Source organism: Aulonocara stuartgranti (assembly GCF_965226115.1).
Source record: "Aulonocara stuartgranti genome assembly, chromosome: 18".
Classification (NCBI taxonomy): Eukaryota; Metazoa; Chordata; class Actinopteri; order Cichliformes; family Cichlidae; genus Aulonocara; species Aulonocara stuartgranti.
Window position 1 is genome coordinate 4,671,571 of NC_138954.1, and position 71,523 is coordinate 4,743,093.

At 40.8% G+C, this 71,523-nt stretch overlaps 5 protein-coding genes across 7 annotated transcripts; all 5 read left to right on the forward strand.

The window, feature by feature from the left end:
- Positions 1-21,186: 21,186 nt before the first annotated feature.
- LOC309694543 (tripartite motif-containing protein 16-like) lies at positions 21,187-24,123 on the forward strand. The gene has a single exon (XM_082514723.1). The coding sequence runs from the start codon at positions 21,347-21,349 to the stop codon at positions 23,018-23,020; it is 1,674 nt and encodes a 557-aa protein (XP_082370849.1). The 5' UTR covers positions 21,187-21,346; the 3' UTR covers positions 23,021-24,123.
- A 1,122-nt stretch (positions 24,124-25,245) lies between these two features.
- LOC309694582 (uncharacterized protein) lies at positions 25,246-49,567 on the forward strand. 2 transcript variants are annotated; one of them, XM_082514774.1, is made up of 4 exons: positions 25,780-26,065; positions 26,768-26,913; positions 28,179-28,457; positions 28,944-31,018. In XM_082514774.1, exons 3-4 carry the CDS (start codon positions 28,211-28,213, stop codon positions 29,486-29,488), a joined length of 792 nt encoding a protein of 263 aa, XP_082370900.1. In that variant the 5' UTR covers positions 25,780-26,065; positions 26,768-26,913; positions 28,179-28,210; the 3' UTR covers positions 29,489-31,018. The 2 variants fall into 2 exon arrangements, with proteins under 2 accessions (XP_082370901.1, XP_082370900.1); XM_082514775.1 differs by lacking the exons at positions 26,768-26,913; positions 28,179-28,457; positions 28,944-31,018 and adding exons at positions 48,855-49,004; positions 49,112-49,567 and having other exon boundaries at positions 25,246-26,065.
- On the forward strand, positions 42,747-47,272 carry LOC309694564 (putative nuclease HARBI1). Of its 2 annotated transcripts, XM_082514751.1 has the most exons (5): positions 42,747-43,556; positions 44,334-45,818; positions 45,895-46,007; positions 46,093-46,204; positions 46,285-47,272. In XM_082514751.1, the coding sequence occupies exons 2-5, from the start codon at positions 45,482-45,484 to the stop codon at positions 46,665-46,667; spliced, it is 945 nt and encodes a 314-aa protein (XP_082370877.1). In that variant the 5' UTR covers positions 42,747-43,556; positions 44,334-45,481; the 3' UTR covers positions 46,668-47,272. The 2 variants fall into 2 exon arrangements, with proteins under 2 accessions (XP_082370877.1, XP_082370876.1); XM_082514750.1 differs by lacking the exon at positions 42,747-43,556 and having other exon boundaries at positions 43,572-45,818.
- Positions 49,568-53,689: 4,122 nt separating the features above from the next.
- Positions 53,690-57,143, forward strand: LOC309694509 (tripartite motif-containing protein 16-like). The gene has a single exon (XM_082514654.1). The coding sequence runs from the start codon at positions 54,361-54,363 to the stop codon at positions 56,038-56,040; it is 1,680 nt and encodes a 559-aa protein (XP_082370780.1). The 5' UTR covers positions 53,690-54,360; the 3' UTR covers positions 56,041-57,143.
- Positions 57,144-58,804: 1,661 nt separating this feature from the next.
- On the forward strand, positions 58,805-61,291 carry LOC309694549 (uncharacterized protein). Its single transcript, XM_082514731.1, has 2 exons — positions 58,805-59,085; positions 59,787-61,291. Exons 1-2 carry the CDS (start codon positions 58,836-58,838, stop codon positions 60,713-60,715), a joined length of 1,179 nt encoding a protein of 392 aa, XP_082370857.1. The 5' UTR covers positions 58,805-58,835; the 3' UTR covers positions 60,716-61,291.
- The last annotated feature ends 10,232 nt before the right edge of the window (positions 61,292-71,523 follow it).

Sequence of the window (71,523 nt, forward strand, 5' to 3'; positions counted from 1 at the left end):
ATCTGTTCATATGAAAGCTGAGGCAGAGTTGGCAGCTTTAATGATAAAGCAGAAATTATTGGATGAGAAACATGTACTGGAAGAAGAGGAGGAACGTCTTCGTAAAAGAAAGGAAAGGCTAAAATTGGACACTGAAATTGCTGAAAAAATGGCTACAATAAATGTCCTTAAAGCTCAAAGTATAACAAGCAAAAAAGGATCTTTAAAAGTTTCAGATGGAATGAATTCATACATTTCCCATGAAAGATCTAAACAAACCCTTAATGTTGATGCATTAGAATTTATACCTCACATTTCTGCAAAACAAAATTCATTGACTAATGCTGAAACTCAAAACCGGAGAAAAGATAAAACCCAGGAATGTGTCATGCAACAAGCTGTGCTGACTGAATCTTCTCAAAATAAGCATCCTCGACAATATTCAGTTATTCCTTCAAACCCATCTGATGCAAATGGACAAAATCAGAAAGGGTTTATTGCCAAATGTTGAGCAGGTTTACAACATTAGGAAATTGCTGCGGTGCTTCAGTGCAAACATACTGTCATAAAAATATAAAATAAAAATAAGAATTAAAAGTGCTAAGTAGATAGATATATACATGAGTGCAGGTGGTGATCAGTGCCAAACATGGAATGATGCAGTGACACAGCGTAGGGTCATGTGTTAGTGGTGGGAACAGTCATACGGTTATTGTTCATGTGTCCGACAGCAGAGGGGAAGAAACTGTTCTTATGGCGAGAGGTTCTGGTGCGAATGGACCGGAGCCTCCTGCCTGAGGGGAGCAGGTCAAACAGACTGTGTCCAGGGTGAGAAGGGTCAGCTGAGATCCGAGCTGCACGCCCCAGTGTCCTGGAGGTGTACAGGTCCTGCAGAGATGGGAGTCTGCAGCCAATCACCTTCTCAGCAGAGCGCACAACACGCTGCAGTCTCTGTTTGTCCCTGATAGTGGCTCCAGCGTACCACACAGTGATGGAGGAGGTGAGGATGGACTCAATGATTGCAGTGTAGGATTGCATCATCGTCCGTGTTGGCAGGTTGAATTTCTTCAGCTGCCTCAGGAAGTACATCCTCTGCTGGGCTTTCTTGATGACGGAAGTGATGGTGGGCTCCCACTTCCGGTCCTGGGTGATGGTGGTACCCAGGAAGCGGAATGAGTCCACAGAGGTGATGGGGGTGTCAGACAGGATGATGGGGGGGAATGTGGAGCTGTGTGCTTCCTGAAGTCCACAATAAATAAAATAAAATGACTGTTATACAAATGGTATGGTGGAACCGGAACCACAAAATGATGTTATTGGAGTAATGACTAAACAAAATGAAATAACAACACTCTTAATCCAACAACAAAGCCTCTTTTCTTTACCAAAGAGAGAAATACCTCATTTTGATGGAGATCCACTTCAATATTATTCATTTGTTAAAGCATTTGAGAATGCAGTTGAGTGCAATACGAAGAATAACAGCGATCGTTTATATTTTTTGGAACAGTACACAAGAGGCCATGCAAAGGAATTGGTGAGAAGCTGTCAACAAATGAACTCAGATCGTGGTTATCGCAAAGCAAAATCACTGTTAAAGGAGCACTATGGCGATGAACAGAAGGTCGCAGCTGCATATCTGGACAAGGCACTTTCATGGCCATCAATTAAAACAGAGGAAGTAAAAGCTCTTCAGAACTACAGTTTGTTCCTCAGGGGATGCTGTAATGCAATGGAGGAGGTGCAGCATCTGAGCGATTTGGACATGCCTTCTAATATGGTGAACATTATTAAAAAATTAGGGACAAATGGAGAAGCCATGTTTGTGACCTGCAAGAAAGGCATAAAAGAAGAGCCAAATTTATGGATATTGCAGACTTTTTGGAGAAGCAAATAAGAATATTAACTGATCCTGTATTCGGTAATATTCAAGATTCTCCGCTTTCTTTACCAACAAAAGGAATGAGTAAAGCCAAGTATCAAGGCAGACCTGGAAATAAAGGAACAGGCTTTGCCACCACTATGCAAGTTGTGGAGAGTACACCTAAGCCTGCGGAAATGGAAATGAAAAATAATCAGGTTGGAAGGAACGTCTGTATTTGTTGTGGAGGAAGACATATGTTGGACGTCTGTGCACAGTTGGGAAAAATGGCTCATGAGAAGAAGATAACCTTCTTAAAGGAAAATGGCATCTGTTTTGGCTGCTTGTGTATAGGACACATCAGTAAAGATTGCCGTAAGAGGATTTCCTGTTCCAAATGCAGCTGGAAACATCCCACCATCCTGCACAAAGAAAGTTCACCTTCTGAAAAGACCGACAGGAACATGCAGCCGCATGTGAGCACACTAGTGTCGAGTGGTCTTACAGGGGCTGGAGACCAGGACTGTAAACTGCCCATTGTGCCTGTCCAAGTAAAGTCAAAGAAAGGAAGCAACATTATTACAACATATGCTTTTTTTGGACCAAGGGAGCACAGCAGTTTTCTGCACTGAGAGTCTGATGCGCAGACTTCACCTTGAGGGAAGGAAAGGAAACATCCTCCTCAGAAGCATGGGCCAGGAAAGAGTTGTGAGCAGCAACACTTTATCAGGACTGGAGGTTGCCGCTCTTTGTGGTGACGAATTTCTGGAACTGCCAAAAGTGTACACACAGGAGTCCATGTCTGTACATAAGGGAAATATTACAACACCAGGAGATATTGAAGGATGGGCACATTTAAAACACATAACCCTGCCTCAAATAAATGCAGGAATCGAACTTCTGATTGGAACAAACATTCCCAAAGCCTTGGAACCTCTGGAAGTGGTGTGTAGTGTTGATGGAGGACCGTATGCCATAAGGACAAGGCTTGGCTGGACCATCAATGGACCACTTTCAGGAAACTGTGAAGCTACAAGTGATCAGAAGCATCCACAAGTTACAGTCAACAGAATTTCTGTTGTCACGCTGGAGGAGCTTTGGCAGCAACGGTTCAAGAATGACTTTCCTGAGAGCAAAGTTGATGAGCAGGTTGGATTGTCAAGAGAGGATCAGAGATTTCTGGAAATAGTGACTAACTCTGCCAAATATGTGGGTGGTCATATCCAGATAGCATTACCTTTCCGGAATGCCAGTATCAGTATGCCAAACAATAAGAAAGTTGTTCAACAACGTCTGTGCTTTCTAAAAAAGAGATTTGAGAGAGACACAGTGTTTCATACTGAGTACAAAGTCTTCATGAATGAGCTTCTGGCTAAAGGTTATGCTGAAAAGGTCCCGGAAGAGGAGATCAATCGCAATGATGGCAAGCTGTGGTATATACCACACCATGGTGTTTACCATCCGACCAAGAAGAAACTCAGAGTTGTGTTTGACTGTGGAATGAGTTATCAGGGAACATCTTTAAACTCCCAACTCTTACAAGGACCTGATCTTACAAGCTCTTTAATAGGAGTGATCACAAGATTCAGGAAGGAGCCAGTTGTAATTATGGGAGATATTGAATCCATGTTCCATCAAGTCATGATTCCAGCTGAAGATAAAGATCTATTGAGATTTCTCTGGTGGCCTAAAGGTGATCTGGAACAACCAACATCTGAATACAGGATGAATGTACATCTCTTCGGGGCAACTTCGTCACCAAGTTGTGCCAACTTTGCACTCAGAAAGTGTGCGGATGACTTTGGACATCTCTACAGTGAGGAAGCTGTGAAGAAGTTGTTGCACTGTTTTTATTCAATTCAATTCAATTCAATTTTATTTATATAGCGCCAAATCACAACAAAAGTCGCCTCAAGGCGCTTCATAGATACAGAGAAAAACCCAACAATCATATGACCCCCTATGAGCAAGCACTTTGGCGACAGTGGGAAGGAAAAACTCCCTTTTAACAGGAAGAAACCTCCGGCAGAACCAGGCTCAGGGAGGGGCGGCCATCTGCTGCGACCGGTTGGGGTGAGAGAAGGAAGACAGGATAAAGACATGCTGTGGAAGAGAGACAGAGGTTAATAACAGATATGATTCAATGCAGAGAGGTCTATTAATACATAGTGAGTGAGAAAGGTGACTGGAAAGGAAAAACTCAATGCATCATGGGAATCCCCCGGCAGCCTACATCTATTGCAGCATAACAAAGGGAGGATTCAGGGTCACCTGGTCCAGCCCTAACTATATGCTTTAGAAAAAAGGAAAGTTTTAAGCCTAATCTTAAAAGTAGAGATAGTGTCTGTCTCCCGAATCCAAACTGGAAGCTGGTTCCACAGAAGAGGGGCCTGAAAACTGAAGGCTCTCCCTCCCATTCTACTTTTAAATACTCTAGGAACAACAAGTAGGCCTGCAGAGCGAGAGCGGAGCGCTCTAATAGGGTGATATGGTACTACAAGGTCATTAAGATAAGATGGGGCCTGATTATTTAAGACCTTGTATGTGAGGAGCAGGATTTTGAATTCAATTCTGGATTTAACAGGAAGCCAATGAAGGGAAGCCAAAACAGGAGAAATATGCTCTCTCTTTCTAGTCCCTGTCAGGACTCTTGCTGCAGCATTTTGGATTAGCTGAAGGCTTTTCAGTGAGTTTTTTGGACATCCTGATAATAATGAATTACAGTAGTCCAGCCTGGAAGTAATAAATGCATGAACTAGTTTTTCAGCGTCACTCTGAGACAGGATATTTCTAATTTTAGAGATGTTGCGCAAATGGAAGAAAGCAGTCTTACATATTTGTTTAATATGTGCGTTGAAGGACATGTCCTGGTCAAAAATGACTCCAAGGTTCCTCACCGCGTTACTGGAGGCCAAGGTAATGCCATCCAGAGTAAGAATCTGATTAGATACCATATTTCTAAGATTTTCAGGGCCGAGTACAATAACCTCAGTTTTATCTGAATTAAGAAGCAGAAAGTTAGCGGCCATCCAGGTCTTTATGTCTTTAAGACATTCCTGCAGTTTAACTAATTGGTGTGTGTTATCTGGCTTCATGGACAGATAGAGCTGGGTGTCATCTGCATAGCAGTGAAAATGTATGCTATGTCTTCTAATGATACTGCCTAAGGGAAGCATGTATAATGTAAACAGAATTGGTCCTAGCACTGAACCCTGTGGAACTCCATAATTAACCTCAGTGTGTGAAGAGGACTCTCCATTTACATGCACGAATTGGAGTCTATTAGATAGATATGATACAAACCACTGCAGCGCAGTACTTGTAATACCTACAGCATGTTCTAATCGCTCTAATAGGATATTATGATCAACAGTATCGAACGCTGCACTGAGGTCTAGCAGGACAAGCACAGAGATGAGTCCACTGTCAGAGGCCATAAGAAGATCATTTGTAACCTTCACTAAAGCTGTTTCTGTGCTGTGCTGAGCTCTGAAACCTGACTGAAACTCTTCAAATAAACCATTCCTCTGCAGATGATCTGTTAGCTGTTTGACAACTACTCTTTCAAGGATTTTTGATATGAAAGGAAGGTTGGAGATTGGCCTATAATTAGCTAAGACTGCTGGGTCTAGAGATGGCTTTTTGAGTAAAGGTTTAACTACAGCCAGCTTGAAGGCCTGTGGTACATAGCCGATTATTAGAGATAGGTTGATCATATTTAAGATCGAAGAATTAATTAATGGCAGGACTTCTTTGAGCAGTTTTGTAGGAATGGGGTCTAAAAGACACGTTGATGGTTTGGAGGAAGTAATTATTGAAGTTAACTCAGAAAGATCAATTGGAGAAAAAGAGTCTAACTTAATATCAATGGTACTAAGAGTAGCTGTAGATAATATTACATCTGTGGGATGATTATTGGTAATTTTTTCTCTAATGATAAAAATTTTATTTGTGAAGAAGTTCATGAAGTCATTACTAGTTAACGTTAAAGGGATGGTTGGCTCAAAAGAGCTCTGACTTTTTGTCAGCCTGGCTACAGTGCTGAAGAGAAACCTAGGGTTGTTCTTATTTTCTTTATGTGGACGATTGTCTTGTGTCCATTGAAACTGATGAGGAAGCAGTGTTAATGTACCACGAGTTGGTTTCTTTGTGTGCCAAAGGAGGATTTCTGCTCAAAAAGTGGATCACCAACAGACAGGGAACAGTTGGACATTTAACTTGCCGTCACCCCGATGCCCTTGACTCTGTTCTGAACTGGCCCTGCCCAGCACATCATCACCGCACCACTGCGTACCAAGACACCGAGATGACATGCAACATGTCCCCTGACTCCGAGAGAGGAGGAGAGTCATCATTTATTCTTTCACTCGCCTGCTGGAATCAATTCCTGAAAGTCACAGAGCCATAGGAATGAAAGAGTTGAACATGGAATTGGATTCCTCAATGACCGAGCGAGTTTTGGGCGTGGAATGGTGTATAAAATCAGACTCTTTTAAATTCAAGATTGTGCTCAAGGACAGACCGCTCACCAGAAGAGGAATCCTTTCAATTGTCAGTTCTATCTATGATCCTCTTGGAATGCTAAGTCCTGTGGTCTTAACTGCTAAGAAAATCCTAAGAGATCTATGCCAGGAAGGAATCGGCTGGGACAATAATGTAACCGAGCTGTTTTCCAAAAGATGGTTAACATGGCTCCAGCAGCTCCAGCTATTGAGCAAGTTTGAAGTGAGTCGTTGTTTGAAACCTGATGGATTTGGAGAAATCACGAGTGCTCAGTTGCACCATTTCTGTGATGCCAGCAGAGATGGGCAGTAACGCGTTACTTGTAACGCGTTACTGTAATCTGATTACTTTTTTCAAGTAACGAGTAAAGTAAGGGATTACTATTGCAAAATCAGTAATTAGATTACCGTTACTTTCCCGTAGGAACGCTGCGTTACTGCGTTACTAAAACCGTGATTTTTTTTTTGCGAGAATGTCTCATGACAGTGACGTAAGCAAGTGCGACGTTGGTGACAGCAGCTGTGTGCAGATCAACAATGGATAATATATCGAGTGCGGGAGAGAGTATGAGCGTGCAGCGTTTAAAGTGTGGAAGTACTGACCTTACTTTGAGTTTGATTCCATAAAAAGTGACAAAAACATTAGTGTCCGCTGTGCGTGGGAAGAAAACTTCTTTTTACAGCGAAAAAAACCCCTAAACTTCCGAGCAAGCACCGAGTAGCTACGACGTGATGGGAAACTCACAGAGACACTCGCGCGGATTCTTCAACTGACCGCAGCACACCTGCACCAGGGTAACCCTCCGCCTACCCTGCTCCTGCTTTACAGGTGAAAATAGAGCAAAAGGACCGCTGAGTCTTTGACTTTATTTATTTTCTGCTGTGTTTTACTTGCATCTGTTTGAAAGAGTGAGTGAAAACACAAAAAATATTTTATTTTATGTGCTGGAATGTGTAGAAAATAGGTTTAAATGTTAAACTAATTTATTCAAGTCAGAGAATGTTGCATATAATTAAATGTTTTGCTTGATGCATAAAGTTAAAAGATTAAAACTGATAAAACAAGTTAAAAAAAGAGACTTTTCCATTTGATTACATTTTGTATGATGGATTATGTAGAAAAAGTAGAATTGGGCTGAAAGATCTATCACTTTATCACCTCTTCAGGTTGTAAATCGTGTTTTTAAAAAGTAACTAAGTAACTAAGTAACTAAGTAATTAATTACTTTTGAAAATAAGTAATCAGTAAAGTAACGGGATTACTTTTTTGGGGGAGTAATCAGTAATTAGTTACTGATTACTTTTTTCAAGTAACTTGACCAACACTGGATGCCAGTGAGGATGGGTATGGAACAGTGACCTATCTGCTGATTGAAAACATCTGTTCAGAACGACACTGTGCGTTTGTTATGGGAAAAGCGCGTGTCGCTCCTCTTAAATCCTTTACCATCCCGAGAATGGAGCTCATTGCAGCAACCATGGCCAGTCGATTGGATGTACTCTGGAGGAAAGAGCTGCAGATGGAACTTCTGGATTCTGTGTTTTGGACAGACAGTGCTTCTGTTCTTAAATACATCAGGAGTGAAACTTCAAGATTCAAGGTTTTTGTGGCCAACAGAGTTTCACAAATCTTAAGAGTTTCATCTTCCTCGCAATGGAGATATGTGGACACTGCCAGTAATCCAGCAGATATGGCCTCAAGAGGAGTGAAAGTCGATGTTTTTATGAAGAATACAAAGTGGTTGTCTGGGCCTCAGTATCTTCTACAATCTAGGAGTGAATGGCCTGTCTACCCAGATGACATCAGTCTGCTTGCATCTGATGATCCTGAGGTAAAAACAGTTGCCACAGTGAGTGTTGAGCAAGCTGGAGAAAATTCTGTTACTCGCTTGTTTAAACATTTTTCCACCTGGACACGTCTTAAGAAGTCAGTGGCATGGCTGTTAAAATTTAAGGACTTGCTTCTGTCCTTTGCGAAGAAAAGGAGAGAATTGTGTTCAAGCTTACCACAGTCAGAGGTCACCAAAGAGCAACAGAAACCATTTGTGGAAGAAAAGCTGAGGAACTTCAAGAGGACATCTGTGATTAAGAATCTTACAGTGGAAGATCTGGACAAAGCTGAGGTTGTCATTATCAAGTTCTGTCAGAGGAGGAGATTTTCCTTGGAGCTTGTGAGTCTGGAGAAGGGACAACCCATTATAAAATCAAGTCCTCTAAGAAGACTCTGCCCACAGCTGCAAGATGGAATTCTCAGAGTGGGTGTGAGACTCAGTAGATCATCGATGCCGGTTGAGGTGAAACATCCCATAATACTAGCAAAGGATCAACACATTTCCGAGCTCTTGCTTAGACACATACATCAGGAAGTTGGACATGGTGGTCGTAACCACATGCTGTCTAAGCTAAGAGAAAAGTACTGGTTGATTGGAGCTAGTACAGCAATAAGAAAAGTGTTATCTAAATGTGTCATCTGTCGACGTCTTAATGCTGCACCAGTGAATCAACAGATGGTGGATTTGCCCAATGAAAGAATCATTCCAGATGAACCTCCATTCACGCGGGTGGGAGTGGATTACTTCGGACCCTTCAGTGTAAAAAGTAGGAGGAGCGTGGTGAAGAGATATGGTGTTATATTCACCTGCCTTGCTATCCGTGCTGTTCACATTGAGGTTGCTCCATCACTGGATACTGACTCTTTCATTAATGCGTTCAGACGTTTCAATGCAAGAAGAGGTCAGGTTCGAGAACTGCGTTCTGACAACGGAACCAATTTTATAGGCGCTGAACGTGAACTTAGAACTGCCATTGAACATTGGAACCATGTAAAAGTCAATGACGTCTTTCTGCAAAAGGGAGTTAAATGGACATTTAATCCTCCTGGAGGTTCACATCACGGAGGAACCTGGGAGTGACTGATAAGACTGGTTCGCAAAGTACTTAATTCCATAATGAAAGTACAAAACCTGGATGAAGAAGGTCTTCATACAGTACTTTGTGAGGTTGAAGCCATCATTAACAGCCGCCCAATTACCAAAGCCTCAATGGATCCTAACGACCTGGAAGCTTTGACCCCTAATCATCTTCTTCTGTTAAAGACCTCACCGATATTACCACCAGGAGTATTCCATTCCACTGATATGTACACACACAGAAGATGGAAACAAGTCCAATACATGTCTGACTTGTTTTGGAAAAGATGGGTGAAGGAATACCTACTACAGGAACGTCAGCGATGGATTGGAGTAAAAAGGAACCTCATCGTGGGAGATCTGGTTCTCATCATGGACAGTTCGGCACCTCGAAACTCTTGGCCAATGGGACGTGTGATAAAGACTTTTCCTGACCGAAGAGGATTCGTTCGTCAAGTTCGGATTAAAACTCAGACTAGTTGCCTGGATCGACCTATTACCAAACTGTGTCTACTGCTGGAGGCAGATCACAGTTAAAGACTTCTGGGTCCAATTATCAGACTTTGATTGTATTTGGACATAAAATGTCTCTCATTTTTCTTTAAAGATAGACTTTAAGATTACCTATAGGATTCCTGCGGGTAATATTGAAATACAGTAAATGCTTGACTTTTCTCTGCATGTTTTATGTCTCCTACTTGGTTAATTATGGGTAATTATTAGAAGGGATACTAATAATTAGGGGCTGGTGTGTAGGAGCCATAATTGAATGTATTGAATTTTGATGATCACTGGGTTTTTATTTGTTTGGTTGTTATGGGAGTCACGTGGGTGCTAGCGGTGACATAAATGGGCGTTGTCACTCTGTCATTCACGGGTTTTGATTTTGACAGAGAGGAGGGCTGGGTAGCCGTAGTTTTTGTTGACCGCTGCACTACATGTTTCGCTTCGTTATATTAGAGCCTGTGATGTTGTAAGAGTTTGAATCAGGAGCCGATGATACTACTCTGTAAACTCTCAAAGCACTTTAATTAAACGAGCAAACAATTCCATCTCTCGCATTATTGCGTAACTTTGACAGCGCGTCAGGCAAATAGGCAGGCTCCATCCCCGGCCTGTAGCGACTGTGGAAGTCGCTACAATGTTCTTTATTTATTTATCTGGTAAAAAGTCTCATTGACTTTAAAATGTCTTTTTCAAAAGAGATCTGGCCAAGACCAGAAGCTCCAGTTTTCTCTGCTTCTGTTTGCAGCAGAGCAAAAAGGACAGAGAGCAAGGGACGAGAGAAGACACGAGACAAAGACATGAACGGGACCAAATACTAACCAAGACAACCTAAACAACAAATACTGAATAAATTCAAGAGCGTAAGCCCTTGAATTCTGATTTAATAAAGTAAATCAGAATACTTTATTAATCCTGAAGGATTAATAAAGTATTCTGATTCTGATAACTAGGAAACATAAGATACACAGAGAACAGAATAATGATTAAACAAGACTCAAAAAACCAAACACAAAACACTGGGTCAACGACCCAGGTACCCTAACAGCCGAGGGAAAAGATGACCTCCTATTCACATCAGTATGGTATATTTTACTCCCATATCACTACTCAAAGATCATATTTTATTGTTGTAGGTTGTGGAGGTGACACACACACAAGCTGTAGTTCAACAATGACTTCATTCCTCTATTGACCTATAAAGAGGTCTTGTTACATAAGATTAAAGCTGGAAACTGACACACATAAGCCCAAACACATTGTGTTATTGTGGACGTTGAAGTCACTGCATGTGTTTTTCATGAAGATTAAACTTTCCTGTGCTGTTGGTTCTTTGTTTAATTCTGTTGATTCTTACTTTTTTGTTCCTAAAGTTTAGTTTAAACTAAACCTAGTGTTCACATTTCCCCTGTCTCGTGTAGTCAATTAGGTTCAGCTGTGTCTTTGCCATTCCATGTCTCCCCCTGTGTGTATTTATACTATGTGTCCTCGTGTGCTCCTCGCCGGTTCATCTGTGTTTTTTCCTGCATCATTCTGTGTCGTCTCCCTGCATCTCCATTTTAGGTTTCAGTTCTGTGTTGTGTTAGTTTTTTCCAGTTTAGGTTTCACCTCCTGCTGGCCTCCTTCCCCCTTTCCTAGATGCCCCTGGTCTCATATCGCACTGGACTTCATCACTGGTCTCCCACCATCCTCAGGTAACAGTTATTCTGACCATCATCGATCGGTTCTCCAAAGCTGTGCATTTCATTGCTCTGCCTAAGCTCCCATCAGCTCTGAACACCAGCCAGATTCTTACACAGCATGTGTTCACGTTCTGGGTTTGGAGAGAGTTTTGCAAGGAACTAGGGGCTCAAGTCAGCTTACCATCCGGTTTCCATCTCAAACTAATGGGCAAATGGAACAGGCAAGCCACCTTGGCTTTCATACTTTGGCTCAGGCGATTAGAGGATCATCAGGGGGTCCTTTTGTCCCTCTGTGGGGGGATACTCCCACTAGTTTTAAATCTGGGACTCCCCACCATTTGATCTTAGAACTGAAGAAGCTTCTCGGATGAGAGGTGATGAGAGGTGAAAAGTCTTGTTGAGACTAGTAGTTAAACATATGCCATTTTATGACCAGTAGTCAATGTAGTAAATTAGCTTAACAGCTGTAGGCCATATATTATCCTTTAGTTCTAATGGTGTGCTATGTATGTAGTTTAGTCTCTATTATACTCTTGAATAAAAGAAACATAATCATTTGTAGTTCATTAGACAAAGTGTGCATTACTCTGTATCCTTGATCAGCTGTGAATGTCTGACACTGTTTTCTTGAGATGTTTTATTGCTGAATCATGTGAAGAAGGCTGTAAGAGGGAGACTAGGTGTCTGGGCAGAAGAGATAAAACCACATTCCTTACCCCCCTTCCTGCTTCACACAGAAAGACAGGGAGGCAAGGTCAGGAGCCAGGCTCGCTAAGAATTAGAAAAACATGTGAAGATGCAGCTTTTATGACAAAGAGGGGGGCTGTGACTAGCTATAAAAGTCTGTGAAAGTTGCTACCATTTTGAGACATGCTGTCGAACCTCTGCAGGCATCTCTCCCGTCCGGACGTTGTAATGCTCTGACTGTTGAATTGTATGGAAATAAATGATTGTTGATTGAGCATTTATACACCGAGTATTGTCCTTCCTTCAGCCCAAAGATTCAAAGAATTGGGAGATTTCAACAACTTGGTGCCGTGTGACCCGGATCTTTGGTGTGCTGAGGAAGTGGGGCGAGGCGAACGGAAGACCGGTCTAACAACAAAAAGGTAAGCACAGCCTGTTGTATTATACCAAATGTGCATATTGGGCTTTCCAAATTAATCTGTTCGCTGAGTCACATGTATTTTCACAGTAAATTTGTCGGTGTCTGGTTTTTGGCGCAAGATACTAACAACATAAGTTGAGGCTGAATTCCAGTGTGTTAAATAAACTGCTTCTACCGAGAAACTAATAAGACACTACGTTGAGCTAGTTGCAGCCACTTTACCTTCCACATTTAATTTTGTCTAATACTGGCTTCTGTAGCAATAATACGTTAGAATTTCTTCTGAAGACGCGGCCATTAGTCCAGTACATTGAAGTCGAGGTTTGTTTATTTTGTTTATGGTGTCAGTGACGTCCTGGCTTTTGCCGGCTATGAAATAGAAGTTGATTTAAGGAAAAGCAGATGCTGGCTTCACGGTGCAGTTGAACGCTGGCAACGCGAGAGCGAAACACGTCCATAGGTTTGGTTTATGATACGGCGTGTTCCGGTGGTGCGGCCGTGAAGTGCAGTAGTGGTTGGTGCTAGTTTTAGTACATTGGATAGAGGTTTGACGGTGGTTTGTGGCGTCAGTCGAGTTTTAAGGGCTGCGGTCATAATACAAAGTAAAATTTTAAGTACATAGAGCAAAACCTGGTTTATGATGTCAGGTATAACTTCGGGGATGCAAGCATCACTTTTATGATGCGACTTTGCCCCGTTGTGGCGGTCATAAGCGCAGAGAAAGGGGTATTTTGGTCTATGGTGCAGTGTGCTTTAAGAAGATCTAATAGTTGAGCTCAGAGGTTTCTGTGTAAAATTCCCGCTGAAGAAAAGTGTTGTGTGTGTGTGTGAAGGCGCGCTCTGAGTGAGAGTGTGTGCGAAGCTGCGAAGCGCGCTCTGGGTGCTGTCTTGTGTGTAAAGCGCGCTCTAGGTGTTGTTTTGAGTGTGAGTGAGGCGCGCTCTGAGTGTGTTTTTTGTGTGAAGTGTGAAGCGTGAACACTGTGACAGTGACGGTTGATGTGTTTGATTAGGAGGACATTAGAGCAAAGACACATTTTAGGATCAAAGGTTGATGCCTAGTGTACCTGTGGAAATAATTTTGCCCTAGGAGTGGCGACCCTCCTGTTCGTGGACGCGCGGCCAGGACCGGCGGCGTCCGGGTGCCGAGGTGGTGACTTGGGGAGGTGAGGGCCCCCGCATAGCTACGGAATAACACTGGGACCGCAGCGTAATCGCGGGTTCACATTTATTCCGGACTAGAACAAGACACATTTTGCGAACAAAGGTTGAGTCTAGATTAGTTAAGAAATAAAAAGGTTAAATTCCTCGTTTCAGTGGTTAAACTTGTTGTGTGCCTGTCCCCTGACGAGTGTGAAATTAGAATAAAGAGGGAATTTGGAGCCACATAGAGATAGACGGGCATAATTGGGTGTATTACTCTGTGGTGTAAACATTTAAAAAGTATTATAAAAAAAAAAAAAAGGAGAGAGAGGGTGAGAAGTGTGGGGTGGTGTGAATATGTTGGGTCTTAAATCTGACATAGAAAAAGGAGTGATGCAGGGTGAGTGGAAAACTGTTGATGAGCAGGTGAAGGAGTTGTTGCGGGCGCTGAGGGTCATGCGACCTGGCAGCGTGGGTGAGAAAAAATCAAAGGCTGCAGCTGTGGCAGCGAAAGTTAAAAAGTTGTGTGATAAGGAAGGAGTGAGAGGAGAAACAAGAGGTTCGTTGGCAAAATTGCTTCTGGGAATAGCACAGAAGCTCCAGGAAGAAGAGCAGGAGATTAGTACACAGTTAGAGGAGGCCTCTTTCTGGAGCAGGCGGAAACTCGGGAAAAAGTTGCAGGAAATTCAGGAGGAGAAAGCCCGTGTAACGAGGTGGGCTGTGACATGCCAGGGGGTGGAGCACTGGATGAGGGAGAGAAGGGAGGAGCCTGAGAAGCTGATGCTGCCGGCTTCTCCGGTGAAGTCATCGCTCACTGGTTTTCCCCCTCCCTATCAGGCCCCCGCCCTCCTTTACCCTGTGCTGAGGGTGGAGCAGGGCTGTCTCTCTGGTGAGAATGGCCAAGTTTTAGAAGTGACAGGAGGTTATGTGGATTGTGATATATCTAAAGAGCCCAAACGACCTACTCCAGCCCCGAAGAGTGAAAGAATAAAGCAAAGCTCCACTTTTGTTAATGAGGAGGGAGCTTGTGGCGGAGTGCAGTCACCGCCCATGAAACAGTCTCCCCAGCAGGTAGAGACTGAAGAAGAGCGGGCTGTGCGGCTGCTTGAAACAGCTATAATAACTCTAGAGCAGCGTCATCAAATTTCTGATGATGATGAGGCAGGTAGTGGAGTAGTTGTTGCACCACAGGTTGAGAAAGGTGAGGTGTGCGGGCCCGATGGGGACGCATACGAGGGCTGGTTATCCGGCACACTGGATGATAATACGCCAGTAAGTGTCTGGGAAAAGCAGAAATTAGATGCAGGGCCGGAGCTAGAGGGCCGGGGCCGGAGCTAGAGAAAAATCAGGAAGAGGCAGAGTAGTCAAGCCCAAACCTGCAAACAAACCACACCCCATGACGCGTCGGAGCCAGGAAGATAGGGACACTTTGTCTCTGCCGGGGACATTCCCCCTGGTGGTGACCGCTGGGGGTCACATGAAATACAAACCATACGGGGTGGGAGATGTAACTGCATTGACTGAGTTATTACCTCCTATTACGGACGGAGGTGCGGGGTGGTTGAGAGAGTTTGACAGAGCAACAACAGGTGTTCAACTGGCCCTAGGTGATTTCAGAGCTGTGGTGGCCAGATGTGTCAAAGGCACAGCACTGGATGACATAGAAAAAATAGCAGGTACAGCATTGATGGTTGATAGCACCCCGTTCTGCCGTGTTGTGAATGAAATATCTCATGCATTACGTGAAAAATATCCCACTCCAAATGCTGCTAAGATTTTGAAGTTGTTGTGGAAGCCTGATCAAACTCCAAGGAAGTACATAGAACAGGCTAAAGCCACATGGGCCCTTAACACTGGCCAGCATCCTGGTAGAGAGGGGATGCAACAATTGTGGTTTAGAGACGCTGTGTTAAAAGGTGTGCCCGAAAGGGTCAGAGTGGCCATGACTGATAATCCCGACATGGAGGGGGCGGAGTCTCACGTGTGGGAGAAACATCTGGTGCATCGCCTGCAGACAGCTCATGATGAGGTTATGGCTAAAACTGAGGAGACAGATAACATGAAAGAGCAATTGTTGAAATTACAGCTGGGTGAAATGAGGGGAAAGGCAAATGACAAGAAAAAGGATGAAAAAATAGCAAAAGTAATGGTAGCTCAAGGTTTCCAGCAAATGGGGACTGATGTTGATCCTAATGCATTGCCAGTAGACACACCGGGACCCGCGCGAGGCACAAATTGGGGTGGCCGTGCGGTCGGTAGAGGAAATTGGGGTTCACGTGGTGGTCAACGGGGAGGAGGCGGCGGCATGGGTAGACAAAGGGGTGCGCTTAGAGGTCCGTACGTGCCAGGTACTGTGTGTTTCAACTGTGGTCAGACTGGACATTGGGTTCGAGAGTGCCCAGAACCACCTCAGCAGTTCAATACCAACATGCCACGTTCGGCCAGAAGGGGGCGTGGACAATGGTCGGCCCCCAACTCACAGATGGCTCCTCCAGGCCAGTATTCAGTGGAATACTGGCAGCAGGGACAATACTGACACACCCCACAGAGAGGCCTGGGCATAGGGGGAGGGGCAGACCCCCTGGTGCCACTGAGGGTTCAAGGACGTAACCTGCCCTTTTTAGTGGACACAGGAGCGACGTATTCCACCATTCGTACGGCTCCTGACGACATCCCACTCACAGACACAAAAATCAGTGTTATCGGCTTCTCTGGGGTACCTATGACCTTGCCAGTGACCGTCCCTCTAAAGACGGAGTTAGGACGCCAGTCCTTAACACATTCATACATGATTTCATCACAAGTTCCAGTTAATCTGTTGGGCAGGGACCTGCTCATTAAGCTTGGAGCTACTATCATGTGTGGAGCTGATGGATTAACAGTGACTTTGAAAGATGGCACACAGCTGTCCTGTTTGCAATCAGGAATGAGAGGACAGTGGCTGTTATCTGAGGATTGTGAACGCACAGCGCAGATTTACTGGGCGCGACTGACCACATCAGATGGAATTCTGGCACAGTACCAACTCTGGCGTCCCTGGATAATGTCCATGTCGGTTTACTCACCCTTGCGTGACCCCTACCACGTGACCTTGTTTTACGATCGCGAGCGCACTGAGTGGTTTGAGGAATTGTTTAATGAGTGTTTAGATGAGACAACTTGGGAGCTTAACTCTCAGGACATTTATGTTGGTACAGCTGGAGTGGCAGCGTTTGTTCCACTCCCTGAAGATAAAATGAGTTGGTATAGAATGGGGGATGAAGCGGTTCCCCATGTGTCTTTGGCAGTACACGAGGGTCATCAAGCAAAAGATTTAGGCCCCATGGTGAGAACAGCCACAAGGGCCACAGATTGGCAACAAACACAACTCACTGATGTCTCATACTCACCCAGTTGTAAAACATATCGAATTTCTGTGACTGCTACTGATCAGAGTGTGTTAGAACACAAACTTTTAAAGCGAACACATGGCAGGGAGAAATCTGATCATGAGGAAGCTGTTAAAGGCTTAACAGAACTCCCAGACACTCTGTGGTCTAAAGGTCCAACTGATGTGGGTTTAACATTTTGTTCACCCGTCACATTTGAGTTAAAGGATGACACCCCTATTTGGCGTTCACAATACAGACACAGCCCAGAGGCAGATAATGGGATTGCAGAAACTATTTCAGGGCTCCTGCAGGTGGGTGTGCTGGAGTAGTCTTCCTCTGCATGGAATACTCCGATCCTCCCAGTTGAAAAGTCAGGCACGGGCAAGTATCGCATGGCACATGACCTTAGGGCAATAAACGCTGTCCTTAAGACACAAACAGTACCTGTACCAAACCCGTACACAGCTCTGACTAATTTATCTCCAGATCAGCGGTGGTTCACATGCATAGATTTGGCAAATGCTTTCTTTTGTCTCCCTCTGCATCCATCCTTAAGAGATATTTTTTCATTTACTTACAGGGGCCAGCAGCTGCGTTACACACGGCTGCCGCAGGGTTTTGCCCTTTCACCTGGCATTTTCAATCAGGTACTTAAAAATGCTCTTTCTCCATGTGTTTTACCTGAAGGATGCACACTGATCCAATATGTGGACGATTTGCTGATTGCCGCTAAAACAGCTGATGCTTGTTTTCAAGCGACAATGACTGTGCTTCGTCAGCTGGCTAAAACAGGCTTTAAAGTAAGTAGAGAAAAACTCCAACTTGTCAGAACTGAAGTTACATTTCTAGGTCGTGTGGTGGCGATGCAGACGGTGGGCATGTTGGCGTCCCAGAGGGAAACAATTATGTCACACCCCCAGCCACGTACAGTTAAAGAAATGTTGTCATTTCTTGGGCTCACAGGTTACAGTAGACACTACATTCCTGACTATGTGGGCAAAACCAAACCTTTGAGGGATTTGGTGAAAGAACACGGCATGAGAGATCTCACAGCTAATCTCAACTGGACCACTGAAGCTGAAATGCGGTTCATTGAATTAAAGCAGGCCCTGTCTCGTGCAGCAGATTTGGCAATCCCCGATTATAACTCTGATTTCTCAGTTGATGTTTCTGAAACAAATGGAGTAGTAAATGGTGTGTTGTTTCAGAAAAAAGGGGGAAAGAGACAAGTGCTGATGTATATCAGCATTGGCCTGGATAACACAGAAAAAAGACACCCCATGTGCACACAACATGCAGCAGGGGTAGCAAAAATAATTCAGAAAGTGGCTCACATTGTGAGAGGGCACCCACTGAAAGTGCTCACAACACACAGTGTGGTGGCCTATGTGAACTCACAGGTATTTACAATGACCCCACTGAGACAGCAGAGACTGACTAAGATTCTGGAGTCTCCAAACTTGACCTTCACACATGAAGGGATTAACATGGCAGATCAAATGGGGGGGGGGACACCTCATGACTGTACACAAATAGTAGAGGTTGAAGAGAAAGTAAGGTCTGATTTGAGAGCAGAACCGGTGAGTGAGGCAGATGATTATTTTACAGATGGATGTTGTTTTAGAGATCCGAGTGAAGGATTGAAAACAGGCTATGCAGTGGTGAAAGGAGTTGGAGACCAGCTGCTGGTGGAGAAATCAGGAACATTAGAAGGGCCTCAGTCAGCACAGAGAGCAGAGCTTATTGCAGTGATAGAAGCTCTGAGATTAGGGAAAGGAAAAAGAGTTAACATTTATACTGACTCAGCATATGTTTTTGGAGCAGCACATGTGGAGCTGGGGCAATGGAGGAGGGCTGGATTCAGAACAGCCACAAATAAACCGATCAAACATGAGGAGGAAATGAGACAGCTGGAGGACGCTCTGAAAGAACCTCTGGAGGTCGCTATCATAAAGTGTAAAGGGCATGACGAGTCTGACACTTGGGTGGCGAAAGGAAACAGAGCAGCCGACGAGGAAGCAAAACGGGCGGCAGGCTATAAGGAAGGAAAACAAATGGTAAGTATGGGTATGGAATGGGGAGACCTGCCAGCCCAACAGCAAGAGGACATCGAAAAGGCGCAAGGAGGAGCCTCACCCGAGGAAAAGGCGGTGTGGCAGGAAAGAGGGGCCGTACAATCAGAAGGATTGTGGAGAGGGCCCGATGGGCGGCCAGTGCTCGCAGCAGAAGTGGCCCAGGAGAAAATCAAAGAAGCTCATGGGCTAGGTCATGTGGGAGTGGCCCAGATGGAAAGGGATTTGTGTCATTGGTGGCATCCCTACATGAAAAACCTGGTAAGGGAACATGTGAGAACCTGCCTGATTTGTGGACAATACAATCCGAAGCCCACCGTGAAACCAGAAATGGGTAAGTTTCCTTTGCCAGAAAGACCAGACCAGGAAATTGTGATTGATTACACTGACATGATAACCACTGTTCGAGGGTTTAGATATCTGTTGGTGTGTGTGGATGGTCTGACTGGCTGGCCAGAGGCGTGGCCAAAACGCAGAGAGGATAGTAAAACAGTGATCAAATGTCTGGTGAATTATTATGTCCCCTGGCATGGATTCCCAGAGAAGGTAAGATCAGATAATGGCACTCACTTTAAAAATCGAGATCTCGCTGAGGTGGAATGTATGTTGGGGTTGCAACATAGATATGGTACAGTTTACCATCCACAATCTCAGGGAAAAGTGGAAAGAATGAACCAAAATCTTAAAAACAAATTGGCAAAAATCTGTGCACAGACCAACTAGGTGTCTGGGCAGAAGAGATAAAACCACATTCCTTACCCCCCTTCCTGCTTCACACAGAAAGACAGGGAGGCAAGGTCAGGAGCCAGGCTCGCTAAGAATTAGAAAAACATGTGAAGATGCAGCTTTTATGACAAAGAGGGGGGCTGTGACTAGCTATAAAAGTCTGTGAAAGTTGCTACCATTTTGAGACATGCTGTCGAACCTCTGCAGGCATCTCTCCCGTCCGGACGTTGTAATGCTCTGACTGTTGAATTGTATGGAAATAAATGATTGTTGATTGAGCATTTATACACCGAGTATTGTCCTTCCTTCAGCCCAAAGATTCAAAGAATTGGGAGATTTCAACAGTCTTCAAGCAACTTAAACAAGTCCAGACGCTTTTCTTTGCAAGCTGATTTGACTACGATGACCTGGATGACTGAGAACCTTCACAGACATAATAAACACAAAGTTTTTGTTCTATAACATTTTTCTATCATTGCTTTATTATGGATTAGGTGCAAGAGTTGTTAAAATGTATAATTAAATAATAGATGAATTCAATAGCAAACTGTGCCTCGTTCTCAGATGGACAGCAAGTGGAATGTGATAGATGAGATGAGGAGATGGAAGGAAGAAGAGAGGCAAAGAGTGATTCACAGGCAGAGCTTAGTTTATTTCCCAGTTTGGTCACGGCGCTTGGAACCATAAGGCAACAAATCTTTGCGTTTTATTATTATCTCATAACACTTGTTTAATCAGCTACCCTCTCTCCTGTGGACTGTTTAATCTCTACAGTCTCAGATCAACACAGCCCTGCCCTCCAGCACTATCAGCAGCAAGAGCAGAAGCAACCCCCCAAACAGCAACATTGTACCCCATCAGGTAAAAAATGGGCTACGTTTGCTTTGCATTGTGCCCACCTGATGACAGTGATGTAGTGTGATGTGATTCCATATTAGATTCTTGATGAATGTGGGTTGTTGTTCTTCAGCCTGCTTCTATGTGCCCTTTTTAACTGTGAGCACCCGCCCCTTTAAACATCTCTGCACTGCCCTGACTAAATGTATATATAAACTGTCTCTATGGTTTACAGTCTGAGTCTGACAAGCTGTCAGCTGTTCATTTCTGCTATTTGAATTGTTAAAAGAAACAAACTATTCATTTAGCAGATTAACAAAAAGAATAGAGAGGCATCCAGTTATTGACATTTATATTATTTAGTTAAAGGTTTGAACAGAAAAACAATTAAACACAGAGCCTCTTCCTGCTTTCTGGAATGAATCGCAGCATGAAAACCCTTCCTCTTCTTCCTGCTCTCTAGCTCAGCACCTCCTGTCTGTCCATATCGTTCTGTGTTCCCTCCCCTTTAGATCTACATTATGAAGATGGGTGTAACCAACATGTGTTAGAGCTGGCAGGCCCCATTCACAGCAGCAACACTTGTTGTTCAGATCAGACCAGTTTCTATATTAAGGAAGTGAAACTTACACAATCACTGACACTGAGAGGAGAAATGGCGCAGAAAGGAGTTCAGCTAGACCGAGAAACCTTCTCTTGTTCGATCTGTTTGGATCTACTGAAGAATCCGGTGACTCTTCCCTGTGGACACAGCTACTGCATGAAGTGTATTGAAAGCTTCTGGGATGAAGAGGAAAAGAAGAAAATCTACAGCTGCCCTCAGTGCAGACAGACTTTCACAGCGAGGCCTGTCCTGGTGAAAAGCACCATGTTAGCAGTTTTAGTGGAGCAGCTGAAGAAGACTGGACTCCAAGCTGCTCCTGCTGATCACTGCTATGCTGGACCTGAAGATGTGGCCTGTGATGTCTGCACTGGAAGAAAAATGAAAGCCTTCAAGTCCTGTTTAGTCTGTCTGGCATCTTACTGTGAGAAACACCTTCAGACTCATTATGATGTGGTTCAATTAAAGAAACACAAGCTGGTGGAGCCCTCCAAGAAGCTCCAGGAGAACATCTGCTCTCGTCATGATGAGGTGATGAAGATGTTCTGCCGTACTGATCAGCAGAGTATCTGTTATCTCTGCTCTGTGGATGAACATAAAGGCCACGACACAGTCTCAGCTGCAGCAGAAAGGACTGAGAGGCAGAGAGAGCTGGAGGTGAGTCGACAAAACATCCAGCAGAGAATCCAGGACAGAGAGAAAGATGTGAAGCTGCTTCAACAGGAGGTGGAGGCCATCAATCAGTCTGCTGATCAAACAGTGGAGCACAGTGAGAAGATCTTCACTGAGCTGATCCATCTCATCCAGAAAAGAAGCTCTGATGTGAAGCAGCAGATCAGATCCCAGCAGGAAACTGAAGTGAGTCGAGTCAAAGAGCTTCAGGAGAAGCTGGAGCAGGAGATCACTGAGCTGAAGAGGAAAGATGCTGAGCTGAAGCAGCTCTCACACACAGAGGATCACATCCAGTTTCTACACAACTACCCCTCACTGTCAGCACTCAGTGAGTCTACAGACTCATCCAGCATCAATATCCGTCCTCTGAGCTACTTTGAGGATGTGACAGCAGCTGTGTCAGAGGTCAGAGATAAACTACAGGACATTCTGAGAGAGGAATGGACAAACATCTCACTGACAGTCACTGAAGTGGATGTTTTACTGTCAGATCCACCAGAGCCAAAGACCAGAGCTGGATTCTTAAAATATTCATGTGAAATCACACTGGATCCAAACACAGCAAACACATGGCTGTTATTATCAGAGGGGAACAGAAAAGCAACATTAATGGATCAACAACAGTCTTATTCTGATCATCCAGACAGATTCACTGTATGGTTGCAGGTCCTGAGTAGAGAGAGTCTGACTGGACGTTGTTACTGGGAGGTGGAGTGGAGAGGGGGAGGAGGTCGAGTAGCAGTCGCATACAAGAATATCAGCAGAAAAGGATGGGGTAATGAATGTGGATTTGGATATAATGACAAATCTTGGTCATTAGATTGTTACAACAACAGATATATATTTTGGTACAACAACATTGAAACTCCTGTCTCAGGTCCTCGTTCCTCCAGAGTAGGAGTGTACCTGGATCACAGAGCAGGTATTTTGTCCTTCTACAGCGTCTCTGAAACCATGACTCTCCTCCACAGAGTCCAGACCACATTCACTCAGCCGCTCTATGCTGGACTGAGGCTTTATAATGGAGACACTGCTGAGTTGATTAAAGTGAAATAGACTGAAGTCTTTCATATTGTTGTAAGTTTAAATCTGTATTTTAGTTCCCTTTTAGTTTCTCTCCATCATTATTGTGGTATTTATGTGCTGCACATAAATCAGATGTCAGTCAAACATTATGGGCAGTACCTCGACATCTTCAACATGTTGTCTTGATGTTTTTACGTTTTATAGGTGGAGCTCTTTCCTGTGTCTGTTCAGCCATGGAGACTATCAATGCTTATGGATATTTTTATTTGAAAAATTTCTCCACATGACAACATAAACTTCTCTATCTTCTAAATGTTTACTGAATATTTTTCTTAGGTATTTGTATGTTGTTGTTTCTCTTCACTGATCTTAACAGAGAAGTCTACAGACCTTCCTTTATCACACAGATTTTATTCTCATTTGTACATTTATAAAGAAAACAATTAATTACAGAGCAATAAGAAATTTTAAGAAAGTGCACTATATCATAATTTATAGTAAAGTGTATTAAAGCATCGTTAGTTAGTCACTTATTTAGTTTGGAGCTGTATCATCTGACACTGTAGAAACATTTCCTCCAGCTTCAGCACAGAATGTTAAAAACAGAACTATTAATGAGAACAAACAGTAGGAACACAGTATCAGCAAACATCATGGCTTAAAATGGAGAGTAAAAATCTAAAAAGAAATAAACAAATTAGTAAAAAGGATTTCCTGTTGACATGTTATTGGTCCTATCTTGTCTGCAGCACCTCCAGGATGCTTCTTATATGTTTCTGGTTATTTTTGCACCAATTTTAGTTTTTGTCAGTAGGAAGTTCAAGTTCAACTCAGTGTGTTTGTTTGTTTTTTTCAAACTGATGCCTGACCTTGAACACCAAACATCTGTCAATAAAGCAATGATATAAAATGCTTATATTAGTACTGAAAAACTGCATATCCACTTTACAAATATAAATAATGATATAAATCCACAGCTGAACTGGAGGAGCAGCTGATCTAGTTCACTCATGTGTTTCTGGACTAAGAGTTGGAGCAAATACCTTATGATTCAGTGATGTTTGTTTTTGTTAAATATTTTGTAGATCCAAGAGTGAGTTTGACTCATGATGATGATGTTCCGAATTAAACAAAGTTGGTCACAAATTCTTCAAAGCTGTTTATTAAGAATATATTCACTTGGACTCATGAGACAGGCTTGTGATCCAAGGGAGCCATCAACTGGACAATTACTGACATGACAACAAAAAAGCTAAGTACAGAGGGGGGAACAGAGGTGAAAATACTTGCTTTAAAGGATTGTAATGTTTCCTTTTAAAATAAGTCTCTAAGGTCAGACAAAGGGACAGAAACTCATAGCTTTCTACCAGCCCAATGACAAAACTATAAGTTGTTTTTTAACATCTACTTTTTCATCTATTTGGCAGTCACAGTGAAAAGTATAAACATTGGCACGCTTTGTCTTGTGATTCTGCTGTTCGTAAAAAATGACCATGCGCAAAGTACCAGACTTTAAGGCTTTGACTTGATGCCAATGGCCTGAGGAGGACAGTATTACCCTTGGACATGTGTAGTCTGCCGTCTACTCAATAGAAGAACAAGAAGCGCGGAAATGGCACAACTGTCTTCAGTTTCTGGGAGAGTTTAACAATGAGAGACTGATGATGCAGAAGAAATCTCCGTGGTTAAAAACATTAAAAACAGTCGTCCAGGATGATGAGATCCGCCACTGGCTCAGACTGCTGTATATCAGCCGGAGACCCGAGATGAAGTCACGCAGCAGGTATGTAAAACTGTGATGTTCTCAATGAACTAACACAGGAACGATCTGAGCTCAGTCTGTAAGCTAACAGGCTAAAATCAGAGAGCAGCTAATCAAACAAGTGCGTCCGTTTTTTTTAAAGGTCAACTTTTAACAATAGACTTTCATGAGACACATCAAAACCAAACAGGGAGGGAAAGCTTCGGTTTTCTGCACTGTGCCACAGTTCGCTGTCTGCTTCGGTTCACGACGCCTCACTCCGGGGCTACAGACAGTTCTCTGCCGCCTGTGGTGCTCCTCACCTCCGTCTGCACCCACAGACTTCCCGAGGTGGAGGCAGGCCGGCAGGGACTTTGAGAGATGGGCTTTACTTTCAAAAATACCCCTTAATCAGGGTCTAACTCACTAAAAGATGGCCACATGTCTCTCTCCAACTTAATCTCTTTCTTTTAAGTAATTGTTTTTCATTGAAATGAAATTAATTGTTCAATAAAATGATTACATTTATAATTGAATTAAAGTTAAATGAATCAAGGTGATTTTGACTTTGCTAGTTAACAGGAAGAGAAACAAACTTACACAGGATAAAATGAAATTTGGACCCAGCAGAAAAAGTCAGATCACAGACAAACAGAAACATTCCTCTTTGGCTAAAATAAAATGCAGATTATTGCTCATCTGCAGTTTTAATCATGGTGAATAATTTATGATTCAGCCAAGTAAGATTCTTCTGTGTGGAGGTTTTTCCCCTGTCAAAAGGCATTGACCATTACCTTCATCTAAACATGGAATTTAAGTCATGTAGTTGCCGTTGTTTGTTTTTAAAGAGGTCATAATATTTTTGTGATGGTAGAAATTTATCTTCAAAGTAATAGTTATAAAGTGAATTAATAAGACTTTCCAACAAAGAGAGGGAGTCACATGGTGCTTCTGAAACATTTGTACAAACCTCTCTCACATATGTGAGCAACATGCTCACAGTGTACAGCCCTGCTGACTGAGGCTGCACCTTTACCTGTCTAATCTTTTTCTTTTTACTTTGTTCCTCAAGTCCCACATCAACATGAAGTGTAAGGAGGAGGAAGATCTGGCTGGCCAGCAGGTCTGGAAGCAGGAGAGGAACTTCAATCTGGACCAGGAGGACACAGATCCCCCACAGATCAAAGAGGAACAGGAGGAACTCTGCATCAGTCAAGAGGGAGAACAGCTTGTAGTGAAACACGAGGATGAAGGCATCGTCGTCTGGAGCGGGGAAGAGCGGCTCAGACAGCTGCATAACATCTGGAAACCTGAGAAAGATTTACAGACCAGCGGTAAAACTGTAATGGCTTTTCTGAAGTGTTAACATTAATATTAAACCTACAGTTTGTATCAGTCAGATCTATTTAATGTGTATTCGTGAAAACATGACAGGGAGTTTTAAATGGACTGGTTCTTATATAGCGCTTTTCTACTCAATCTTGAGCACTCAAAGCGCTTTACAAAACTTGTGCATTCACCCACTCACTCCCATTCGCACAAGCACATTTTTCTTAGTGCTTTCTACCAACATTCAGACACACATTCCACAGATCAAAGAGCAACTTGAGGCAACTTGGAGTTAGTATCTTGCCCAAGGATATTTGAAATGCAGACTAGGTGAAGCCGGGAATCGAACCGATCAGTAGATGATCTGCTCTACCGCCTGAGCTACAGCCACCCCCAATAGTGAAGATTATTTTGAAAAATATCAAGATGTAGATCAGTTTCGAGATCAACTCCAAAATAGATCATCAGTCAGTCAGTAATAAGTGAGTTCTTTTTTGTTTGAAAGGTTTTTTTTACTCTTAATGTTGCTGAAAAATGTCAGAACTCAAGTTCTCATTTGCACCAGAGTGCACAAATAACTTCATTTTTACACACTTTTAATTTCACCTGCAAATGTGAGCAACATGCCCTCATTACAGACTTTAACTAAAACTTTATCTTCTCAGAAGTGTTTTTCTATAATTACATTTTTTTTATTGTTCGTTTAGAAGCAATAGTGGAGAGACCGGCTGACTGCTGCAGAAGAAATCTGCTCTGAGGTTAACAGAACGTCTGATCGTCCAGTATGAGATCAACCTTCAGCAGAGACTGCTGGATATCAGCCGGAAACCCGAGATAAAGTTACGCATAACAGGTAAAACTGCGATGGTCTCAGTGGACTAACACAAGAATACAACTCATGTAGGACCTGATCAGAGCTCAGCTTGTAGGCTAACATACTGAAATCAGGGAGCGGCTAATCACACAAGTGCGTCTCTTTTTTACGGTAAACTTTTAGCATTAAACAAACCTTGAGACCGAGAGAAAGTGCCTTTATAGAAGATTTATTTAGAAGATTAAGATAAAGGAGGCAGGGAGGGAAAGCTTCTGTTTTCTGCACTGTGCCACAGTTCGCTGTCTGCTTCGGCTCTCTGACCCTCACTCCGGGGCTACAGACAGTCCTCTGCCGCCTGTGGTGCTCCTCACCTCCGTCTGCACCCACAGACTTCCCGAGGTGGAGGCAGGCCGGCAGGGACTTTGAGAGATGGGCTTTACTTTCAAAAATACCCCTTAATCAGGGTCTAACCCTACAAGACCATCGTGCCTCCCCCACCATCCTCACCTCATGTTAAAATGTATATTTTTCAACTGAATTATATTTGGGTTCAAGAAAATGATGAAGTTTTTAAAATAACTTTGTAATGTTCTAATAAACAGTCTTAACTCGAACTAAATCAGCTCAAATCTCACAGATGTCAGTGTTATTCACAAAGCATGGAAACATAGTTGTTAGTTTTGAATGCAGCCACAGCAGGCAAACTATGGCTGCATGCTCCAAAGAACAGGAGCACAGTAACTGAACACACTCTTAGCACACTTACATCTGATTTTGGGAACAGTTAACAGATCTGAACCTGATGACCTGAGAGGTTTAACTGGGTCAAAGGTCGAGAGCCAATTGAGAACTGTCCAGTTAAACCAACTAAATGATGAAACCTTTGATTTAAAATGTCATGATCAACAGTATCAAAGGCAGCAATGAGATCAAATAGAACTAAGACTGAAACTCTGAGTCCCTAATAATCTTCAGATCACTGATGACTTTAGTTGGGTTGATTCTGTGCAATGACTGGCTGTGAAACCTGACTGGTACTTATCTGCTATGGCACTGTGAGATTTTCAGTTTAATCTACAACAATGACAAACATTTACTTGCAGCGTGAAGCTGGCAGCAGCTACCTGAATGATTTGTACTCTGAACTTTCCTAATAAGAGTATCAGAGCTCGAGAGTAACTTACACTTTCATTTTTCACATTTGTACAGTTTAAATTTCACTCCCATATGAGGACATGCTCAGAGTGGACTATATTTGCTCAGATGTGTTTTCCTGTCATCACATTATTAACCTTTTTCCTCAGTGACCCTTTGTTCCTCAAGATCTCCCCCTAACATGAAGTGTGAGGAAGAGGAGGGCCTGTATGACCAGCAGGTCTCCAACCAGGAGAGGAACTCCAGTCTGGACCAGGAGGGCCCAGATCCTCCACAGATCAAAGAGGAAGAGGAGGAACTCTGCATCAGCGATGACGTAGAAAAGATTGTACTCAAACAGGAGGACGAAGGCCTCATCTGGACTGAAGAAGAGCAGCTCAGACAGCTGGATAACATCTGGAAACCTGAAATGAACTTACACAGCAGGGGTATGTAAAACCGTAATGGTCTTACCTAAAAATTAATATGACTTTAATTCATTCAATGAAGATATTTTGGAAACACATCAGAGTTCTTCAAGGCCAGTGTTTAAATAAACTCAGCTGATTGTTAGTCGAGGTTTTCTGAGAGCTTCGCTGCTTTTTATCCCCATATTTTAATCCTACTTTTAAATTTCCCCTTCTGTCTGATGTTTGTCTTATCATTTACATAAACATCTTTCCAACAGTAATTGGTGGACAAACTGTGATTGGTGCATAGAAATTTACTAACGTGTTAGAAGTGAGTGCATGAAATCTTATTTTAACAGTTTCCAGGTCTGGGTAAATGATATGATGATATTTCGGATGATATTTTGATTAAACTCTGTTGTAGAGTTGGAAATGGACAGCTGTAGACACCACTGCCGAGTAGTCATTCTTGTTATACTTCTATATTTATCTAAGACAAGTAATTTTGTCCATTTGTCACCTCAGCTTTCCCACAACAGCATGAATGTGAGGAGGAACTGGTTTTTGGGGACCAGGAGAGAAACTTCAGTCTCGACCAGGAGGATCCGGAGCTTCCACAGATAAAAGAGGAAGAGGAGGAACCTTGCACCAGTCAGGACGTAGATCAGCTTGTAGTGAAGCAGGAGACTGAAGGCATTATTATCTTCATGGTGGCTCCTACTTATGAGGAAAGTGAGCCAGAGCTGGACAGTGAACATCTCCTTTCTTCCAGCTCTCCTGAACCAGAGAGCAGAGATCAGCAAGACAACTTTCCTGTGTCAGAGAGTCAGCGTAAAACTGACACAAGTAAAAAGTTTGTGAAATGTGAGATTTGTGGAAAAACCTTTGAGTACAGATCCAAACTAACGAGACATATGAGGGTTCACACAGGTGAGAAGCCACATTCTTGCAGCACCTGCGGAAAAAGATTCAGCCTGATGATAAACTTGAAAACTCACATGAGAATCCACACAGGTGAAAAGCTTCATTCAGAGGATACAGTTACAAAGACACATGAGGATTCACACTAGTTAAAAGTGGGAGAACTGTCAGATGAAGCAGTCCACTGAGAAGCCAGATCAGAGCAGATCAGATGACCTCCTTCCTTAAAAAACTCTGTATTGTTTATTGTATGTAGGGGTGGGAGATATAGCCTCAAAATAATATTTCAAGAAACTTACATTTAAAAAAAATAATGTACATTTTATCAGCTCGGCAGGCAGCAGCATTTATATGTGTAAGTAAATGATGGATTTTCCATCTTTCTCTTCCAGTGAGCTGCTGTCACTGATGACAGCTTAGCTAATTCAAAGTGTGAAAATGTGGCCACCTCAAGGTGCTTGATATTGTAAGGTAAAGACCCAACAATAATACAATGAAAACAGAGAAAACCCAAACAGTCATATGACCCCCTATTAGCAAGCGTTTTGGCGACAGTGGGAAGGAAAAACTCCTTTTTAACAGGAAGAAACCTCCAGCAGAACCAGGCTCAGGGAGGGACCCCCATCTGCAACAAGGAAAGTTTTAAGTCTAATCTTAAAAGCTGAAGGCTCTGCCTCCCATTCTACCTTTAAATACTCTATGAACAACATTATAGTGCAATGTTAGTGACACGGCATACATGAAATATGAGCACATAAGTATCCTCAGGGGTGTTTTTCCTGGAAGTTTTAAGAAAAGTGTATTACAAGTGCTTACACTCTAGCTTAATATCCAAAATAACCTTGTAATGCGGAGCCTGCACAATTCTGTCATATAAGGAAAAGAAATTCTACCTGGTTTGTTTCATCTTGGGTCGAGCTTTTTAACCTCCTGCTTTTCCACCGTGTAGCACATCAGTAATTTCCATCCACTGACTGCTCTTGCTGTTATATGAAATGTAACTCGCGAGTGCTCCAGTGATGCATGGTTGAATCATTTGTTTACCTTTGGGTCGCACATCACTGCTGCTAGTATCTCCTGCTCACGTGCCTTCACAGCCCGGTTGTACTCAAGTGTGTTTTTGCTTAAAGTGTTGTAACAGGTTTGCTTTTTTCACTTTCAGTGGGAAAAGTTTTCTTGCATATTTTGCGAACATTCAGCTACCAAACTGTGACTGGAGCCCGACATATGGCTCTGGCTGTGAGACATGACTGGGGTTGACTCATTGGGGTGAATGCAAACACATGATGTTCCTCTAAACACACTTTTTTGTAAACATTTATACCAGTATTATTGCAGATCATATGATATGTCACAGCCCTAATTCTGTTTGTTGCATATTCCATTAAAACCTGTAATGAAGATGAAACACGTATTTACATTCATTTGATGTGATATTTGTATCGTGTTGAGCTGTGGAGGTGACAAAAAAGTTGCTGAGATGTTTTATTTTTTTGTTTAGTGGAGAGGTTTTACTCCACAGAGTCAAAGCTGGAAAGAAACACACATGAGACCAAACATTTTGTGATTTAATCTTGATTTTCATGAAGACTGAATTTCAGCATGTGCTCATCCTGTTGATTCGTATGTTGGTGTTGGTTATGTGTCTTAAAAGTGAAATAAAGATTTCTTTAAAACTTCTTGTGGCTATTTTTTTAAGGCACAATCTTTACAACATGAAACAACGTCTGTGAAGCACATTTTGTACAGTGGGCAGGGAGACTTGCCCATCACTGTGGTGGTGGGGTGGATGAGATTTGCCTGCGGTCACTTAAGGCTCTGTATGTTGTGGGTCTGTCCTGGTTGTCCTGCTCAAACATTGTATGGAAGTTGAGGTCAGTGCCTTCAGACCGGCCAACTATGGTGGTAATCATGGTCCCCTGTTTTATGAAGGGAGTGTAGAGGGTATGTTTGCACTTCAGGCCTCCCTAGGAAGGTCTATATCTGTAGTCACTTTCACTGTTTTCTTATTGCTGTTTCAAATTGTTGTTTCTGTTTGTAGCCTTTTTATTGAAGGATTTTGGTTTATATTATTAATATGTGCATTTGTTGTTATTAATAATATTTGCTTCACTCTCCATTTGATGTGTTTTTGGTATGTTTTACTTTTAATTGTTCTATGATTATGTTTATGTGTGGTTTATAATTATATTTAAGTTCTGGGTTTTTTTATGAATAAAAGTGACTTAACTTGTCAGAGATATGAGACTTTGGGCATTTCCCCTTCTGTCTTATTCTCAGTGTCTTGTCTCCATGTTTATTTACCTCTGTGTTGCTATCTTTGTGTCTCTGTCTCTTTCTCTTCCCCTGTTCAGTGGGATTTAAGACTTCCAACAAATAATTTCAAAGGGTCAATTAAATTTTAATAAAACCATTTTACTCAACACTGCACTCGAATTTTAGCATTTTTTTTTACTCAGTCATAAAAAGATTCATCTTAAAATATGTTTTAGATACATTTTTATTACTTTTTTCTTTCTTTCTTTCTTTTCTTGTTGTTGTCCCGTTTCGTTTTTTAGCCATCAGAATTATTGTCTGAAGGCCAAAAAAGATGCCCAACTAACTTAATTTACCAAATGGACCATCACGGCCTTGCCATATTGGTCCATTTGATCAACCTTTGTTATTATTTATTTATTTTAATTTATTTTCAGTTGTTACAGATAGGACAGACATGACTGGGGGATAGGAAGGAAGGAAGGAAGAAAAGGGGAAGAGGGACAGTGAGAAAGGGCACTTAAAAAATATCTCCCAGGTCACCTGTTGAGAGAAGAAAATAAGAGAAAACAAGCAAAAAAGAGAGCAACATAATAACACAACACCATTGCAATAATCTAGCTAAGTGTAAATAACAGTAAATATTAAATACTGAATGTGATTGTGCAGCACGCAAGATTGACATCGCATAATGTGGTTTGAGGTAGCAGCCAAGAAAGGTGTAGCTTGTGTGTGTGAACACCTGTGTGGATGAGTGCTCGTCTATTCAAAAGGCTTCTCCATGTAACGATCTGCTGGTGTGGGGAGCCACAGCCCCGTCCCCCAGGGCATGAAGCAGGCATGGAGGAGATCCAGGCCCCAGACATCCAGAGGCCCCCAGAGTGCGAGCGCCCAAAGAGGACCACCGGAGGGGCAACCGTGCCACCTTCCTGGGAAGAGCTGAGGAGAACCCCAGATGAGGGGTCACCCAACAGCCACAGAGCAGAAGCCAGAGGGGGCTGCAGTGACGTACACGCGGGCTCTGCCGGCAGTCAGCTGTGCCAGAGTGAATCGAGCCCCCGCAAGGGGCCCGACCGAGCCACAGGCACCAGGCCCCACCAAGCAGCCGTACCGGGGAGTGAGCTGGTACAGACCTGAGCGTCCAGCCCTGGACACCAAGAACGCACCGATGTCTGAGGGCATCAGCCACCAGCAGGGAGTGTGGTGAGGGGAAATAAGCCTCCATACCTTGGAGGGCCTGAGATGTTCCAAGGGGGTGGAGTGTAAGACCCGAGCTGACATATAGACACAGACGAATAGGCGCACACAGACCTAAACATGCATTCCCACCCTCATGCACACATATACAAATACTCGGCGCTCATCCAACCTGGATACAGACACAAAGAGTATTTTAAACTATTCTGTAAATTCTTGGAAAGTGGTCTTTTTTGGGGGGGACCTCTGCTACTACCAGAGGTTGTCTGCACCACACCAGGGCCTGTGCTGCTAGCATAAACCAACTGAGCCTCAACCAGGGCCTGTGCTGTTTTCTGAGGCCATCTCACTGCACCGGGGCCTGTGCTGCCAGCTGGATCCATCGGCACCATCCCAGGACCTGTGCTGCTGGCTGAGGCCATCTGCACCGCACCAGGGCCTAGCTGGACCCATAGGCACCACACCAGGGCCTGTTCTGCTAGCATAAACCAACTGAGCCTCACCAGGGCCTGCACTGCCGGCTGGACCCATAGGCACCACACCAGGGCCTGTTCTGCTAGCTTAAACCAACTGAGCCTCACCAGGGCCTGTTCTGCTAGCATAAACCAACTGAGCCTCACCAGGGCCTGTACTGCCGGCTGGACCCATCTGCACCACCCCAGGGCCTGTACTGCTGGCTGGGGCCATCTGCAGCACACCAGGGCCTGTTCTGCCGTCTGGACCCATAGGCAACACCCCAGGGCCTGTGCTGCTGGCTGGGGCCGTCTGCAGCACACCAGGGCCTTTGCTGCCGGCTGAACAAACTGCATCTGTGTTGCTAGTGCAAGACATCAGCACCACACCAAGGCCTGTGCTGCTCGAAAAGCTTATCTGCAATACATCGGGCGCTGTGCTGTTGATTGAAGCCTTCTACACCACATTGGTGAATGTGCTAGCAGAAGCCCTCTGCTAGCAAGCCACCAGGACCCGAACTTTTGGCTGGAGCCTTACTTGCCATCCTAGGTTTGTGCAGCCTATTTAATTCAGCATCAACAATCATTGTGTTTTGGATAATGGCTTTTTTAATAACTTTACTTTGCTTATTGGCCGTGGGGGACTTTTGGACTCTCAATTTTTCTAAGATGAGAACATTTAACAGTGACCCCATTCTGCGAGACATGGTTCCCAGATCTACATGCGTCACTGCTGCTATACATCCTGTACAATTTCCAATGTATTTGGAACAGGACATTAATCATTTTGAACTACAGAAAGATTTACCTCATCTTCAAAACCTTCTTGCTTTGTACAATTACAAAATTAGTTACGAAAAATCCTGCTTTGTGTCAACATTTCACACGTCAAAATCAATAAGTACAAAGCAGAGACTTCTGATCGTCTTACTACTGCTCTTATCTGGTAATGTGCAACCTAACCCAGGCCCTGAGCTGCAATGTAGCCAGACACCATCTGAATTTAAATCCTCACCTGGGCTGAAGATAGTTCATCTTAATGTGCGCAGTTTGTTACCCAAGATGGATATGATCAAGATCTGGGTTCAATCAACAGATGCAGATATTGTCCTCATTTCTGAAACTTGGTTGTCTAAATATATATCTGATGAACATGTTAGCATGGCTGGCTACAATATCTATCGCACCGATAGGTTTAAGAAAGGTGGTGGTGTTGCTGCTTATGTTAAGTCAAAATTTGATGCTACAATAGTTCTATCAGAATCAATTTGCAAACAATTGGAATTTTTGGCTCTGAATGTGAATGTTGCAAAGGGTCTTTGCATAACAGTTGCTTGTTGCTATCGACCCCCTTCTGCCTCCACAGAAGCTCTGCGTTCTTTAAACCTTTTGCTGTCCAGACTAAATTATGGGGAGCTTGTTCTAGCTGGTGACTTTAACTGGGATTGGCTCAAAACTGTTTCAGATGATTTTAAATCTTTCTGTGATTCTATCAGTCTTACCCAGCTGGTCAATTTACCCACTCGGCCGAATCTCAAAAGCCCCGAAAAGTCTACCTTGATTGACTTGATTTTGACAAATGTTCCTCATAAATTTTCATCTTTGGGTGTCTTTTGTAACGACTTAAGTGACCACTGTGTTGTTGCTGCTATTAGAAATACTAAAGTGGCCAAGTCACAACATGGTATTATTTTTAAAAGAACTCTTAAACATTTTAATGAGCAAGCATTTTATCATGATTTGTCAAATTATGACTGGAAGAAAATAGGATTGATCCCTGATGTAGAATTAGCGTGGGCATTCTTTAAGGATGGGTTTATGCAAATTGTGAATAAACATGCTCCATTAAGAAGATATAGGATAAAAGGTCGTGAAAACCCCTGGTTCTCCCAAGAGCTGGCAGATATCATTCATGAGCGTAATCTGGCTTGGGCCAAAGCGAGGAAAACAGGCTACCCCAGTGATTGGCTTCTTTTCAGACAACTAAGAAACAGATGTACTTCCTCTATTAAGAAAGCTAAAACAGAATATTATCTGTCTGTCACCACTGAGAACCTAAATAATCCACAGAAGTTCTGGAAAATCATTAAGTCTCTTTCAGTGAGTAAAAGCTCCCACGCTCTACCCACCTATGTTTTTAAGGATTCTGTTCCTGTTTATGATAGGAAGGAGATTATGAATTGTTTTAACAAGCACTTTATATCTTCTGGCTCTTTGTTTGACTCTCTGAACCCAGTCTCTGTAAAATCTGGCACAAACCTTCCGGTGTACACTGGTCAGCCATTTAACTTTGTTCCTTTCTCTGTGCAGGAGGTCTGTAAAGCTCTTAAACTGTTAGATCCTAGAAAATCTCCAGGGCCAGACTTACTAGATCCTTACTTCTTGAAACTGGCAGCTGATTTTGTAGCAGAGCCTCTCACAACACTTTTCAACCTCACACTGGATACGAATAAAATTCCCTCAGTATGGAAATCAGCTTTTGTTGCTCCTCTATTAAAAGGGGGCGACCCAGCAGTGTTAACTAATTACAGACCAATATCTAATCTATCTGTGCTGGCTAAAGTTCTTGAAGCTCTTGTGTGTGAGCAGTTAAAGGAGTTTTTGCACATCAATGCCATTTTATCTGAATATCAATCAGGCTTTAGGAAGAATCACAGTACTATCACAGCTGCAATTAGAGTGGTAAATGATATTACTATTGCACTTGATAAAAAACAACACTGTGCATCCCTTTTTATTGATTTGTCAAAAGCATTTGACACTGTTGATCATTGTATTTTAAAACTTAGACTCTTCCAGTCAGGACTCTCTGAGAGAGCAGTGGCATGGTTCTCAAACTACCTCAGTAACAGGACTCAGTGCATTAAATCTGACGGTCTATGTTCTGACTTTGTTACAGTGCACAACGGAGTGCCACAGGGTTCTGTATTAGGTCCCCTTCTATTTATCATTTACGTAAACAATCTTAGTCTACATGTGCCAGATGCAAACTTGCACTTCTATGCTGATGATACAGTTATTTACAGCTGTGGTTCAACTCTTGTCCAAGCCATCGACTCCTTGCAGAAAGCCTTTTCTGCTGTCCAGCACTCATTACATCAGCTTAAACTTGTTCTCAACGCAGACAAAACAAAGCTCATGTTGTTTTCTAAATCAAGGAGACGAGCCCAAACAATCCCATCAGTAACCACTCTTGAAGGTAATAGAGTTGGTTCACACCTATAAATATCTGGGAATCTTAATTGATGACTCGCTTACCTTCAAACCACATGTAGAGAATCTTGTGAAAAACCTGAAGTTAAAACTGAGATTTTATTTTCAAAATAAGTTGTGTTTCTCTTTTAATACAAAGAAGCGGCTTGTTGCTGCAACATTCTTGCCTGTGCTGGATTATGGTGATATTCTATATATGAATGCTTCTGCTCAATGTCTTCGAATGGTTGATTCTGTGTATCGTGCTTCTCTGAGGTTCATCACTAACCGTAAATTTCAGACTCACCACTGTGAGTTATACTCTCAGGTAGGATGGCCTGCTTTGGTAAGTCGGAGGAACTCTCATTTATACAGTTTTATATATAAGGCGATACTTGGGTTGCTGCCTTCTTATATATGTTCCCTGCTTGTAATGAAACATGCTGGTCGGTATTCTCTTGGTCCGCATGGTTACTTGTTGCTTTCTGTTCCATTTGCCCGAACTGAACTTGGTAAAAGAGCTTTTGTCCATTTAGCACCCTTGGCCTGGAACAAACTGCAGAAGGAATGGAAAATGACTGAATTCATTTCATTAAGTGATTTTAAATCTAAACTACGAATCCTTGAGGCCAAGTCCATAACATGCAACTGTTTCAATTAGATTGATTGTCATTTTAACTGACTTTTTATTTTATTTGAATTTTATTGAATTTTATTTTTTATTTTATTTGTATTCTTTCACTTATTGTTGCATGTGTGTTGTTGCTGCCTGTGTTTGAGTAATTTCTGTAACTGTGAGACATCTGCTGCTGCCTATCTTGGCCAGGTCTCCCTTGAAAAAGAGGTTTTTAATCTCAATGGGATCTTCCTGGTTAAATAAAGGTTAATAAATAAATAAATAAATAAAAAATGGACACTGTACATGTACTGTACAGCACGGCCCCTCCTGAGAACCCTCAATGTCTACATGCATTTAAAACTGGGTGGTGGGCACTATGGAACGCCAGGACTGCCATAATGAATTAATTAAATACATCATTAAATAATTAATTAAATGTGGCAATAATTAATTAAAATTGGAATTAATTAATTAAATAAATAGTTATGACACATGTAATTAATTAGTTATTGACACATTTAATTAATTATTTATGTATTTCACATTTTAATTAATTATTGACACATTTAATTAATTATTGACACATTTAATTAATTATTTAATGCTATATTTATTTATTTCATTTTGGCAGTCCTGGCGTCTGGCTCTCATCTTGAAATAATTGTGTGGATGCTTTAAGCATCCACACTATTGAGTTCCTGTTTCTCTTTATTCTTTATTATTATTATTATTATTATTATTCTAGTTGCTTCCGTACACTTTTCGCCGTTAAACTACTTCCACAATTTTCAGCCGATTTTCACCGTTCAAATTTTAAACTATTCTGCTATTTTTGCTCTTTCCTGCTACGATTTTTGCTATTTTTAACTATTATACTTTTTAAAATATTAAGCTTTTTTCCTTTAATTTGTCCCATTGAAATGAATGGGAAACTTCTGCAATTCTGCTAAATTTTGCTTGTTTTTGAAACTTAACTACTTCCTCATACTTTCACCTAGAACAACCATTCAAATTTTAAAATGTTCACAAATTATTGGGCTATTCTGGTATGATTCAGCTTTTTCAAATGTTTTACTGTTTTACTTTTATGCCTCTTAAAGTTTTGAGCTGCAAAATTGTGATTTTTCACAAAATACATGTGTTGTTATGGTTGCTATGCTCTTGGCTTCCAGTGTGCCACTGAAGGTTTTGCAATTTTCACTTCATGTCCGAACAACTTCCTGCTACTTGCTCAATTTTCACTCAACTTCCACAAATTATACATCAAAACGTAGGTATTTTTGCTGGCTTTCAGAAAATGTCACCATCATTGTTGTGGGATTTATAGAATTTTTGCAAATCTCCTCAGACTAACACAAGGTCAGAAAACTCTCCATATAAAGTGAATGGAGAGCTTGTTCAAAATCACCGCTGAATTTCTGTAATGAGAGGCATATTCGAATCGTCATATCTCCTTAACGAAGCAAAGTTAAGACATGAGGCTTGTCCCCGAATATCTTCAGACACCCCTGACGCTCACAATTCAAGAATTTCTTTCTCACCTATTACCGTTCTGAAATGAGTTAGACTTGTTTGAGGGTAGGAAATTCGTCCTTCGCTCAGATTTCTTCAGATTTAAAACTGTGGAAATGAACCACTTTTTTCTCTCGTCATAACTTTTTGTTGGATTTCCACAGAGACCTGAAAATTTCCATGATTGTTCACCAAAGCCTGCTGTCTCTTACGGTGAAAGAATGATATCGATACTCCAAATAGATTTCGAGTTAGAAAGCGTTGTTTGAGGGCAAGTCAAGGCAGTTTTTGCTTCGCTCTACTCAGTTATGGTGCATTACAAGTCAAATATCTTTAATAATTCAGATTTTAATGATAAATTGTAAACACTGGAAGATTCCCCCATCTCTTCTGAACAAAACGGTGTAAGAATGACCGCTCTAGCCCCTACGGTTTGGAAATTATGGTCATTTGTTTGAGGGGAGTCCTCACTATGAGAAATAGGCTGCAATAATCCTGTGCCTCTCTGTGCTGCGTGTGTAAAAAGAGGCACATGTTTTGGCGGGAAAAAGTACACAGGCTCTCTGATTGGTGGATTCAAATTCAGCAGCTCCCAGGCTGACCTAGAAACTTACTTCTCTCTCCCTGTGCATTTTTTTGCTGATTTTTTCATTTAACAAGTATATTTGAGGGACCCTCAGCATGTTCAGCATTTTTTCAGCTGTCCATTTTGCTTTTCCAATTTTTCTGTTTAACTTATTACTATTGTGCTAAATAATACTATTTCTGCTATTTTATAAGATTTGTGCCTAATATAGTATTTCTGCTAAATTACAATATTTCTGCTTTTTATACTATTTGTGCTAAAACATAGTATTTCTACTAAATGTAGTATTTATGCTTAATCATACTATTTCTGCTTTTTATGGGATTTGTGCCTAATATAGTATTTCTGCTTTTTATAGGATTTTTGCTCAAACGTAGTATTTCTACTAAATGTAGTGTTTATGCTTAATCATCCTATTTCTGCTTTTTATAGGATTTGTGCTTAATATAGTATTTCTGCTAAATTATAGTAATTCTGCTTTTTATAGTATTTGTGCTAAAACATAGTATTTCTACTAAATGTAGTATTTATGCTTAATCATAGTATTTCTATATATTTCTGCCAGGTCCCCAGGCAGCCAATCCTCTGTGAGGACTGAGAAATTCAAATTTTCAAATCAGGGCCTGCACGGCTTCCCAGCCAATCATATATGTGTCCTGAGGCATTCAAATTTACATATTAGGGCCTTCATGGCTTCTAAGCCAGCCAATCATATCTGAGGGCTGAGGAATTCAAATCCACAAATCAGGGCCTGCACAGCTTCCCAGCCAGCCAATCATGTATGTGGGCTCCAGGTATTCAAATTTGCATATTGGGGAATTCGTGGCTTCTAAGTCAACAAGTCATCCATGTCATATATCTCTAAAAATTCATATTTTAATGATAAATTGTCAACACTTGAAGATTCCCCCATCTCTTCTGAACAAAACGGTGTAAGAATGACCGCTCTAGCCCCTATGGTTAGGAAATTATGGTCATTTGTTTGAGGGGAATCCTCACTATGTGAAATAAACTGAAAGAAGCAGGTCTATGTCTCTGTGCTGCGTGTGTAAAAAGATGCACCTGTTTTGGCGGGAAAACGTAAACAGCCTCTCTGATTGGTGGATTCAAATTCAGCAGCTCCCAGGCTGACCTAGAAACTTAGTCCTCTCTCCCTGTGTGTGTGTGTGTGTGTGTGTGTGTGTGTGTGTGTGTGTGTGTGTTTAGTGGGAGAGAGAGGACCCTGCCCTTATTTGACAGCATGTCATTGTAGGATTTAAATTGAACATAGTTAGACTGGTTGACTGGATTAGAGCCTGTGTTTGTGTGTCCCTCTGTGCATTTGTGTTTCAATAAGTTATTACTATTCTGCTAAATCATAGTATTTCTGGTACTTTTCGGTACTTGTGCTAAATACAGTATTTCTGCTAAATCATACTATTTCTGCTTTTCATAGGATTTATGCCTAATATAGTATTTCTGCTAAATTATAGTATTTCTGCTTTTTATAGGATTTGTGCCTAACATAGTATTTCTGCTAAATTATAGTATTTCTGCTTTTTATAGGATTTGTGCTTAACATAGTATTTCTGCTAAATTATAGTATTTCTGCTTTTTATACTATTTGTTCTAAATTATAGTATTTCTGCTTTTTATAGGATTTGTGCTTAATATAGTATTTCTGCTAAATTATAGTTTTTCTTCTTTTTATAATATTTGTGCTAAAACATAGTATTTCTACTAAATGTAGTATTTATGCTTAATAATAGTATTTCTATATATTTCTGCCAGGTCCCCAGGCAGCCAATCCTCTGTGAGGACTTAGACATTCAAATTTTCAAATCAGGGCCTGCACAGTTTCCCAGCCAATCAAATAAGTGTCCTGAGGCATTCAAATTTGCATATTGGGGCCTTCGTGGCTTCTAAGCCAGCCAATCATATCTGAGGGCTGAGGAATTCAAATCCACAAATCAGGGCCTGCACGGCTTCCCAGCCAGCCAATCACATATGTGGTCTCAGGCATTCAAATTTGCATATTGGGGAATTCGTGGCTTCTAAGTCAACAAGTCATCCATGTCATATATCTCTAAAAATTCATATTTTAATATTAAATTGTCAACACTTGAAGATTCCCCCATCTCTTCTGAACAAAACGGTGTAAGAATGACCGTTCTAGCCCCTACGGTTAGGAAATTACGGTCATTTGTTTGAGGGGAGTCGTCACTATGAGAAATAGACTGCAAAAATCCTGTGTCTCTCTGTGCTGCTGCGTGTGTAAACAGATGCACCTGTTTTGGTGGGGAAAAGTGCACAGCCTCTCTGATTGGTGGATTCAAATTCAGCAGCTCCCAGGCTGACCTAGAAACTTACTTCTCTCTCCCTGTGTGTGTGTGTGTGTGTGTGTGTGTGTGTGTGTGTGTGTGTGTGTGTGTGTGACAGAGAGAGAGAGAGAGAGAGAGAGAGAGAGAGAGAGAGAGAGAGAGAAAGGCTTTTAATGGGATGATCTCATTCTAAGATTTAAATTCAATATATTTAGACTGGTTGACTGAATTGGATCTTGTGTGTGGGTCTCTCTGTGCATGTGTGTTTCCTCATGTGTACATATTTGTGATTGTGTGGCTGTAATAAATTTTTTTGCAGATTTTTGTCATTTAACAAGTATATTTGAGGGACCCTCAGCATGTTCAGCATTTTTTCAGCTGTCCATTTTGCTTTTCCAATTTTTCTGTTTAACTTATTACTATTGTGCTAAATCATACTATTTCTGCTATTTTATAAGATTTGTGCTTAATATACTATTTCTGCTTTTATAGGATTTGTGCTTAATATAGTATTTCTGCTAAATGTAGTATTTATGCTTAATCATACTATTTCTGCTTTTTATAGTATTTGTGCTTAATATAGTATTTCTGCTAAATTTAGTATTTCTGATTAATTATAGTTTTTCTACTAAATCATAGTACAGTATTTCTGCTTTTTATGGGATTTGTGCTAAAACAAAGTATTTCTACTAAATGTAGTATTTGTGCTTAATCATACCATTTCTGCTTTTTATAGGATTTGTGCTTAATATAGTATTTCTGCTAAATTATAGTATTTCTGCCAAATTATAATATTTGTGCTAAAACATAGTCTCAATTTAAAATTACAATATTCATAGTTCATCACAGTGTCTCTGGTAAATCACAATATTTCTGCTCTGTTGTACTATTTTTCTAAATCATAGTGTTTCTGTAATGTTTAAGTATTTTTGGCTAAATATAATCTTTCTGTTATCTTATACTATTTCTCCTAAATTCTTGTATTTTTGAGAAGTTATCATGTTTCTGGTAAGTTACAATATTTCTGCTAAATTCTGCTATGCTATTGTATTTCTGCCAAGTATTATGTTTCCTCTAAGATATTGCAGTTCTGCTAAGTTATTCCATTTTAGCAAACTTCTTTTGCTTCTGCAAAGTTTTTACAATTTCTGCAACTTTTCAGCTTTTTCAGCTACTTTTTGCATACAGCTTCAGCTTTAAGCATCCACACTGCATTTTCGCAGGAAATGCAAATTTTTCTAGTTTTATCTGTCAGCCTCACCCATCAAACTCAGGGGGCGGGGTTAACGCTGCCCATGCAGCTTCTCTAACATTTGATTGGTTGCCGTGCAAAGTAAGTCAAAACAGGTCGATCCTAGATAATCGATTGCTTGTGTAGACTTGGGGCAGCCAGGTATCCCAGAATGCATTTCAAATCACAGGCAGCAATGGTGGTGGTGTAGTTTTAAAATATCCCGTTTTTCTGTCACCAACTACACTTTTAACAGTGTTTTAGCTGCGAATGTCGCGCCGTAATCTTCACATGTCTGGTCAGGTTGTCAACATAGAACATGTTTGCAAAAGTGCTCAGATGTTTTCAGAGATTTCACTAGCTCTGCTAACAGTTAGCATGCAGAGTGCACCGAGGGGGTTACGTTAACCGGTTTGTTTACATATTCCACTCTCCCTGTTCCACATGTTGCATTCGCAGATTCTCATTTTCACCGAACGATCGTCTCTTTCCGCCTGGTCTTGTGTCTCTGTGCTTCTGTAACATAAAGAACGAGCTGACATTTTTCTCACGAAACCAGCGATCAGCTCAACAGACCCTCAGTTTACCTGCATGCAGACGGAGGTCAGACAACAATTTTACATGTATGATCTTAAAACAGGACACAGCCACTATACGTGCTGCACAGTAAAAAATGGAGTGTCAATATTTCAGTGTAAACCTATTTTAACCTAGAGAGAGTATATACAACTCTGTGAGGAGTAAACCAGCTCTAACGTCAGAGTTAAAAGTCAGTGTAAAGTTCTGTAGACACGGAGTGAAGACATAACTCCACACAGTGTTGATTAGTACCAGTCCGCAGGCGTGTGCGGTCTGAGAGCTACCACAGTCAGGTAAGTTAAGTTAACATTCCCATACTGGTAACATTGTTTAGTAAGTATTTTTAAACTAAATAGCTCTTTATAGTTACACTGATGTCGAGTTAGCAGCATTTACCCATAGGTTTAATGATATTGTCGAGTAGCTACATGCTAACCATTGCTAAAAGTTCAAATGTTCGTTATATTCTCACTGAGTTAAGATTAACCTAAAACATGTTAACTATGTATTTCTTCTAAGTGCAGCTTAGATAATATTATTGTCACATGTCTAATGGGATAGTTTTAGCAACTAAATTACCGTTTATTAGTAAGCTAATAATCGCTAATTAGCTTCGAAGGAACTATCAGAAAAAGTGGGTAACATTACAATAAAGTTTACTCTACTGATTTATATTCTTTTAAGCAAATGCCAAAGGCTTACACTAATTTAGAATTAATTCAGATTATTTTATATAAATTAATTGACAGCAATGTTAATGATATGTTAATATACAGTAATTGTTCACAGAAATAAAGCGAATTGCAGTAAGAGCGACCAATACTTGATAAGTAGACTAAAGTTATTAAACAATATTAGATGTTAGTCACACTTGGTCCATTTGCAGTAACACTGGTTGATAAAGGATCTTTATTAGCAGTTAATCTGTTACTTATTTCTTCATGCTGTAGCTGTTAAGTAATATTGACTTTTAACTGCTTCTATTTTGTATAAAAACTAAAGCTCTAAAGTACATCCACAGTTTTAAACTCTTTCCTTTATTATTTTTTTCTCTTTTGTTTTGTGAACAGAATATGTTGCTGCGTGTTTTGTTTGGTGGGGAGCAGAAGTATGTTAGGCTGTCTGACCTGGGCCCTATTTCAGAAAGCCGGTTTAGTGCAAACTCTGAGTAAGTATACCCTGAGTTAACGAAAACTCTGGGTTTTCGGTTTCACAAAGCGAGTTCAGATGAATCCTGAGTGAGTCACTATGACGACACACTCCGTGAAGCTAACCTGCCCCCTAGCAGGTTTACCACAACTAACCCTGACTGTCTCCGCCTCTTTGTCGGAAACCTGACAGTAGGAAGTGTCGGACATGGCGTGCCCCTACCTCGAAGAGCCAGTAGATGTTGAAGCCCAAATTCTCCGCAGAGCTCTCCGCCGGGAGAGAGTGATTAGAGCGCGTTTGGACATTTGATCATTTCCTGATGATTTTCTGTGTGAACGTTACCGTTTTTCAGCACAATCTATAATTCATTTGAATAACATCCTCAGGCCTAATATTGCTCATGTGACACATCGCGGACATCCTCTCAGTTCTGTACATATTATTTGTATTGCACTTCGTTTTTTTGCAAACGGGAGCTTTCTGTATAATATTGGTGATGCTGAGCACGTTTCCAAGGCTACCGTCTGTCGGGCAGTCAGGAATGTTACAGTTGCACTGAAACGTCTCCTCAAAGTCAAAGTCAAAGTCAACTTTATTTGTCGATTCTGCCACATGTACAGGACATACAGAGAATAGAAATTGCGTTACTCTCAATCCCTAGATAAATAGCAAATGAACATTTAAATATATTTAAATATAAAAGTGATTAAAAATGCAAGTAAAATAATTAAAAAGTAAAAATTTAAATAAATACAATTTTACATATAACAAGAAAGCTATACAATATACAATATAATGGGTAAGTGACATTGAGTGTAAACCAGGCAGAGTAGTGCAAATAGGCAAATAGTGCAAATGGAGATTTAGTAATGTACGGTAAGAGAAAGTGTAACAACAAAGTCTTATGAGGTAATGGCAGTCCAATGCTCCACAAAGTGACTGGTAACTGGTGCAGGCCAGTGAGTGAGTCAGAGAGTGTGTGTGTTTGTGTGTGTGTGACAGAGTTCAGTGAGACCGTGGAGGAGAGAGGGGGCAGAATCGGGAGGGAGTTAAGCTTCCTGACAGCCTGATGGATGAAGCTGTCCTTCAGCCTGCTGGTCCTGGCCTGGAGACTCCGCAGTCTCCTCCCCGACGGCAGCAGCTTGAAGAAGCTTTGCATTGGGTGCGTGGGATCAGCCGCTATGCAAAGGGCTTTTTTAGTGAGACGGGTGCTGTAAATGTCCTGGAGGGAGGGGAGAGAGACACCAATGATCCTCTCTGCAGCTCTCACTATGCGTTGGAGGGTTCTATGACAGGACGCATTGCAGGCTCCAAACCAGGCTCCTGTACTCGTCTGTACTCGTCTGTGGTGTTCCCCGGTCATAGACCCACAAGATTTATCAAAGAGGGATTCCACAAAATTGCAGGTATCAGGATGAACAAAACTCAATTCATGATGTGGTGATACTTGAACTACTACTTAAATTTTACATTTATTTTCAGGGTTCCCAGGCGTGATTGGCTGTATAGATGGCACTCACATTCCAATCATTGCTCCTTCAGTAAATGAAGGAGACTATGTGAACAGGAAGTCTTTCCACAGCATTAATGTACAGGTACATAGTTCCCTGTAGCATTTCAAACTAACAAATTATTTCATTATAGTAATGGATGCTAATTTGTGTTCTCTGCACTGTGAAGATCATATGTGATGCTGCCAACATTATGACAAATGTGGAAGCCAAGTGGCCAGGCTCTGTTCATGACTCACGAATTTTTTGTGAATGTACACTGAGCACAAAATTTGGACATGGTGAGTTGAAAATACTTTAAAATATATAAAGACCAATTGCTACAGGGACATTTGAACTGAAGTGTATCCTTCTGTCTTAGGAGAGTTCACTGGCTACTTGCTTGGTGATAGGGGGTATCCATGTTTACCCTATTTGCTTACCCCTTACCCTGACCCTGAACCGGGCCCACAGCAGCGATATAATCTGGCTCATTGCAGGACAAGAGCCAGAGTTGAAATGACTATCGGAATGCTTAAGGCCCGGTTCCAGTGCCTTCAAAGACTCAGGGTCACCCCAGAAAGGGCATGTGACATTATTGTGGCATGTGTGATTCTTCACAACATTGCCACAATTAGAGGAGAACACTGTCCTTCTGAACCAAACATCAGCAGTGATCCAAACCATGAACATCCTGACCCTCCCACGGACATACAAGATGGAAGAGCAGTCAGAGACACCATATGTCACAATCATTTCCTTTGACCCATCATCTCAACATGTTGAAAGAAGAATAAACAGATTTTTTGTTCAACTGGCTTTATTGGTCGCCTGTATTTCCTGTACACAAAGTATTAATAAGTATATTATTATGTATAAGTATATAACACTGAAATAATTCGTCCATCTCTGACCACTTCACCCACCCTTAACTGATGTTCTAGCAGTAAAATCTCAATCTTGGTCTTTTGGATCTGCTGCTTGAAGTGTTCCATTTCCAAGTCACATTTTTTTATTTTCTTGATCAAATGGGTCTTGTACAGCTGCTTTACAGGGAGCTATTGAAACACAGAAAATAGCATTGACATTCATAGTACATGCCTACTTAGGTTGGTTGTAAATCAGTGCTGAACATCTTACTGAGGAAAGGTTTGTTGGAGACGTGGCTGGACCCTCTTCCTCTTCATTTCCATCATCACTCTGTTAGAGACATAGAAAGTCCATGGTTTTATTATAGTACCACATTTTATTCAATTGTTATATTTTCCATTGTAAGATGTAAACCTCATAAAGTGTCTCTGTTGCTTCCTCCTCTGTAACAGCTGTCAATGTTTCTTCATTATTTTCCTGTAGTAAAGAAATTAACAACATTGCTGTTCTACTGTAAACTCATATAATCTGTGGAGTATTAAGAGTACTCATAACTGCATGTTGGTCTGGCTCAACAGGAGGCTGCACCAGATGCAGTACACCATCACCATCAACTGATAGAATATGAGGTTTATACAGGTCACTTATAACTTACAAGGGACCAAATGGCAATTAACAAACATATACCAATCACCTTACACTTCATTGTCATTATGCTCTCAAAGACAACCAAGACTGAGGGAAGGCAAAATCAGTAGGAAAATAACTTCACTACAAAATAATTCATTATGGTAAAGAGTTTATCAAATGAATGAGTAGCACTGCAAAGGTGACTGTGAAGAAAGGATGTATGCACATCATGTATTATTTTGAATTTACCTCTTATGTAGGCACTTGTGTCTTGCGGGGTTACTGACTCAGAGGATGTCCCCGCAGAGATGCCTTCAGCCACAGGGCGCCCACTGTTTTGGCTGAGGGCCAACTGCTCAGCCTCTGTGAGTGGTGGTGGTGGAGGACCCCCACCTGTTTTTCGGGCCTCCGCTTTTTTTCTGTTGGCTATAACGGGTCACATTTGAGCATACAGAGTAAGCAAATATGTACTTGTTATGTGCTCAGATAATTTCAATAAGTGCTTACAGAAGGAAAATTAATGTAGCCTCTAACTGCAATTGATTTACATGGGACAAACAGACCAAGCACTATGGCTCATAATACAATTACACCTTACCTGTTTGGACTATATTTTTATATTTCATTTTTACTTGCTGCCAGGAACGTTTGGGGCCTGTTGGGTTGCACCTGCGCTCACATCACGTCACAAAATAAAATGTATAAAATAAAAAATAAAATAAAATAACGTGTTAAATGGGTGGAAATCCCTAGATCAATGTTTAAAGTAACACTCACGCATTGACTCTGTCGGCTATGTTTTGCCATGCATGCTCCCTTTGTTTTGCAGCTGAGGCTGTGTTACTTTTTTTCCGCAAAATTTGCATGTTATCGGCATATGCTGCCATCAGAATTTCGGCCTCAAGCGCTGTAAAATACATTGACCGCGCCTTCTTTCCCTCCGTCTCCATGGTGACTCGCTTAATCTGTGCTCCACTAATCAGGGCTTTATGTATCCTCGTGCGCGCGCTTGACTTGGGGTTAAAGCAACTCCGTGTTGATTGAACTAATTGTTATCAGCCTTTCTGAAACCGAATATTCCGAGTTGGACAGTTCGGGGTTACTCAACCCTGAGTATCGTTTTTCACTCTGAGTTTTCTAAACCGGCTTCCTGAAATAGGGCCCTGACATTTGATGCTTTCATGAAAGAAGGTTAGAATATCAGGATAAAACAAGATAACAACGTTTACCTGGTCAATAAACAAGCTTAATTATATTCTAAGTCAACTACCTAAGTTGATAATTGTTTCTACTTCAACAATGAATGAGAATTACCTATATTCTTAAGCTTCATCTCATCAATATTTTGTGAAGACATAGCCTTACTCTACCATTTGATAAGAAAATGCATGGCCTTTTTTTTTTTTTTTTTAACAATTTCTGTAACATTTCTTTTCTCTTACCTTACTTCAGTGTGCCTAAAATTTAACATACCAGAAGGCAGACAGCTAGATATGAAGGTGTTTGACCAGTCTGACACAGAAGTAGACGCAGAGGTGTTTGAAGAAATAGTGAAGGGGTCACCTGTAACCTTCCGAGTCATGCTGAGCAATGAAGAACTTGGTAATCACTCACATACGTATATGTTTATATGAAATTTAAAGGTTGAGATTGAAGCATTAACAGTTAAATTTAATGCTTCTGCTTTGGTCATGTTCCTTAATGCACAGGTGTATCTCTGTCATCATCATCTTCTCCATCGGATGATACAATCATTCTAAACTTCACAATGTGTGAACCTCCTGAAGAAGCAGCAACCACTGAAGGAAGACAACCTAAAAGGCCATGCCATATAAACTATGAGGCAAAAGCTGTGGGTAGTGAACATTGTTAGTCTAATTTGCAGTTCAAAGTGTTACGGACACAAGTACTACTGCTAATGTTGATGTGGTGCCTGAACATTTAGAGCATAGGTGTCAAACTCTGGCCCGTGGGCCAGATTTGGCCCGCAGCCTGATTACATTTGGCCCGTGAAGCCATACCAAATTACTATTAGAGCTGGCCTACTGGTATTATACAGTTAATATATATATTGTTTAGTATTAAGCTTTGCTTGTTCCATATTCAGGTTTTCAGCAAAACTTGTTTGAGTCCATAAAAAAAGATTCATTCTTATATCTAGAGGAAGATTTTTTTTGAAAATAAATATTAATGTTAGCCCGCGACTTTGTTCCAGTTTTGAATTTTGGCCCACTGTGTATTTGAGTTTGACACCCCTGATTTAGAGGCTGAGTCGGAATTATCTTCAGCAGACCTTGTAAATAGTTGTGCAGCTGTTATTTCTGATCTAAAGGCAGCAGGTGTAGGCCAAAGTGTAGTGAATTCTGTAGTGAATTCCATGGAAGAGATTGTTCAAGATATCCAACAACATGCTAAAGAAACAGTCATTAAGCATGTATTTAGTAATGAAAGAGAAACAGAAATGTGCAAGAAAGTTGAAACATGTTTTGATGAGTTAGAGAATCCTTTCTCAGTTCTTAATTCTGAGTACAAGAGGTCAAAATATTTATCAGACAAGTGGGAAACTGTAGAACCAGTTGAATGTGTAATTGGCTCAAGATTTGACACAAGGCGAAATAAAAAGACTGGAACATATGATCAGGCAGTTGTTCAAGATAAATTCATGTATGTTCCAGTTTTATCAACATTGGAATCAATATTTAAGAGTCAGCATGTTGGAGAAATGTTGAAAAAATCAGACACTTGTGATTCAAGACGCAGAGATATTTGTGATGGATCTCTATTGAAGACACGCCCTCTTTTTTTCAACAGAAAAGCACACAGTTCAGATCCAAATGTTCTATGATGACTTTGAGGTTGCAAATCCTCTTGGTTCCAAGCGAGGTATTCACAAGTTGGGTGCAGTATATTTTACCTTAAGAAACTTCTCTCCCAAATGGAATTCTTTTTTGGCCAACATACACCTTTGTGCCTTATTTCATGCACAAGATCTGAAACGTTATGGTTTTAGTGAAATTCTTGTTCCTATTGTTCGAGACATTAAAGTGTTAGAGAGCGATGGTATTGAGATTCCACTATTCGGTGGTTATGTTCGTGGTAGTGTGGTACAGGTCACTGGTGATAATTTAGGCTTACATAGCTTGTTTGGTCTGGTGGAGTCTTTCAGTGCAAGGTACTGTTGCAGGTTTTGTTTAGCTGATAAAGATGACTTTCAAACAGAATTCTCTGAAGATTCCCCCAAAATAGTGTTGCGCACCAAAGACAACCACACTGCTCACTGTCAGGAAATGTCTAATAATCCATTGCTTCCTTATGTTTTTGGTGTAAAGAGTTCATGCTTATTGAATTCACTGACATATTTTCACACAACTGAGAACTTCTCAGTTGATGTGATGCATGATGTTTTGGAAGGAGTGGCCCAGTACAAACTGAAGTTATTGTTTTTGTATTTAAAAGAACAACATCTTACATTGGGAGAAGTGAATTTGAGAATACAAAGTTTTGATTATGGATTCATGGAGAAAAACAATAGGCCAGTAGCTGTGAATTTAGGTGGAGAGTCTAATGATCTGGGACTGAATGCTATTCAGACATGGTGCTTACTGAGGAATGTTCCCCTCATGTTTGGAGATTTGGTAACCTCTACTGACCAACATCGGGGCCTACTACTTTTATTACTACAGATAGTTAACATTGTATTTTCTCCTATGTTATCTCAAGGTATGTGTGTATATTTAAAACATTTGATTGTGGAACACCACAAACTGTTCAAGATGTTGTATCCCCAGAAAAAACTTTTACCAAAGCACCATTTTCTTATCCATTATCCTCGCTGCATCCAAAAAATAGGGCCTGTACTTCATAGTTGGTGCATGCGCTATGAAGGTAAGCACAATTTTTTCAAGAAACTGCTCAAATCATTCAAAAATATCACCAAAACGCTGGCCAAAAAAACACCAGAATTATATGGCATACATTTGGCAATCTTCAACAACCTTTAGTCGGTTAGACATTGGTCCAGGAAAAATGGTGTCTTTAGATATGGTAAAAGGAGGTTCTGGAATTGCAATAGCAATGCAACTGCCCAATAGAGTTCAAGTTATGAAAGTGAACTGGGCTAAACAGAATGGTATTGTTTACCGCCCGCATTTGGTTATTTGTGGCAAAGTAGTGTCTGAAATGCCTGTGTTTTACCAGATTGAGTCAGTTCTGATAATACATGAGAAACTGGTACTTCTCATTTTGCCATTATGTACAGTAGCCTTTCAAGAACATTTCCATGCTTATGAGTTGACCAGGACAAAGCAAGATTTAGTTGTCTTTCATGTTGACAGCCTGCATTATCCCAGGCCTTTTGACATACAATTGTCGTATGGAGTGAATGACAACTGTCATTACTTACTGTCATTTGTAAGAGTTTGTTATGCTAATAAATGCTGTTACTGTAACCTGTATGTTTGTAGTTATTTTCATAATATAGGATAGATCACAGCCATTTAGAAATATAGCATCATATGATAAATATGAAAAAATAATGAAAATGAAATATTATTACACATTAGAGTGAACTTGGACTAAAAATAACTCTATAAAGTGAAATCATATTACTCTAAACAGTGTGAATAACCCTCAGTGTTAAATATTTTTACACATTTTGTTGTTAATTTTGACACTAAACTGAGTAGAATTAACACTAAAAAGTTAACACTGGCCATAGAGTAAATTTTACCCTAATTTTGAGTGGGACCAAATGTTATCTGAAACCGAGTTAAAATCAACTCTCTAAGTGTAAAATTGACAGTTTTTTACTGTGTGGCCTCATATCAAATGTGAAGGCAGAATGAGTCTACGTTTGACGTTTGTTTATATCTAATCTTCCTTTTCAAACATTTAAACAGCAGCGAGTCTGCAGCTGAGGGAACACAAACTCAAATTGTCGGAACAGGTTTGCTCGTTTCTTGGATTCATTTGGTGATTTATTAAATGTATAACTGTTATTCTAATCTGCTGCTGAGTCTCTTACACTTTTCTTTATGCTGTATATTTTCACGTCTCTGGAATAGTTGGCAGTTAGTCAGCTGGGAAACTCTGCATATCGTGGATATGCTGACCTCGCTCCGTGGTGTACAGGGCCGTTTACCCTCATGATTAATATTCACAATAAAAATATTAGCCGAACATCATGAAGTCTGTATGTGTTTCATAGTGTCGAACAACCTTTGTACAGTTAAAGCCAGCAGTTACTACATGACAGAAACACCAACGTTATCTCTTTTATGCGTTTATACACAGGTCACGCTGATTACTGAACAAAAACCCAAAGATCAGATGTTAAACAGATTTATTTGCTCTCTCTCCTCCTTAAACATGTTTTTAATGTTAGTTATAATTCAGAATTGGCGACTGAAACACGTAGGACACATAAGAACATCAGGAAATAAAACACCGATAAATATAACCTCAGTAAAAGAAGTCAGCGGGGGTTACTACAGCTGTGTACCGGGGCCTGCGCTTTGTCGGTGGGATTGCTTGCGAGGCGAGCGGGTCTATCCCACGCTTTGCCGTGAGACTGGGCAGACGTCTCCGAAATCATCGAAGCACTTTTGCAAAGAGGCTGTATCTTGACAAACCGACCAGACACATGAAGATTAAACCACTACATTCTCGGCTAAAAAAATATTAAAACGGTATTTGGTGACACACAAACAGGGTTTTTCAAAGTTCAGTTCTGTTAGCTTCCACATGCCGGTTGTTGTGTGCTAGAAACAATGGCCACCAGGCCTAAGCAATGGTTTTGACTTGTTCAGCGTTAACCCCGCCCCCTGAGTTTGATGGGTGAGGCTGACAGATAAAATTATTTCAAGATGAGAGCCAGGCGCCAGGACTGCCAAAATGAAATAACTAAATATATCATTAAATAATTAATTAAATGTGTCAATAATTAATTAATTAAATGTGTGTTGGCCCTGCGACAGACTGGCGACCTGTCCAGGGTGTACCCCGCCTCTCGCCCTATGACAGCTGGGATAGGCTCCAGCGCCCCCCGCGACCCTGAAAAGGATAAGCGGAAGCGAATGGATGGATGGATGGATGGAATAATTAATTAAAATGTGAAATACATAAATAATTAATTAAACGTGTCAATAATTAATTAATTACATGTGTCATAACTATTTATTTAATTAATTAATTCCAATTTTAATTAATTATTGCCACATTTAATTCATTATTTAATGGTGTATTTAATTAATTCATTATGGCAGTCCTGGCGCTCCATAGGCACCGGCGCCAGAGGTGAGGTTGAATACAAAGACTGTCCTCTGGACACCGTATAACATGCCCGATCCCAAGGCCCTATATGTATGTGTTATGAGAGTGTGAGTAATGTGGATGTCTAGGTTGTGGAATAAAATCAGTCTGCTGATAAAACAGTGAGCACAGTGAGAAGATCTTCACTGAGCTGATCCATCTCATCTCATAAAATTGAGGCACAGGTGACCAGGAGGGGACAGAGGGGGAACGACCTTTTATTGCTTTTTTCTACAACAATTTCTTAGTTCAGCTGCAGTATTTGATATCCTGTAATGACTAAAATGATAATTTAAACTAATTTACATAAAAAGATTGTCTTTTAAATGTTAAGGTTATTTAACAACTTTAAAGGCTGAGCAGTGCTATTTTTAAATGAAAAACTCACAGGCTCACATGTTCCAGGATTGAATTAGTGTCTGATAACCCTCCCTCTTCCTGCTCTCTAACTCAGCACCTCCTCTCTGTCCACATGTTCCCTTGTTCCCTCCCCTTCTGATCTGCAGTTTGAAGATGGGTGCAACCAACATGTGGTGACGTATAAGAGCTGACAGATCCCATTCGCTACAGAAACCTATGTTGTTTAGATCAGAGCAGTTTCAGTTCTGAGGAAGTGAAACTCACACAGTCACTGACACTGTTGGGTGAAATGGCGCAGAAAAGTGTTCAGCTGGACCGAGAAACCTTCTCTTGTTCGATCTGTTTGGATCTACTGAAGAATCCGGTGACTATTCCCTGTGGACACAGCTACTGCATGAAGTGTATTGAAAGCTTCTGGGATGAAGAGGAAAAGAAGAAAATCTACAGCTGCCCTCAGTGCAGACAGACTTTCACAGCGAGGCCTGTCCTGGTGAAAAACACCATGTTAGCAGTTTTAGTGGAGGAGCTGAAGAAGACTGGACTCCAAGCTGCTCCTGCTGATCACTGCTATGCTGGACCTGAAGATGTGGCCTGTGATGTCTGCACTGGAAGAAAAATGAAAGCCTTCAAGTCCTGTCTGGTGTGTTTGGTCTCTTACTGTGAGAAACATGTTAAGCTTCATTATGAATGTCCTGCATTTGACAAACACAAGCTGGTGGAGCCCTCCAAGAAGCTCCAGGAGAACATCTGCTCTCGTCATGATGAGGTGATGAAGATGTTCTGCCGTACTGATCAGCAGAGTATCTGTTATCTCTGCTCTGTGGATGAACATAAAGGCCACGACACAGTCTCAGCTGCAGCAGAAAGGACTGAGAGGCAGAGAGAGCTGGAGGTGAGTCGACAAAACATCCAGCAGAGAATCCAGGACAGAGAGAAAGATGTGAAGCTGCTTCAACAGGAGGTGGAGGCCATCAATCAGTCTGCTGATCAAACAGTGGAGCACAGTGAGAAGATCTTCACTGAGCTGATCCATCTCATCCAGAAAAGAAGCTCTGATGTGAAGCAGCAGATCAGATCCCAGCAGGAAACTGAAGTGAGTCGAGTCAAAGAGCTTCAGGAGAAGCTGGAGCAGGAGATCACTGAGCTGAAGAGGAAAGATGCTGAGCTGAAGCAGCTCTCACACACAGAGGATCACATCCAGTTTCTACACAACTACCCCTCACTGTCAGCACTCAGTGAGTCTACAGACTCATCCAGCATCAATATCCGTCCTCTGAGCTACTTTGAGGATGTGACAGCAGCTGTGTCAGAGGTCAGAGATAAACTACAGGACATTCTGAGAGAGGAATGGACAAACATCTCACTGACAGTCACTGAAGTGGATGTTTTACTGTCAGATCCACCAGCAGAGCCAAAGACCAGAGCTGGATTCTTAAAATATTCATGTGAAATCACACTGGATCCAAACACAGCAAACACACAGCTGTTATTATCAGAGGGGAACAGAAAAGCAACAGCAGTGGAACAACAACAGTCTTATTCTGATCATCCAGACAGATTCACTGTATGGTGGCAGGTCCTGAGTAGAGAGAGTCTGACTGGACGTTGTTACTGGGAGGTGGAGAGGAGAGGGGAAGGAGTTTGTGTAGCAGTCGCATACAAGAATATCAGCAGAGAAGGATGTTATGAATGTGTTTTTGGACATAATGACAAATCTTGGTCATTATATTGTAACAACAACAGATATATATTTTGGTACAACAACATTGAAACTCGTGTCTCAGGTCCTCGTTCCTCCAGAGTAGGAGTGTACCTGGATCACAGAGCAGGTATTTTGTCCTTCTACAGCGTCTCTGAAACCATGACTCTCCTCCACAGAGTCCAGACCACATTCACTCAGCCGCTCTATGCTGGACTGAGGCTTTATTATGGTTATGGAGACACTGCTGAGTTGATTAAAGTGAAATAGACTGAAGTCTTTCATATTGTTGTAAGTTTAAATCTGTATTTTAGTTCCCTTTTAGTTTCTCTCCATCATTATTGTGGTATTTATGTGCTGCACATAAATCAGATGTCAGTCAAACATTATGGGCAGTACCTCGACATCTTCAACATGTTGTCTTGATGTTTTTACGTTTTATAGGTGGAGCTCTTTCCTGTGTCTGTTCAGCCATGGAGACTATCAATGCTTATGGATATTTTTATTTGAAAAATTTCTCCACATGACAACATAAACTTCTCTATCTTCTAAATGTTTACTGAATATTTTTCTTAGGTATTTGTATGTTGTTGTTTCTCTTCACTGATCTTAACAGAGAAGTCTACAGACCTTCCTTTATCACACAGATTTTATTCTCATTTGTACATTTATAAAGAAAACAATTAATTACAGAGCAATAAGAAATTTTAAGAAAGTGCACTATATCATAATTTATAGTAAAGTGTATTAAAGCATCGTTAGTTAGTCACTTATTTAGTTTGGAGCTGTATCATCTGACACTGTAGAAACATTTCCTCCAGCTTCAGCACAGAATGTTAAAAACAGAACTATTAATGAGAACAAACAGTAGGAACACAGTATCAGCAAACATCATGGCTTAAAATGGAGAGTAAAAATCTAAAAAGAAATAAACAAATTAGTAAAAAGGATTTCCTGTTGACATGTTATTGGTCCTATCTTGTCTGCAGCACCTCCAGGATGCTTCTTATATGTTTCTGGTTATTTTTGCACCAATTTTAGTTTTTGTCAGTAGGAAGTTCAAGTTCAACTCAGTGTGTTTGTTTGTTTTTTTCAAACTGATGCCTGACCTTGAACACCAAACATCTGTCAATAAAGCAATGATATAAAATGCTTATATTAGTACTGAAAAACTGCATATCCACTTTACAAATATAAATAATGATATAAATCCACAGCTGAACTGGAGGAGCAGCTGATCTAGTTCACTCATGTGTTTCTGGACTAAGAGTTGGAGCAAATACCTTATGATTCAGTGATGTTTGTTTTTGTTAAATATTTTGTAGATCCAAGAGTGAGTTTGACTCATGATGATGATGTTCCGAATTAAACAAAGTTGGTCACAAATTCTTCAAAGCTGTTTATTAAGAATATATTCACTTGGACTCATGAGACAGGCTTGTGATCCAAGGGAGCCATCAACTGGACAATTACTGACATGACAACAAAAAAGCTAAGTACAGAGGGGGGAACAGAGGTGAAAATACTTGCTTTAAAGGATTGTAATGTTTCCTTTTAAAATAAGTCTCTAAGGTCAGACAAAGGGACAGAAACTCATAGCTTTCTACCAGCCCAATGACAAAACTATAAGTTGTTTTTTAACATCTACTTTTTCATCTATTTGGCAGTCACAGTGAAAAGTATAAACATTGGCACGCTTTGTCTTGTGATTCTGCTGTTCGTAAAAAATGACCATGCGCAAAGTACCAGACTTTAAGGCTTTGACTTGATGCCAATGGCCTGAGGAGGACAGTATTACCCTTGGACATGTGTAGTCTGCCGTCTACTCAATAGAAGAAGAAGAAGCGCGGAAATGGCACAACTGTCTTCAGTTTCTGGGAGAGTTTAACAATGAGAGACTGATGATGCAGAAGAAATCTCCGTGGTTAAAAACATTAAAAACAGTCGTCCAGGATGATGAGATCCGCCACTGGCTCAGACTGCTGTATATCAGCCGGAGACCCGAGATGAAGTCACGCAGCAGGTATGTAAAACTGTGATGTTCTCAATGAACTAACACAGGAACGATCTGAGCTCAGTCTGTAAGCTAACAGGCTAAAATCAGAGAGCAGCTAATCAAACAAGTGCGTCCGTTTTTTTTAAAGGTCAACTTTTAACAATAGACTTTCATGAGACACATCAAAACCAAACAGGGAGGGAAAGCTTCGGTTTTCTGCACTGTGCCACAGTTCGCTGTCTGCTTCGGTTCACGACGCCTCACTCCGGGGCTACAGACAGTTCTCTGCCGCCTGTGGTGCTCCTCACCTCCGTCTGCACCCACAGACTTCCCGAGGTGGAGGCAGGCCGGCAGGGACTTTGAGAGATGGGCTTTACTTTTAAAAATAGCCCTTAATCAGGGTCTAACTCACTAAAAGATGGCCACATGTCTCTCTCCAACTTAATCTCTTTCTTTTAAGTAATTGTTTTTCATTGAAATGAAATTAATTGTTCAATAAAATGATTACATTTATAATTGAATTCAAGTTAAATGAATCAAGGTGATTTTGACTTTGCTAGTTAACAGGAAGAGAAACAAACTTACACAGGATAAAATGAAATTTGGAGCCAGCAGAAAAAGTCAGATCACAGACAAACAGAAACATTCCTCTTTGGCTAAAATAAAATGCAGATTATTGCTCATCTGCAGTTTTAATCATGGTGAATAATTTATGATTCAGCCAAGTAAGATTCTTCTGTGTGGAGGTTTTTCCCCTGTCAAAAGGCATTGACCATTACCTTCATCTAAACATGGAATTTAAGTCATGTAGTTGCCGTTGTTTGTTTTTAAAGAGGTCATAATATTTTTGTGATGGTAGAAATTTATCTTCAAAGTAATAGTTATAAAGTGAATTAATAAGACTTTCCAACAAAGAGAGGGAGTCACATGGTGCTTCTGAAACATTTGTACAAACCTCTCTCACATATGTGAGCAACATGCTCACAGTGTACAGCCCTGCTGACTGAGGCTGCACCTTTACCTGTCTAATCTTTTTCTTTTTACTTTGTTCCTCAAGTCCCACATCAACATGAAGTGTAAGGAGGAGGAAGATCTGGCTGGCCAGCAGGTCTGGAAGCAGGAGAGGAACTTCAATCTGGACCAGGAGGACACAGATCCCCCACAGATCAAAGAGGAACAGGAGGAACTCTGCATCAGTCAAGAGGGAGAACAGCTTGTAGTGAAACACGAGGATGAAGGCATCGTCGTCTGGAGCGGGGAAGAGCGGCTCAGACAGCTGCATAACATCTGGAAACCTGAGAAAGATTTACAGACCAGCGGTAAAACTGTAATCGCTTTTCTGAAGTGTTAACATTAATATTAAACCTACAGTTTGTATCAGTCAGATCTATTTAATGTGTATTCGTGAAAACATGACAGGGAGTTTTAAATGGACTGGTTCTTATATAGCGCTTTTCTACTCAATCTTGAGCACTCAAAGCGCTTTACAAAACTTGTGCATTCACCCACTCACTCCCATTCGCACAAGCACATTTTTCTTAGTGCTTTCTACCAACATTCAGACACACATTCCACAGATCAAAGAGCAACTTGAGGCAACTTGGAGTTAGTATCTTGCCCAAGGATATTTGAAATGCAGACTAGGTGAAGCCGGGAATCGAACCGATCAGTAGATGATCTGCTCTACCGCCTGAGCTACAGCCACCCCCAATAGTGAAGATTATTTTGAAAAATATCAAGATGTAGATCAGTTTCGAGATCAACTCCAAAATAGATCATCAGTCAGTCAGTAATAAGTGAGTTCTTTTTTGTTTGAAAGGTTTTTTTACTCTTAATGTTGCTGAAAAATGTCAGAACTCAAGTTCTCATTTGCATCAGAGTGCACAAATAACTTCATTTTTACACACTTTTAATTTCACCTGCAAATGTGAGCAACATGCCCTCATTACAGACTTTAACTAAAACTTTATCTTCTCAGAAGTGTTTTTCTATAATTACATTTTTTTTATTGTTCGTTTAGACCTCCACCAGCAAACTGCCTGTAAGGAGGAGGAGTTTGTCGCCAATCAGCAGGAGAGGAACTCAAGTCTGGACCAGGAGGACCCAGATCCTCCACAGATTAAAGAGGAACAGGAGGAACTCTGCACCAGTCAGGAGCTGGAGGAGATTGTACTGAAGCAGGAGATCAATAGTTTTATGGTGACTTCTAGTTTTGAGGAAAGTGACCTCAGTGAATCAGAACCAAACGATGACCAGCTCCTTGCTCTTAACTTTCCTGAACCAGAGCTTGAGGAACAGGAAGAAAACCAGCATGTGGACTCGGGATCAACTAGAAATGCGGAGCTGAAGAAAAGGAGACGTCACAAAAACCGAACAGATAAGTCTCGGAGTGAAACTGATACAAGTAAAAAATCTGTAAGCTGTGACACTTGTGGAAAAACTTTTCAGTGTAAATCCAACCTGACGAGACACATGAGAGTTCACACAAGTGAGAAGCCACATTCTTGTAGCACCTGTGGGAAAAGATTCATTTGGAAATCAGGATTGGAAACTCACGTAAGGATCCACACAGGCGAGAAGCCATATTTTTGCATCACCTGTGGGAAAAGATTTAATAAGAAATCCGGATTTGAAAGTCACGTGAGAATCCACACAGGCGAGAAGCCGTATTTCTGTAGCACATGTGGGAAAAGATTTGGTAAGAAATCAGGACTAGAAACTCATTTGAGAATCCACACCGGTGAGAAAGCGTATTCTTGCAACGTCTGTAGGAAAGAGTTTAGAGACTTGTCGACTATGAAAAGTCACAGAAGGATCCACACAGGTGAGAAACCATATATTTGTAGCTCCTGTGGGGAAAGATTCAGTTGGAAATCAGGACTGAATTTTCATCTAAGGATCCACCTGAGTGACAAACCAAATCACTGCAGCACCCGAGGTAGAAAATGACCTCATGCTCCAAGTCACGGTACATTTCCTGTCCACAGCAGTGAAGGGCACTCTATGTTGTTTGTTCCAGCCCTGACTTTATGTTTCTCTAAGTTTGATTTTTTTTTATTGGTCTTTAAAGGTGACACAAATATTTATTGAACATGGATGCTCTTTTAATATTTACCACAGAAACTTGTATTTCTTCTTCAGTATAGAAGAAAACAAACATGAAAATGAGTTTTTCATCACTTGTTCCTTGTAACAACCATGATGTGATTCCTTTTTATCAGCCAATAAATAAGTTTTGATACACAGGACTAAAGATTTAAAAAAGTTCAAGACAAGTATACAATTTTTATTTAAATATGTTTTCTTTGTGATTTATGTTAATGAAGGTTATACTTCAGTATGGCTTTGACCTGGTTGTCCTGGTTCTTCTTAGCAACATGTTGCAAGATTTGATTAAATTTTTTGTGACTTATTTTGTGTATTGTGTAATCCCTGCTAAATAAAAGCAGTTAAATGTGCTATATTGGCTCATGATAAGTGTTTATATCATTTTGCCTAAATGCAAGTAAACTCAATGTTTGCCAACTCTGTGTGTGCAGTTTGCTTCATAAGTACAGTAACAGAACTTAAACTACATGGAGCCTATTTTGATTACATCATTACAGATGTAGATATTATTCATAGTTCATATTTCACAGTGTGCTGCAATCTTCTCCACAGACCTGCATTGCTCTCTGTTCAGACCCGTCATCTTCAAGATGTCCACTAGATGTCGTCAGAGTTCCCCCACTTTCCTCATCTATTGTGTTGCCATTACGTGAGCCTGCTTAAAACCTACAGTCCTTTACATATGGGTTCATTCAGGGTCATGTTTAGTGGGCAGGTTTAGTGCGATGAAGGAAACTCGTTTTCTTTAACTTTACCTCTGAGTAAGTAACTGGAGTAACAGACTCACTGATTCCTCCCCACCTGCTGGACATGAACCAGCTGACTGACACTTGTTTTCATTTTCTCATTCATAAAGTTGCTACCAGTTCAATTCATTTATATTTATATATAGTGCCAAAAAACAACAGTTGCCTCAAGGTGCTTTATATTGTAAGGTAAAGAATGTAAAAACCTCCACAATTGAACAAGCTGAAAAGAGCAAATGCTTGGCAGCAGTGGCAGAAACAGGCTGTCTGTCGTAATCACTGTAAAACACTAATCACTGGTCAGTCATTTGTTGTGTTGCAATCGGTTACACTGAGGGAAAAAATTTCACAACTGGATCTCGGAGATAATGTGAATATTTGTGAAAATATGTGAAGATGAGGCTGAAATAACTCTGAGACTCTAAAACATGATGAAATGCTTACATATTGAAATGTGTGTAGTAACATGACCTACAGCTTGTTTAAGAACTCGTGATTTTTTTCCCCTGTTGGCATAAGGTGAAATCCTGCATAAAGGAGGTGACCTTTGCTCCCTGACTCAGACGTGATAAACATGACCCAAATCATTCACGTTGGTGCCAAATAATGTTTTGTTAAAGTTTAACAAGCTTTCCCAGCCTGAAACTGCCAGACAAACAAATCACCTGTTGGAGATGCTGGTTTAGCTCCCTGGGTAAAGTGGGTGACCCAGATGCTAAAGCCCAGCTATGACTCCTGCCTGAGGACTTTTAGTCTTGGTTTGCATCCAACTTTTCTGCCACAATAGTTCAATTTTCTTAATAAAACACCAAATTACAACAAGTTACCTCGAGGCAGTTTATATTGAAGGCACTTTATTCGAAGGTAAAGATCCGACAATAATACAGAGAAACAACAGGTAGAAGCAATGGAAGATTGAAAATAACGGTTGTCATTACTTTTCATTCAGTCATAAGATACAGAAACACCATCTGTTGTGTGTAAAGATGAACAGTAGGGGTAGGGTGATTTTCACCAGATCAAAGCCATGGATTCACAATTATGGTTTGGTGCTGTTGAGTACCTGGATAGAAAATGCACATGTGGAATGGTAGAAAGTGTTCAGCATGCTTTGATGATCTGCTTCAACTATGCTGGGGTGAGCATTACAGACTGCTTCTTAAATTTAATAACCAAATTGCATCAATGGGGAACTATAAATTCTACATTTGGATTTCTGTTTATTATTTCTGGCTGATTTTCATTAGATCGACCTGAGTAGGGCAGCGACAGATGTGTGCGGTCCAGAAGTAGAAGAAGAAGAAAGAGGAGAGCAGAAATGATGACATTCTAGGCTCGCTTTTCACCTTTGATGTACTCTTAGCAGGAAGACTTTGGTTTGGTGATGTGTTAGAGATAATTTAGTGGTTGAAGCTACTGTGGACTGACCAGATCTGCCATCAGCTCAGAGTGCTGGATATCACCGCAAACCTGAGACAAAGTCATACAGAACAGGTGTGTAAAACTGTGATGGTGTCAGTGAAATAACACTGACTCATGCAGGACTCTGATAAAAACTCAGCTTGTGGGCTAACAGACTAAAATCAAAGAATGCTTTGATTTTAGTTTGTTAATTTGATTTTAGTCTGAAAAAAGGACAAGTGACGGACAAGGTAAGCGACTCATGTTGTAACTGACGTCAGACGCCGGAGATTGTTGGCGGAAAATTAAAGCAAATGGTAGTTTAGATTTGAACAAATTCATTTAAGCTTCAGTAGGGGAGACCGGGGATAGTTGTAACATTTTTGACATTTCTGTCTGTAAATTGGAGCTCTTTTAAGGTAGTGGATTCAAAATGTAATGCAAAGTATTTACATGTCTCTGCTATTAAATAGTGCAGCTATTTTCTCTGCAGCACAATTACTCATTGCATGGTATGGTCTCAAACACGAAGAGTGAAATGTTACAATTAACCCCCTAGTCTGGGTTAGTTGTAACATATCCTGGGGTGAAATGTAACACAATGAAATAAGGGTACTAACAAAACATTAACATGTAATCTTTGTTTATTCAACACATGAATGCACTTAGAGCCATTTATGTAGCTGTGTGTGTGTGTGACAGAATGCAGAAATCCAGCTTTTGAACATATTCCAACCCCCCAAAAAAGACAAATTATGGAATTTTCTGCAACTGAATATTTCATTAATTTTGGTTGGTCTTCCTTGAGTTTGGCCTCATTGGCTCAGTGGGCATTATAACCGACAACTCTTGCACCAATTTTGAACATAACAATGAAGCTGAAAAAATGTAGTTGTTCACCAGCATTGCAATTCCATTACTTTTTATCCTGGCTTACCTTGGTGTGGTTTGCAAAGTGCTTCAGAAAGATGAGGAAATCTGTTTCTTGCACCCATCCTGATTTATTTCCACTACCAGTACTTCCTACTGGTCCATCTCTGACACAGTGGTCTGCATAATGTATGTGTGGGAACACAAACAGTGGAGGAATTGTGTTGCCAATGGCATTAACCGCATATACAAAAGCGACCAGTGAACCTCTCTCTGCTGATGTTGTTGCCCCAACTTGTTTAATATAAGTAAAAGTAAAAGTGTGGTAAGTTGTAACATCTGCATTATTGTTACAACTAACCCAGACTGTTGCTGTTACAACTGACCCAGACTCCTATAGCCATGAACTAGCTAACATTACAGCCAACGGCTAAAACATTAGCACTAAAGACCTACACAGAATATATCCCCATAGACATACAAATAACATAATTTAAGTTTGATGAGTTTAACTGCAAAGCAGATAATGCTATTAGAAATTGAAATAAAGTAGAAAAACTTACTTTTTTTGATGTTAAATTGTCTGTGTTTGACAAAATGTGCTGATTTTTCACATGTGATAGCAGAACTGAATTGGGCATGCACAGGATGAGTCACATCATTTGAAACTTAGCCTTGATTGGAGAAATTGGAAGTGTTACAACTGACCCACGTTACAACTATCCCCGGTCTCCCCCTATTACCAAATACACTTATCAATTGTCTTATAACTAACAATATTTGTCTAAATAATCTCCAACACCCTGGAGAACAACGGGGAGAGTTTAGAGACTCTCCAAGATTATATTGATCAGTGCTTTCAGGATCTCGTGATGAAGAAGGCCCAGTGTGCAGCTTCCCCGGCCAAAGCTGAGACGCCGTCGTCGAAAAGACAACGCCCGGCAGATTCCCCCGGCTCAACATCGCCAGCCGGCAAAGATATTGCCGACATACTGGAGTCAATCGACAAGCGATTGTCCAGTTTCGACGCAAGGCTGTCCTTGGTGGAGATTCTTCACCGAGAATTTAAATGCTTGCGAGAATCCCTGGAGTACAGCCAGCAGCAGGTGGAAACGCTTGCTGCTGAAAATGCCACGCTAAGAGACTCGGTGAAATGTCTCACAGAAAATGTTACCCAGCTCAATAGAGAAAATAAAAAAATAAAAGAAACAGTTATTGATCTACAAGCTCGTAGTGAAGGAAACTGTTTCCAGGGCCTACTCCGTGGATCGGCTTCCTCCGAGGCGTGGACGTCTATCAGCAGAGAATGTACCTTCACCTATCAGCAGAGAATGTCCCTTAGTCTGTAACACAGTCAAATATATTCTCAAGTAATATTCAAGCATGCCATTCAGCGTGTTAGTACGAGCAGCTCGGGAGCAGCTTGGGAGAACAAGAAAACAGAGACTGCTTTAGATTGTCTTCCCAAAGTGACTCAACTTTATTCACAAGTACAACAGTTTATATAGAGGGTAAAATTCATGAGACAGCAGATTTATCAGTTTAAACCAGTACAGACCAAGATAAGGCAGCGTCTTCCTGCCCTTGGGTGAAGAAGCATCCTTTGTGTAGTTTATTAGTTCAGCTACAATTGTGATTATCTCAGCGACATATTTTCAAGGCACAAAACGAAGAGTTCTTTCATTAGTGAAATCTGAAACAAACCATTTGGCCTTCAACAGGCCTCTAAAAGATTAAGAAACTAATGTAGCTGAGGGAGTGATCTCTGTGGTATTTCAACCTTGTTGAATGACAGAGTTTTCCTGTATAATGTCACTATAAAACAATATCCAGTAAATGCTCCCATGGTACTAAAATACCTAACACGTAGCATGCGTGATAATCTGGTATTTTCTGGTATTCCAGAAGCCGCTGGAGAGGACGCGGAGACCACGGTAAAAAGCTTCATCAAAATCCACCTGAAGCTGCCGGAGGACACTGTGAAGAACATCGTCTTCGATCGGGTACATCGCCTCGGCCCCATTCGGGCTACGGCCGGGAGACCACGTCCTATCGTGGCCAAATTCGGCCACTTCAAACAAAAACAACAGGTGAAAAGCCGCGGCAGGGAATTAAAAGGAACGGACTTCAGCGTGAACGACCAGTTCCCCAAAGAGATCTTGGAACGACGCAGGGTCCTCTTCCCAATCCGACGCGGCTTCATCCAGAAGGGCTCCCGCGCTGTCATCGCTGTGGACCGGCTGTACGTGGACGGACAGCTCCACCGCGACCCCAACATCACTCCGTGGCTGTATTAACCTCACACCAGATAAGAATCAGCTACACCATTTCCCTATCCACTCACACTAACTTGCATTAACATCTGTTTAACTTACTAGTATCAAATCGCATCTTAAAGTGTGATTTCATAGCAGAATTAACACCGTCACTCTCCGTCAGTGATTTAATTGGAATGTTTACGTTTTGTTTTTTGTTTTTTTCTTCTCGTTTTTTTTCTCTCTCTCTTTTCCCCCTCTTGCTTTTATGCTGCTCACCCCTGTCCTTGGTTTCTTTCTTTATTCCTTTCACTGCCTCGATCACCTGCTTCGACACTCATCCACAAACAACACCCTTTATTTCGACACATACACACCATGCGCTCAACGGCAGCACATTTACTTCAGTCAGACAGCGCACACAGTCGTTTAGGATACACACACTTAAGCCAAGCCTACTCATATTAGTAACTATGCAAACACATAGTCAGACTCAGGGAGCATCTCGCCACACATTTTTTCTCTCTCTCCTTCTTTTTATTTATGAACAAGTGACGTATTCTCTCCACCTGTCTAAGCGACGCACACAGCATACATCCCTATACACAAACATCTATGGGTACACTGAGGTTCATTACATGGAATATAAATGGAGCTGGCTCCAGAGAAAAGAGGTTAAAAATATTTAACCAACTCAAAAAACTACAGGCAGATGTTGTCCTTTTACAAGAGATCCACAGACCTCTTAGAGGTTCGAACGAACTTAAAACACCTGAGTTTCCTAATATGTTCTCAGCTTGTTATAATTCTAGACAAAGGGGAGTAGCAATTTTAATACATAAAAATATTAATTTCACAGTACTCGATACAGTTATAGATCCAGAGGGCAGATTCTTAATCATTAAACTATCTATACTTGATAAAAAGCTATGTATTGCAAGTGTATATGGTCCAAATGTTGATGATCCCTCATTCTTTCACGGTTTTTTCAGTGCACTCTCTGAACACTTAGATGGCACACTTGTTCTTGGAGGTGACCTCAACCTTGGACTAAATGAAGACATGGATAGGCTCAATACAGCGGGAACTCAGCGTAATTGGCAGTCCACAAATATAATCAAACAGTATATGAGCGACTTTGGTCTTTGTGATGCATGGCGCTCCCTTCACCCCACCAGTAAGGAATATACTTTTTTCTCACATGTCCATCACTCCTACTCTCATCTGGATTATTTTTTGGTCAGCAGCTCACTGCTGAGTGACATTTCAGACACTGAGATTCACCCTATAGCTGTCAGCGATCATGCTCCTGTATCTTTAAAACTAATGCACAAGAATAATACTACGCCAAGTAAAAACTGGAGATTTAATACATCACTACTTAAAGATGAAGACTTTATTAAATATTTTAAAAAAGAGTGGACTTCATATTTAGACTATAATGACACTCCCGAAACATCAGCTTCTGTTCTATGGGAAGCAGGGAAAGCTGTGATGAGAGGTAAAATAATTTCTTTCTCATCAAATAAAAAGAAAAAAGAAAACAAAAATATTCAGGAATTAGAAAAAAACATCAAATCACTAGAAGAAGCCTACACGTCCCACCAAGATCAGGAAACATTGAACAAAATACGCAAAACAAAACTAGAATTAAATGAGATAATTGATAAAAAAACAAAATTCTTAGTACAAAGACTACGCTTACAAAATTATGAACATGGTAATAAATCCGGTCAATTTCTAGCAAACCAGCTAAAAATAAATAAAGAAAAAACAACTATATGTGCTGTTCAAGATTCATCTGGGAACACAATATATGAACCGATACAAATAAACAACATTTTCAGGGATTTCTATAACACGTTGTATTCACCACAAATAAACCCATCTAAAAAAGAAATTGATCAGTTTTTGGACAACATAACTCTTCCAAAATTATTAGACACTCAAGCAATGGCACTGGATTCACCACTGACACCAGGTGAACTCCAGGAAGCCCTGATAAGTATGCCCAATAATAAGGCTCCAGGTCCAGACGGCTTTCCTGCAGAATTCTACAAAGAATTCTGGTCGATTCTAGCACCAGTTTTCTACAGAACGTTGTTGGAAATCAAAGAAAAGGGCAGACTTCCATCAAATATGAATTCTGCAAACATTAATCTCCTGCTAAAACCAGGCAAAGACCCTGTATATCCCTCAAGCTATCGTCCAATATCCCTTATAAATGTAGACCTTAAAATAATCTGCAAAGCTCTCTCAAAAAGACTGGAGAAAATAACCCCCCTCTTAATTCATCCTGACCAAACTGGTTTCATAAAAGGTAGGCACTCATCAACAAATACACGTAGATTACTTAATTTGATAGACTACTCATACAGTAAAAACCTAGAAACTACAATATTCTCTTTAGACGCAGAAAAAGCATTTGACAGAGTTAACTGGAAATTTCTATTTGCAACTTTACACAAATTTGGTTTTGGATCCTCTTTCATAAACTGGTTAAAAATATTATATAATTCCCCAACAGCTTGTGTCAGAACAAATGACCAGACATCCTCCAGCTTCTGTCTCTTGAGGGGCACCAGGCAGGGATGCCCACTCTCCCCTTCACTGTTTGCAATTTTTATTGAACCACTAGCAGCAGCAATTAGACAGAATTCAGTAATTAAGGGCATAAAATGCAAGAACATGGAACATAAAATCAGCCTTTATGCAGATGATGTGTTACTCTTTCTCCAAAATTCACAAACCAATATCTCTGTGGTGATTGAATTGATAAACTCTTTTGCAAGAATATCAGATTACTCAATTAACTGGTCAAAATCTACAGTCCTACCGATTAATTGCTCCCTCCATAATTCCTCTTCAACACCACTGCAATCGGGAAATATAAAATATTTAGGTATTAATGTTTCTCCCAAGCTTGCAGATCTAACTAAATTAAACCACATCCCACTTTTAAAGAAGGTAGAAGGTGATCTGGCTAGGTGGAAATGTCTACCCATATCACTCATGGGAAGGGTTGCCGCTATAAAAATGATGGTCTTACCAAAAAAAAATTATTTATTCTCAATGATCCCAACTAAACCGCCACAAGATTGGTTCAGATCTCTAGATTCATGTATGTCCAAATTGCTTTGGAAAAATAAACCCCCACGTATAAGCTTAAAAACACTACAAAAGACCAAGGATAAAGGAGGATTAGAACTACCTAACTTTCAGCACTACTTCTTAGCCAACAGGCTTCAGTTTATCTCAGGATGGCTAAAACATACTCTCTTAGATGAACCTTGGCTAGATGTAGAACAAGCACTTTGCAATAATCTAGAGATTTCAGATCTACCATTTATCAGCTCAAACATCCAACGACATGAATGCTTTAAAAGCGTCAACATCAGCTCTTCTCTGACAGCATGGTGGGAGTTTCTAAAATTCACGGAGTCTTCATTAATCCCATGCAAACGTACACCTATCTGGAACAACCCTGACATATTACAAAACAATAATATGATAAACTTTTCAGATTGGAGTGGTAAAGGAATCAAATATTTAGAACATATACTAGAAGGAACAGAATTTATTTCATTTGACGGACTAGTTACACAATATGGGATCAACAAGAAAAGATTTTTAGAATATCAACAAATTAAATCCATAGTAAAAAAGAAATTTAAACCGGGTCAAGTTGAACTACAAACACCACCAAGTGTGGTTCAATTTCTTACTCTTAAAACCCCCAAATTACTTTCCAAAATATACAGAATGCTTTCTAAAACAGATGAATCAGTATCACTTCCTATTGCAAAATGGGAAGCGGATTTATCAGCTAACTTAGACCAAAACTTCTGGTCTCAGACTTGCTTACAAACCTTTCATCTAATCAGAAATCCCAGTCTTCAATTAATTCAATACAAAATATTACATAGAGTGCACTATACAGGTCATCGGATGTTCAAGCAGGGGCGGAGCGTGGGGGAGGCTTACTGGGCTTAAGCCCGGGTTGTTTTGTCAGAAGCCCGGGGTCTTTTGGAGTGTAATTTTTTCATAGTTAGATGCCTGGCTGACAACTGTATAAAACAAAAAGTACACACAATATTCGAAGCACATAGTGCACACTGTGGGAATTTACGACTGTGCGTGAATCCCCCCTGATATTGGTATGATCCGAGCTCAGGCACTAAGCGACTGAGCGAGGGGGCGGGGCAGCTGCTGCCTGTGAGTGCACTGTTGGAGAAACGGAGCCAGCCATACTAAGGAGAGCTTAAGTTTGAGCAGGTACCAAAGCAAATCATTCGTACCATACAAATAATGTAAATATGACGGTGCATCACGAAAGATTGATATCAAACTGATCACTTGACCCATATTACGTTACTTGCTCTTCAAGTGAATCAACAAATGGCGAAATGAAAAGCCGAACAAATGCTATTTTTTTTTAGAGAGTCTTAGCTTACGTGTGTTTATTTCATATTTTCAGTTCTTACCCTCCCCGACTAAATCGGTTTCAGTTATGTACTGAAATATAAGAATGGACATTAGAGGCTTCTTTCAAAGAAAAAACTCAGGTAAATGTTATTTTATATATTATGCTTTGTATGTTGTTCAGTATATTTCTATGCAAAACAAGAGGGATTTCAGTACACAGCAGGATATTCACATTTGTAACCAGATATTTACATACACTTTAGGGAGAAAACATAAAACATTTTTACTGTACAACATCAATTTAGAGTAAACTTTTGTTTTAGATAAATATTGAAATATCTTTTGAATTAGTTAAATGTCAGAATAAAGAGAGACAGAGCTGTCTATTTTTTATCACTTTGATCAAATTTAGGAGTACATGTACACTAAGTTTGTTAATTAATAAGAAAACTGCAGACGATTCCATTCTGAGCTGAAGAAGCTTCTGATAGGTTAGTAGAGTCCATGTGAGTAAATTGGTGGCACAGCTGTGGATGCATATAAGGCAAAACACAGAGCCTGTTTCTGTGACATGGGAAAATCAAGAGATGTCAACCAAAACACCAGGAAAAGAACTGTGGAGCTCCATAAGTGTGGCTCAATTTTGAATACAATTTGGTGCCATTTAAAATTAAGAAATACAGACAGTTTCTCTCTTTACTCTTAAAGTTAACAAATATGTTTTTTATATTTATCAATCTAAAAAAATAAACATTTAGTCTGATTTGATGTTACAATTTAAAAAGTGTTTGTGTTTTCTGAAGAGTTTGTAAATATCTGTATATTTCATCATCATCATCATCATCGTTTATTTGTATAGCACTTTAAGAACACACCAGGCAGACCAAAGTGCTGAACAACACAGATCAAAACAACAACCAACCAAATTAAAAATACCATAAAATCATTACAA

Bases quoted from the DNA above. Each gene is read 5' to 3' on its own strand.
- LOC309694549 (XM_082514731.1), top strand. From the start codon at position 58,836: ATGAAGTGTAAGGAGGAGGAAGATCTGGCTGGCCAGCAGGTCTGGAAG. The intron at 59,086-59,786 runs GTAAAACTGTAA...TTGTTCGTTTAG, and splicing joins GAAAGATTTACAGACCAGCG to ACCTCCACCAGCAAACTGCC.
- LOC309694543 (XM_082514723.1), top strand. From the start codon at position 21,347: ATGGCGCAGAAAGGAGTTCAGCTAGACCGAGAAACCTTCTCTTGTTCG.
- LOC309694509 (XM_082514654.1), top strand. From the start codon at position 54,361: ATGGCGCAGAAAAGTGTTCAGCTGGACCGAGAAACCTTCTCTTGTTCG.
- LOC309694564 (XM_082514751.1), top strand. From the start codon at position 45,482: ATGGATGAAGCTGTCCTTCAGCCTGCTGGTCCTGGCCTGGAGACTCCG. The intron at 45,819-45,894 runs GTATCAGGATGA...ATTTATTTTCAG, and splicing joins GGGATTCCACAAAATTGCAG to GGTTCCCAGGCGTGATTGGC. The intron at 46,205-46,284 runs GTGAGTTGAAAA...CTTCTGTCTTAG, and splicing joins GAGCACAAAATTTGGACATG to GAGAGTTCACTGGCTACTTG.
- LOC309694582 (XM_082514774.1), top strand. From the start codon at position 28,211: ATGAAGTGTGAGGAAGAGGAGGGCCTGTATGACCAGCAGGTCTCCAAC. The intron at 28,458-28,943 runs GTATGTAAAACC...TTGTCACCTCAG, and splicing joins AATGAACTTACACAGCAGGG to CTTTCCCACAACAGCATGAA.